This window comes from Vanellus vanellus (genome assembly GCF_965231255.1).
Source record: "Vanellus vanellus genome assembly, chromosome: 2".
In the NCBI taxonomy this organism is placed as follows: Eukaryota; Metazoa; Chordata; class Aves; order Charadriiformes; family Charadriidae; genus Vanellus; species Vanellus vanellus.
In genome coordinates this window covers 120,030,976-120,091,923 of record NC_138906.1, presented here as the reverse complement: position 1 = coordinate 120,091,923, position 60,948 = coordinate 120,030,976, and the positions used below count along the sequence as shown (strand labels likewise).

At 39.5% G+C, this 60,948-nt stretch overlaps 1 protein-coding gene across 3 annotated transcripts; it reads left to right on the top strand.

The window, feature by feature from the left end:
* The first annotated feature begins 2,722 nt into the window (after positions 1 to 2,722).
* On the top strand, positions 2,723 to 49,323 carry SS18 (SS18 subunit of BAF chromatin remodeling complex). Of its 3 annotated transcripts, XM_082479814.1 has the most exons (11): positions 2,723 to 2,883; positions 5,986 to 6,062; positions 7,368 to 7,452; positions 21,822 to 21,975; positions 28,128 to 28,349; positions 38,530 to 38,697; positions 39,400 to 39,504; positions 41,592 to 41,684; positions 42,410 to 42,532; positions 45,295 to 45,428; positions 47,624 to 49,323. In XM_082479814.1, exons 1-11 carry the CDS (start codon positions 2,815 to 2,817, stop codon positions 47,648 to 47,650), a joined length of 1,257 nt encoding a protein of 418 aa, XP_082335940.1. In that variant the 5' UTR covers positions 2,723 to 2,814; the 3' UTR covers positions 47,651 to 49,323. The 3 variants fall into 3 exon arrangements, with proteins under 3 accessions (XP_082335940.1, XP_082335941.1, XP_082335942.1); XM_082479815.1 differs by lacking the exon at positions 41,592 to 41,684; XM_082479816.1 differs by lacking the exons at positions 39,400 to 39,504; positions 41,592 to 41,684.
* Positions 49,324 to 60,948: the final 11,625 nt, after the last annotated feature.

Below are 60,948 nucleotides of genomic sequence, written 5' to 3'. Positions count from 1 at the left end.
TGATCTTATGTGTGTATCTTCCTCTAAAAACAGTTGAATTCCAAACATTGTTCTCCCATATTTTGCATGGAAATGGGAATGTACTAAAAAGTTTCTCATATTTAATTTGGACTACTTTTAGAAAATACAGCGGGCAATTCCTTCTTTCATTTTAAGGCTCCTCACCTGTGGGATCCCGCAAACCTATTTTTCTCCTCTACTGAAAACCAACCTGAAAATGTGGGAGATGATGGAAGATTCAGATCTCAAAAGCAGTATTTATGTGGCTGACATCTAAAGCACATTGTCTCAAACGCTGTGATCACCAAGACATTCTAATGTGAAATAAACAGGGATTGGGTAACCAGAGGATGAGAGCAAGACAAGTTATACTTGTGGGAAGAGAAAAACATTTTGCGGAATTCCCAGTGTTCAGTGTATTTAATGAGAGTGTTTGCCCTGGTTGCTGAAGATGCCTGCAGCTTTGGGACTTTCAGGCACCTCACCAGTTCTCCAGAGCCAAGCATGTACTTCTGCTAAAGAAGTTAAGTCCTCGTCATTCTATTTGTAGCTGACTAGGAGATGGACCTTTTGGTTACATGCTGATTTGGCCATTGCTATCTTGCATTCTTCATTCCTAGGACTCTTTGTTGTCCTTTGTAATAACTAGAAATAGTATCAATTTGAGCACAGTGCTATTACTACAGTTATCCTATGAGTTCACTCCAAGAACATACAATAATAACCATGAATCACCATGATTTAGAACTTTAGAAAAAATAGGTTTCTTCAACCCTTTCTTTTTTTGCGCCTTGTTTCGTACAAGTATGATAGTAATGACAATGATGATAAAGTGTGTGGGAGACAAAAGAAAAATTCCCTACTACTACAAAAAATGGACCCAGATACCATGGTGATGAGTGAAATGGCTAGAAACACAAACAGCCTAATGGACATGCTGGCATCACTCCTCCTCCCTTGCACGACCTACAGGGCAAGGACTGGGCCAGAGACATTTTCCAGAAAGGACAGCAAGCCAGATTAGCATCACATCAACTCAGTATCTTGTATAATCTGAAGAGACAGGGCAGAAGCAGCACTATTCTGGTAACAGAGAGCATCAGGCCCAGGTGGCAGGCCCTTGGAGAAGAGGATGCTGTAGGAACGTAAGAACAGCTTGCAGCCAGCAGCCTGGGAACTGGTTGTCATGGGAAAAAAGCAGGGGGTGATGGGCAGTCACAGTCAATGCTACGACAGCAGAGCCAGGATGAGCGGTCTCTATGGGGCTGGGGAAAAGAGCCAGCCTAGAAACAGTCTGAGGAGAGAGCATGCCAGTTGGGAAGCAGCTGTACAGCCACGGGGTAGCCACGGGGTGGCCACGGATGCCACTGACAAATGTGTGCTGTAACCAAAAGGGTTAGGGCTTGAGGGAAGAGCCAGGGACTTCAGCCAACCAAGAGCTAAGAAACGGAGAAAGCAACACACCGAGTAAGGAACAAGATTCACGTTTTTGTGGTGTGGTGTCACATCACCGAGTAGTGACCCGTCAGCCACAGCAGCACACACTTCTGTCAACTGCAGAAGCAGAAATCAGTTTACAAAAGGCCAGATCTTGGAGACAGTACTCAGCCTGCAGTGCAGCACTGGAAAGCACACAGGCTGAGCAAGGGTGTGCCCGGGAAAAGGCAGGTTGAAAATGCTTTAGTTGGGGATTTTCAACGTTGCTGTACCGTTACCCTTTGAAACTCTCATCCTTGTAAAGAACAGTCTTAAGACTTCGCAAAGTTGTACATGGGACTCTGGCGAAACCGAGATCCCCTCCAGCGGCCGCACTGAAAAAAAAAAATCAAGGCTGATTTTAGCACTTTCAGCGTCTGCAATTTATTTAAAGTTGCAGCGGTAACCGCTTCTCCTTCCTCCCTGTCGTTCTCACGGCAGGGAAGCGGCGACCGCACAGCTCCGTAGGGAAAGCCGCCCCACACCAACGAGCCGGGGGTCGCACAGCGCCAGCTGTTGCTCCCCTCCAACTTTTTCTTCACGGTTTGTCCCTCCCTACCCCCCTCGCACTGACAGCGGCGACAGCACAGACGCTGCCGAAGGAGCGGCACCGCAAGCGGCGAAAGGGTCGCGGCGGTGGCACCCCCCCTCCCCCCGCCGGTTAGCACCCGTCCCGCCACTACGAACTCCCCTCACGGGTCGGACCGAAACGGCCACGGCCTCGCCGGGAGAGCGCAGAACCAGCCGCCGCCGCCGCCTCACAGCGCTCGCCGGAGGTGACCCCGCCCCGCCCCGCGCGGCCGCCGGAGCGGGCTGCCCGGGTGCAACCAACTGTCGCGGTGGGTAGAGGGGGGAGGAGAGCGCGCCGCTCGGCACAGCCGGAGTGCGTCCCCTGTAACGTGCGCACCGCAGCGCTCCCATCCCCCCCCCGCCGTGCCGGCTGTACCACTTCGCTGCCCGTCCGGCGCTGAGGCGCGTTGGGCCGGAACGTACCAACGCCGCGCAGGGAAAGGGGGAGCCAAGAGGGTCGCGTGACGAGGGGAGGCCACGTTCAAACGGCACCGCGCCGACCCTCCGGTCCCGTTGCTTTCACTAAGAGGTGCGAGGCGGCCACGGCCTCATCGGGGCTCCCGCTGGCAGCAGGAAAAGGGGAGGAGCAGCCGGTCCTCCTTAACCCTTCCCCGGCGGGACGGGGATGGGCCGTCCCGCTGGGCAGCCGCCCCCGCCCCCCGCGCGCAGCGTTCTTCCCGTATCTCGGCCGCCTCCCGCCGCTGCTGGTTCCGCGGGGCGCGTGAGCGGGCGGGCGGCGGGGGCGGACCCTCCTGGCAGCGGCCCGACATGTCGGTGGCGTTCGCGGCCCCCAGGCAGCGGGGGAAGGGCGAGATCACGCCGGCCGCCATCCAGAAGGTGAGGCGAGGAGGGCCCCGGCCGCGGCCGCGGGGGCTGCAGCTGCTTCCTGCCAGCCGGGCCGCGCGGGGAAGGGGGTGGCGGCGGCGGCGGCGCTCCAGAGCGCCAAGGCCCGGCCAGGGCTGGGGAGGGGGGGAGGCGACCGGGCCGCGCTCGCAGCTCTCGGGGCACGGCCCGGCGAGGCGCTGGCTCTCTGCGCTTCGGCACTTGTTCGGGGTTCCCGGGACCGGGGGGAAGCGCCGGGCGGGCTGTGGCGGGGCGGGGCGCGGGGGTGGGGGCGGCCGGTGGCCCTGGGGCCCTCTCGGCTGTCCCGGGCGGTCCCGGGGCCGCGGGCTTGGATTAACCCGTAAGGGCTCGGCTTGGCACGGTGGGGAAATGGAGGAGTCGAGTCAGCCCTTCCCGTGAGGGGTGTCTGTGAGCGGGACCGCAGTCGCGTCGTTCCCGGAGCCTGCCTAACTCCGCGGGGTAAGCGGCGACTTACAGCTCCCGACCTTGGCTCGCCTAAGTAGTAAGGCTGCCCCATAACTTTTAGGTGTTATTAACGAAGAAACGTTATGGCCGGAGCCCGTGACAGCGACTCCGAACGACTCCATTTAAGCTTTCGTGGGAGGGAGCACGTTAACTCGCTACAGCAAGCTGAGAAAAGCATATATGGGATTTGTAATAATCCGCGATGTTTTGTATCAGCAGAAGCAAAGGAGCGTGTTCAAGTTCACTGGTAACTTGGTGGTATTTAGAAAGTTAACTGAAGACCCACACTGTTATGAATGTAAATAGCTGTGAATTGTACAGATTTCAGATTAATACAAGGTGCTTGGGTGGGAGCCTTTCATGTAGATATATCTAATCTCTGATTTAGTAAAGAAACAGTGTCAACAAGGTAGGCGTTGCAGGGATCAGGACCTCAAAGAAGACCCCAGAGTTACAATGGAGATCTCCAGAGTAGTGTACCAGAAGTCAGTGCTTGAGAGGTGTAGATGAAAAATACATACCCACTGGGTGGAAAGCTGCCTAAAGGTAGTCAGTAGAGACTTCAGGTCACTGGGGTGCATATGGAGAATGCAGACAATTAAGTTTTTCTTGTGCTGTAGTCAAACCATTAATTTGATGGTGGAGTGCTGGCAAAACCCTAGTATAGTTAAAGCTGAAGAATCTTTGTAATGTACATAAGCTGTCAGAAGCCCTGGAGGTGCCTTCATCCAGCTGGAAACTAAATTCTCTTTTGATCGTAGATGTTTATAACTCTTTGAAAGAACTATTTCAATTTTCTATCAGCAACTTCTCAATCAAACTTGTATAAAGCAGTGCCTGCAGCCCAGTCTAAGATACAGTTGTATTCCTTGTAATTTACTTTCCTCTTGGCCCTAGCATTCCTCTTTGTAACCCCCAAAGAGGTCCAGCTTACATGGTGACAGTGAAGACTGCATCTAACTGGCAGTCTGAAGGTCTACCTGTCTGCTAAGCTTTAAGTGTCTGCTGCCTTCCTCTGGAAGGTGGGAGACATTCTGAAGAGAGCCTTGGTTCAAGGCTTCCTTGGCAAGTGCTTTATAAGACTTTGGTGTCAAAGCTGTTAGTTCCTTTTCCTTATTTTTTTCTGTTCAAAATGGCCACTGTGTTTCTTATAAAACTTGATGTTAGTGCATGTGAACTATGTCTGTGTAGGAGTGTGTTCATCATCCTCTTCAGTGTGCAACTACAGTTCCGCCTAGTTCCTGAGACTCAGACAGTAACTCAAAATACTGCAGTTCTGTCTGTGTTTAGTGCTTAATGACAGCGTTTCCAGATCCATAGTTTCAGGCAAAATAATTGCTCAGTGATCATTCTAGTCAATTACTGCTTTGAATTTAGGAAGACTTGGCTGGTTGGCTCATTCTTACGTGAATATAAGTCCTGAGTGGACTGTGTGAGGATTCTGACTCCATACCCTTTTCATAGAGATGGATTAGTCAGAAGAAAAAAAGTGTCAGTTCTTATTCTCTCTCCCCCCTCCCCCCCTAGAATTTGTTGCAGTTGGATTTCTAGGGAAATAAAATTGATGTAATAACACTGTGCTTTCCTTGTAGATGCATGAGCCTTTTGGCTAGTCTCAGCCATGTTTGGAAGAAGGAAAGAGTCTTGGAGATGGTTAAGATCCTATTAGTTTTGTGAAATTCAGCAGCTGGGTAAAGGGATCTAAATAGCTTTCCACTGAGAGGAAGCAAAGGGAGAAATCAATGCAAAATTTTCCATGTGGTGGTAAATTTTCCATTTAGTTCAGTTGACTTGGGTGACTTGGCTGGTAGTTCAGATTAGCCATGATTCTGCTGACTCTTGATCAGAGTCAGAGGCCAGCGTGGGAGAGTGGTTAAATAGAAATGGACTTGGAGATGTACAGCTCTAGGAAACCAGGCTTTATTTTTTTCCCCATTCATAGAGCTTGGAATGCCTTGAGTTCATGAGCTTTTTGTAGAAAGCCAAAAGATCTGCAATTTCCCATAATTTTAGGACTACTTTTTTTGCCAGAAAAGTAATCCATCTATGTTAGTATTTCTGGACACTTCTGAAGTATAATAGATATATTGTGCCCCTTATACAGAGTATTTGTAAAGTGCAGTTTAATTAGAGATTCTTAATGTAAATATGGCCTGGCTTTCCAATGCATTTCCTTGAAACAAACCGGTCTGGTAAGCTCAGTCTCTTAACAATAGCAATTTCAATACCTTTTATTATTAAATTTATGAACAGTTGTGGGCTTTAGAATGAGAAAAGAAACTTGAAGCACAATTTTTTGAGTAAACTTCTTGGTAGAGAGCAAACGAAGAAATGCAAAACTTTGAAAACTTTGTAAGAACTTGGTGTACAACAAGTGTAGGTATTTGAATGGGAAGCTTCACCAATGTAGCTATAATAGTGACTTGAAACCCTGAAACTGAAAGCTGTTAAACCAATAGGAGGGGGCATGGAGATGGGAGCAAGAGAGTGTTCTATAAATCGTTAATGTAGAACTTCTGGAATGTTAGTTTTCTTTTTTATTTTTAAAAGCTCTGAGAAGACGAGCAAGGCTCAAATTTCTCTTTAGTTCCTTTGTGAAACTTACTTCAAAATTATTCTTTGTCGTTTCAGATGTTGGATGAAAATAACCATCTTATTCAGTGTATAATGGACTATCAGAACAAAGGAAAGACGTCTGAATGCTCTCAGTAAGACATTATTCCAAATCTGCTGTGGACTGGATGAATTTCCATCTAGATCACCATTCTTGGATTTTTTTAGCTTGCCTTGTAGGAGAACTGTGCTGTGAAGAATATAAAAGTATTGCTGCAGATACTACACTTAAAGTTGATTTTTGTTTGCCATATGACTATTGTGTCTGTCACTGAAATAAGTGTTGCAACTTGACTACTGCAAGTTGATGTCATAATAATTGTGCTCATAAAAATGGGCACTGTATAACTAAGATCTTTGTCCTTTGCATCATAATTACACTTTGGGAAAGAGGTAGTTTTCTTCTCATATGTTTCAAAATCGTTTAGGAGTGGACCTTTTTTCTTCGTGACAGCATGTTTGAAAACTACCTGCTTACCACTTGCCCAAGAATAAACAGGCTTGTCTTAAACGTTTGGCTTACCAGAATATCTCACATGGATTTGCTGTCTAGTGGGGTCTCTGGAGAGTGATCTGAGAGAACTGTGGAATGAGTGAATTCTTAAGGAATATTATTTTCCCATTACTCTTTTCTGGCATGGGATGATCATGGTGCTCTTGTAGTCAGACAAATACAGAGTCATGTGATAGATGGGGCATCATGGTATGGCTCTTGAGCCCTTGGTACAAGAACTGGTAGTCTGGGAGTAGGAGGGGAGTCATAAATATTAGGTATTTTTGCTTCAAGGGTATGCTTTTATTGTAGCACAGTTACCGCGCTAAGCTGTTTGCAAGCCTGTAGTTATGTATTCATAATCTGTTCCTGCTTTCAAGGTTATTGTGACTGTGGGCTAGATGTTGAGACTGTGGTTCTCTAGCAGAACAATCATTCCATAGCAAGCTCAGGGTCCTCATAAAATGTTTGCACTATTCTTGGTCGTGACTCATAAATCTATGATGTCTTCTGTCTGTGGACATAATATAAGGAGCTCTCTTTCCCTAGTGTTTTTGATGGAAATTACACCAAACAGCCACACACGCTCCATATGTCTCCTGATGACTTAGTTTGGGGCAGCAAGTGAAACAGGTGAGAACGGTGTCACCCACCTTTAGATTTTTTTCATAGCAAGACAGAAGTTGTGGAGCAGGTATAAACACAGATTTGTTGGAGATATTTTGAAAGGTTGGGTATTAGATAAGTGTGAGGGGAAAGGCTTAGGATTCCTAATGATAGTACTCTTGTAAGTCTCTTGAATGTTGTTTTACATAGGTAACTTTCGTTACATGTGTAGAATTAAAGTAAATTCTGATGTCGTGTATTTAAGACTTAAGATCTGTTTTGCTTTTGTTTACTTTGATAGATACCAGCAGATGCTGCATACAAACTTGGTTTACCTAGCCACTATAGCTGACTCCAACCAGAACATGCAGTCTCTACTACCAGCAGTAAGTACAAAATAGTGTAAAAGTAGGGAATAGATATCATTTGCTTTCCTGGAGGGGAAGAAAAACCCCAAACAAAACCCATACAGAAGTGTTCAAGGCAATGACCAAACATTTAGCCTCTAATTTACTGTATAGTGAATACAAGATACAGTGTCTCTTAATGCTGCCTTTGGAGTCTAGTAATCTCACTGTTTAGGTCTTGCTCAAAATCTGACTTGTTTAACTGAAGACTGATACTCTGAATTAAAGGTGCAGCGCGCAGGTTATCTGGCCTGCTTTATAGACGGTCTTAGGTTTTTTTTTTGTTTGTTTGGTTTTTTCTCAACTAAGAAGTCTAGTACTACAACAGTACTCTGTTTTTCCTCTTATGTTAGGGAAAGGTAGGGGGTGGGGATTTTTTTTTTTATATCATCCTTTCTTTTGCCTCAGTGGAATGAGGTTTGGTAAATCTTTGTTTGCTTTTCTGGACTCTAGGTGAGTCTCTTAAATTCTTTGCCTCTCCCCTGTATCAGAAAGCAACCTTTTTTAAGGTGGATAATGATAATATGCAAGAAATAAGGTCGCACAGGCTTAACTTGAAATACTGCATCACTTTACAAATGCAGTGTTTCTTGGATAATACTTGCCTCTTTTTTTTTTTTTTTTTTTTAATCTGGAGTTCTCTGTATCTGTATTCCTGAACTCTTTATTTTATAAGATATCACCAATTTTTCCCCTTTTCCATTGTTTATGGAGGAGTAAGGGAAGATACAATAAACGTTAAAATAGCTTGCTGTTTGCTTTTTGTGTTAATCGGAAAGCTTGGGGAGTTCATTGTGAGTAACACAAGGAAGTTCTTTGTTTTTTGGTAATAAGACTTTTCTTGAATTAATATAGTCTTGATTCATATCTGTAATATGAAGCTAAAAAGAATGTCTATAAAACAGCCATTCCTAGATACTAGTTTTCACCAACTGAAATTGAATTACTTTTTCTTTGGTCTCTGGAGAAGTGTTCTCCAATCATTGCTACTAGCAAAGCATCCTTTCAAGTTGGTACCTAGAGGACTACAGAAACAGTGCTTCATTATGTCCAACCTGTTGTGCCTGTAGAGGCTTCTCTTTTTATAAATCCATGCTTGTAGCTGAGCGGGAGGGAAAGAAACCTTTAAGAGGGCTGTGTGTATTACTCAACTAATATGTTTTTGGAGGCTTAATTCATATCCTGGTTCTGATGACAACTGGAAATGAATTTGACCTTATCCTAGTCCCTGGTGAACAGCTCTGTTCTTAAAGTTGAATGTGATGACATTCTCTTCTTAAAAGAAAATTAAGATAGGGCTGAGAGAGACTTTTGCAGATCAGGACTGAAGTGCATTTCTGATCTTGAATGTAAGAAGTATTCCACAGCAGTGAGACAATAGCATAGTGGTTTCGGCGCCTGGGGGGAGTCCCCTTTAGACAACTGGGGCAGAATAAAAAGGTAGCTTCTTAGTTTTTCTTTCAAACTAAAATACAATATGAAATTTACATGTTCTGTCTTAACTAAGTGTAGACTCTCTGACCTACCAAGTCAAATCTTTGAAGATTTGCCTGAAATGTGGTAACATAATCAGATAAAATTACTTTTTGTTGGGATTTTTAGAAAAATATTCTTTAGAATCTTTTTGTCTTCCCAATAAATTTTAGCCAGAGGAATTTGGAAACGTGAGCTACTACTTTTTTCAATGCAAGATAAACTACTTCAGACTCTCTCCCTTTATTGACTTTCCGTTTAAGAACTGATGAGGCTCAAGTTGACTTGGAAGTATTATGTTTCTGTTCACCATGCTTCTGTGTCAGCTGTTGAACAGTCTTACTAAATTCAAGAGTTGTGGCTGGCAACAGTTAAATATGGAGCAAGACACTGTGTGTAAACATCTGCTATTTTTAATAGTAAAATGCATCAAATTTATGATGCTACCATTGCAGTAGTTTCCCACATAACTTAGGAGGGCTTGAGTCTGAATAGCTTCTGAAGTTGGATTATATCTGATCTATTCACATCTGCAATATTGTTCTCCTAGTAAACTATACTTTATTTTTTGTTTAAATTTTATGGTTTTGTTTTATCAGGTAAATATACTCTCAAGAAATTTCGGAACTTGACTGTTATTTTTTATAAGATGTTTTGTGTGATAAAATGAAGTTGAAAAGAGAATATTGCTGTTAAGATAGCACTCACACTGGACTAAAGAGCTAAATTATCAGGTTCATTGATGTTTTTAATATAAGCTAAAATAACTTGGACATGAGGGGGACTTTGTTGTATCCTCTCACAGTAGTCCTTAGACTTAATGCTTCATATTGCTGAGAAAAATGCTTGTACTGTGTTCTCCCTCACATTTTCTGTCAGGATTACTCAGGATAGTTACTGCCTCCATCCTGTCTTTTGCATTGGACATAAATGTTGTATTTTTTAATATAAAAAAAAAGTCAGCTTCTCTGCCTCTGTCCACATCTTTTAGAATGCACTATTCTAATTGAATGAGTGTATATCCTTTCTGAAAGTGTGGTGTTGCCTGTAGAGAGCAAGATAAATCTTGTACTAAACAAAAGTATAGTGAACTAACTGTGTTGTGCAGAGGAATGCTTCTATAAAGGGCCTGGAAGTGAGGAAAAAGTGAAGCAAGCATTGCAGGCTGTGGGTGAAGAGAATTAGAAAGACTTTGAAACTTCAGTGTCCTAACAAAGTTCCTGTTGTCTTTGTATGCATGATAAATGTAGAGTATTAAACTATGACTTCTGGGGTAAGAGGCTTTCCTTTACAACAGAAGACGAAAGAAGCGTGGGGTTAATCCCCTTGTGTCAACTGTTCTTTTCTCAGCCGTGTGAACAGCAGCGTTACTAAGGACAGGGCTGTTTTGTCTTCCCAGCTTGACGAGAGTTGTTGCTAAGTCTGCATGTGAAGTTGGTCCAACCGTTTGCTGCTTCTTTCCGAGTTATGGCAGGTATTCTCTTTCTTGGATGGCAGTGGAAAATCTGTTTATCACCACCATATGGGATAAGCTAGATTCCAAAAAAAGCTTATATAGTGAGGACCACACCACTGTTGCATTCTTTTGATTTCCACTGGTGCTACTTTTGAGGGAGGCAACAGCAAAGAATTAGTATCCTTGAAATGTAGAGAGCAAAGATGCAATTAAAGTTGGTTACCGGGACTTTCAAGAGAATGCCCAAAAATAGTAGTAAAGTATTGTGTGTGTGTGTTTCTAAACACATTAAATCTCAAACTGCAGAACATTATCTTACTTTCCCCGACTTTTATTTTTTGTTTTCTTGAGACAGAGTATCCTGGTGGCATTAAAAAGTCATTGCGAAATATTGAATGAAAAGAGACTTTGACTTGGATGTTTTCCTTTCCCCATATGTCTTCCTTTTTGCCAAATATGTATAGGAAAACAAGCTATGACTGTCACTGTATTGGGAAGAGTAGAGGGGAATTTTTGTCCTGCACTCGAGCCTTTTCATTTTGGCATTAGTTTTGTAATGGGCAAATATTGAGGTCTGAAGGAATTATTTATTGGGAACACTTGTTTTGTTGTTTGTTTTTGAATGCAGAAAAAGTGAGGTTTCTTTTTTTCCAGAGTTTTTCTTACATAATGCAACTTGCTTTCTGTGAGCACACAGAGCACTTGATTTCAGTGTGTATTTCAAGAAGATGATGAAAATAAATGCTTATGATTATTACTCATGCTTACAGTGTGCCAGTTTTCTTTCATACTGAAAGTGCTGGTTGCTTCCAGTAGCAAGCTAAACTGTATGTGAAGTAACTTCCAGGAAAAATCATTGTGTCTTGAGTTGTAGAAAAAATGTGCACGTATTATTAAATAATTTTTCTTAACTTTGTAATATTGGAAGGTTTATTAATAAAGTTAATAATAAAAAGGTGATTTTTTTCCTTGCTTGAGATACTGCTCTCAAAACTAATGCTTTTTGTAGGACTTGTGGAATCCCTTAATCTATGTTGTTCCCAAACTTGTCACACAGACTAGGGCAGATTTTATGCCATTTTAGTTAGAAAACACTCCTATATAAAATGGTGATTGCTTTTTATAAACACCCAACATCAGCAAATACTGAAATGCTGGTTACTTCCAAAGAAACTCCTTCAAGAGGTAGAACTGTTAAACATCATTACTAGTGCATGACTAAAACTTTTTCTTCAAGTTCCTTACTGGAAGACATTAGGTTTGTTTGGTTTTATTTTTTTCTGTGTGTGTTGTTTTTTTTTTTTAAAGCTGCAGAGTTCAGGTGGCTAAATAGGTGTCTTAAATGTAAGAATGGTTTTACTCAAACAGTGGAAAGTCTCATATGATCTTAAATACACTTTAGTACTTTTCAAAGGGATAATGCTTGATCTGATTTTAACGTACTTGTGATTGGTTTGTAGAAACAATTCAGAGCCTTAGAAACTGAACAGTGTACTCTGCTTTTTTTACTAGCCTTTATTCTGAAAATAACACTTGTCTAAAATATTTAATTGGATTACCTTGATACTATTGTGTGGGATTTTTTTTTTTTTTTAAAAAGCAAGATGGCATCCAGAAAAGACAAACATGGCTCAGTTTTAATAGAATCATACAATCATAGGGTTGGAAGGGACCTCTGGAGATCATCTAGTCCAACCCCCCTGCCAGAGCAGGGCCACCTTAGAGCAGGTTGCACAGGAACGCGTCCAGGCGGGTTTTGAATGTCTCCAGAGATGGAGACTCCACCACCTCCCTGGGCAGCCTGTTCCAGTGCTCTACCACCCTCAAGGTAAAGAAGTTCCTCCTCATGTTTAGGTGGAACTTCCTATACTCAAGTTTGTGCCTGTTACCTCTTGTCCTGTCACTGGGCAGCACCGAAAAGAGCCTGGCCCCATCCTCCTGGCACCCATCCTTTAATTATTTATAAGCCTGGGTGAGGTCCCACCTCAACAGTCTTTTTTCCAGACTAAAGAGACCCAATTCCCTCAGTCTTTCTTCATAAGAGAGGTGTTCCAGTCCCCTAATCATCTTGGTAGCCCTATGCTGCACCCTCTCCAGCAGTTCCTTGTCCTTCTTGAGCTGGGGAGCCCAGAACTGGACACAGTACTCCAGGTACGGCCTCACCAAGGCAGAGTAGAGGGGGAGGATGACCTCTCTTGACCTGCTGGCCACACTCTTCTTGATACACCCCAGGATGTCATTGGCCTTCTTGGCCACAAGGGCACATTGCTGGCTCATGGTCATCCTGTTGTCCACCAGGACTCCCAGGTCTCTTTCTACAGAGCTGCTCTCCAGCAGGTCAGCCTCCAACCTGTACTGCTGCATGGGGTTATCCCTCCCCAGGTGCAACACCCTACACTTGCCCTTATTGAATTTCATGAGATTCCTCTCCGCCCAGCTCTTCAGCCTGTCCAGGTCTCTCTGTATGGCAGCACAGCCTTCTGGTGTGTCAGCCACCCCTCCCAGCTTTGTATCATCAGCAAACTTGCTGAGGGTGCACTCTATCCCCTCATCCAAGTCGTTGATGAATATATTGCCTGAATATATAGCCTAAAATAAAACTTGCAAATAAAACTCCTGTTACTGAAGATGAGAGAAATCCTAAATTAGTAAAATTCTTGCCTAGCTATGTACCAAATGCTTGGAAAAATCTGATATCTGGTAGTATAGCAGAATATCTGTTAGTAGTATCTGCTTTCTTGCTGATCATATCTGGCATAGGTCTTTCAGTTTCTGGCTCAATTCAGTGTATATTGAATGGTAGTGTGTTAATTAAATTAGTTTTAAAGCAGTTACACAAAGCAGTATGGTGTATTATTCTTCATTAGCCTTTCAGAACACAAGTGCATGCCAAATTCAAGTTCAACTATTTGTAAACCGAATAAATAGAGAACAGAACAAAATAAATGCTTGAATGTTTCCTGTCAAGAGGCAAGTGAGCTATTAGTCAGAAGCGGAGCTTGGATTTAGAAGAAGAATAATTGCTCTAATTAAATGTTTGTTAAACAGTTTTCAAAAATCATAATAATTTCTAAAGACTCTTTAAAAGAGAAACATGAGGCAGCAGCTTTTTTGAGAAAGGGAGGAAAGATGTTGCATTCATACCCACCATATTATGCAAGTACACCCTAAGGAGGATTTCTAGATGGTGTCACTAACAGTGATTGTTCTTTAAAACAAGAAATTTGAATGCTTCTGTTTGGTGTGGAATTTCGTGTTAGAGAGCTTAACCAAAAGAGCAACTTGCCTGCTGCTCTTCAAATGAGAGGCAAGTGAAGCCACTGTGATTGGGATGGGCAAAAGAAATTAGGCTTCACATTCCTGCACTGTTAGAAATTATCAAGCTAGTCCAAATCCATAATTGATAAAAGCTAATGTATTTGTCCCTGTGTCCTCCCTAAAGAACATAATTTTTTGAATTATTCCCTCCTCCAGCTCCCGGTACTCTACTTGTTTATTTGCTGTGTGGATTTTGTATAGCAAAAAAATTTCTTGTGTTTTGTGAGCAAGAAACACCTGGGGATAAGACTCCTTTGGTAATAGTCCCTAGTCCACAGTTAGTTAGGCTTTGTCACTAAAGGTGGGAAATGTGAGATGTTTAGGTTCATGTTGTAGTACTCCACTATTCTAAAATTTAGCGTTGCCACTGAGTGTGAGTGATCTCAGAGATTCAGCACTTTGAATAATATGGTAAATAAGACTTTTCCTGAAGTTGTACAGTAATACAGGTCTGCTAGAGATGAGAGTTGATTCTTTATTGCTGGCAGTAGCCTAGTTCTTAGATATGACTGCAATAACTAGTCATAAAAGTTATGATTTGGCTGTATAAGTGCTTACAGAGAGGCTGAGTGTGTCTGTAACACTTAATTGTGTTTGCTCCAGGGCCAGCACATGATCATCTGTATCCCTTTTCTTTGAGGGTTTGGATGCTGTTTGACTTTTGACTTCTAAGTGAACACTCTGATTACCTATGTGTTCATTGTATGTAAAAATGTGGTTATGGGATATTAACCAAAAGAGAAATATTTGTAAAAATAGCTACTCAGATTTTTTTTCTTTTTTGTGGAGCGTGAAAGAATACATTCATTGCTTGTACCAGGAAACTGAAAAACTACTCGTGGCAAGGAAATCTTGTGAAATGGTCAGTAGTAAAAACTTTTTAGAAGAATTAAATGAAAAATAATCAGATTTACTATGATTTAAGTTTTCTGGGTTGTTCCTCCCCTAGCCTATTTGTTGAATCTCTGTAACACCACCAGTCCTTGTGCTGATATGCATCTTTTGGGGCTAATAGTATCATCCTGATTTAGGAAAAGAGAATTGGGTATGCTGCCTTTTTAAAAGAATTTTCAGATTGTGGATCCACAGTTTATCCATGTATGCCATGGTCTTATAATAAAAATTGCTTTTCAAGGTTGGTTGTTTTGCTCCAGAGAGGCTTTTAAATGTTGGAAAGAAGTTTGGTTGTTGTCAAACAAGATTTTCTTTTGATAGTAATGGTTATGCTGACATAACCAGAGCTGTCCTCTTGTCAGCTGGAATTCTGCTGAGTGATGTTCTGAAGTTGTATGATGAACCAATCTGGAGAATCAGTCCAGATTAATTAGGTGGAAAGGGGGATGTTTGCATGCTGGATTAGTTCAGAATAACCGTAGGGCTATATAAATGGCTGTGTTGGCACAACCAAAAGGATAGTATTGGGAAATGGAGGGCTGCTGGAGGGACCTTCTTAAGCCAGCAATTCCACTAAAAATAAAATCAGAATATAGGAATTGAAGTTGTTAGCATGTTAGGAGTGAATTCATAGGCCACTAATGTACTCCGCTTTAAATAAGAGGATCACTCTACCTTTTGTAAGCTTCTTTGCATGTATTGCTAATCAGGTGTGTCCACATGGGGAGCTAGTGCACTGTACACAAAAAACTACTTATATTGCCTACTAACTTCTGTGGCTTATTTAGAAATCAGTAAAAACAGCAGCTAGTTTGAATTAGAAGTATGCTCTAAAGTGTAATTCTTTCATACTTGAAGGTGTAATTTGCCTCTCTGTAGTACAGTATCGACACAATAAATACCTATTTCAGCCCTACACAGTTTCCTGAGAGCTGTACTGGGCAGTCTGGTAACATAGATGCCGAGTCCTTTAGCCTGTATGGTTTTGCTGTTTTCCCAATGAAATGCTCTGAGGGTTCTGCAGGATTCTTTCTGTTTTAATTGAGTTTACATCATGCCTTCTAGCTGGAATAGAGGCGGACTTTTTCTCTTCAGTTACTAATTGCAAGCAAAAGCTGTAAATATTGGACCAGATGTTAAACCGTCTTAAAAGCAAAAGAGGCAGGAGGTAAACGACTGCGGTGCAGAAAGCCCCTGCTTTTCAGGACAGATATGAACTGCATTTTATGGGGGAATTAGAGAGCACCTCTGAAGTTGTCTTGTTTCTATACCTCAGTGTTCCCCAAGTTAATGTCCATAGTTAACTTATTCTTAGTCATTAAAAAAAAAATAATCTGAATTCGTACTTTTGACTTAAATAATTTCTAGTTATACCAAAGTAAGAATTTTGTGTGATCATTTTTTAAGTATCAGAAGAGCTATTGCTATGTACACATTTAAGTATTTTAGGGTTGAATTTTCTGGTTGTTAAAATGATGCTAAAGAATATTTCTACAGTGAAATATTTTTATTCAGTGATATATGCAATTTGAAACAACTAAAGATTCCAATTTCCTCTTTAAACAATGTGCTTAAGTATTACATTATGCACTATTTTAATGTTTTGTTCAAACACTAAGTCAGAGTTTCTCTGATTTTTTTTTTTGAAGATACTGATGTAAATCAATATTTAGAAACTGGTTGTCATTCTAAATTTAGAATTCCTTACTGCTAGTGTCACAACTAGTACTTCAACAGTGAGAGCAGAAATTACATTTGTAATTAACTTCACTGTTTAGACATGTTTGTAAATGCTTTTCATGTAGAAATCCTCCTTACCCCCAAATACTACACTTGATGAGAATTGATATAGGTTCGTTGTTTTTTCATTTAAGATACCCTCAGTACTAGAAAACTCTGCACCTTGTAGAAGAGTCGTAACCCAGTTAAATAAATCTCACCTCTTTCAAATCTCAGAAATTTATTCCTTTATGATCTTATTTCCCAGTCTGACACCTCAGTAAGCACTCTGCAGGCGCCATCACCCCCTATCAATGGAGTTCTGTTCTCTGAGACTGGGACAGGTGCTGTGATATTAGCAATGTGATATTAGCAGGGCAGGATACCTCCTGGGATGGGATATTTTTGCTTTGCAGAAAATGGTATTTGAGAACTGAAAACAAAGATGATTGATTAAATCCTGAGTTAGAGCTTCTCTTCGAAAGATCAGAAGGCTTTTATGTTTGTCTTCCATGTAGCTTTTAATTGTTATTCTGAGAGAATTTCAGGAAAATTGTGTTTTTGATAGTGTATTTTAAATATCTGTTGCTATTTCTATTGACTAGCAATACTGTGTTTTAGTGTGCTTAATAGTATTTCCAGTCTTTTAAATTTTATTGATGACTGAGTTGGTATTCCACCTCAGTTTTTATAACAATGAATGTTCCATAAACAACTCTTTCAACCTGCTATTGATGGTAAGAAAAATCTGATAGGGCAGGGAAGAGATGATAGATGAAAGTTCCAGGTGTACAATTCCACCATGGCAGCTTTTATTGTTTGCTGTCTTGCATTTGATCTAATTTATTATTTAGAAGAAAATCCTCTCAAAAAGGTGCAGTTTGACTATTGTTTTAAGTGTATGATTTCAAATAACTTCCGACTTACTTATGATTTTGTTTGCTGAAAGTTGTCAGTTAAAATATAATGGCTTTTTTTTTTTTTTTTTGTTACAAGTGCAGGTCAGTTTCAGTCTTTTTCCAGTTCATATTTCCAGAGCTGGACAAAATAGCTTTTTTTTTTTTTTATGCTCTGATAAATTTTGAATGCTCATAGCAGCTATAAATTTTAATCTGTATGTTGGGGGAAGTGAGCCAAAAATTGGTGTTTAGCAAATGGAGCTATGTCTAACATCTTACTCCTAATTCTTTAATTTACTTTTTACCTATAGTGAAACATTTAACATATTCTACTTCATAATTAGAATAAAATCAGCAGTGATTTTAATTTCCATTCCTTTCTGTCACTCATCCAGCAGAAAGAGGGAAGTAGCCTTTCCTTTGTTTCTGTTATCCTAACTACGTTTGGATGTCATTTCACCCTTCTTATCTAGGCTGAATTGGGTAGGGTTCATGGTGGGCAAGTTTCCCTTCACAAAGGTCGGGGGCGTTCTTTTCCTTTTTTTACTATTTGGCTTTTGAATACCGTGTGGTCATTTTGTATTTTAGAAGTTCTTTATAGTGTGTAGTGCATATTACTGGGGCTAGTCAATTTCCTTAACTTCTTTAAAGGACAAAAAAGGTTAAATGGCATAGGTTTTGTAGGGTTTTTTTGTTTGTTTTGTTTTTTTTAATTAAAGGTGATTTAAAAGAAACTTATCACCTGTAAAAGCCCGGATCAACTCTGATAGAAACAGGGAAGTTGATATTTTAAAACAATTTTTTTCTTTTTTTCTTCTGGCTGTGGCCAGATTTTCAGTAGGGAATAATTATATCTGCAGGAGATGTTTCTTTTTAATTACTCTCAGGTAGTGATTGGTTTATGGCCCTGACATGAAGGCTTATAACACTTTTAAAAAATCCTATATAGTATAATCGTTTTGATTGCATATATGTATGTGTAATTATCTCTGAATCTTATTTAAACTTTCTTCTATTGTCTTGTGTTGATGAATTCCTCAGGTTTATGTGATTTATGTGGTGTCTTGTGTGTTTAATGTTATTTCTCAATTTATTGACTATTCTCCTGGGGTTCTTTTGTCGTTAAAGCATAAATGGGATGATCTCCTTTTTGTATGCATCATACATTAAATTGTATTTCTGTCATATCCTCTTAGTTCATTTCCTTTTGATGTTTTTTTAAAAAAATTTTAAAAGTCTGTCCTTTCTGACTTTTTTCAGGTAAAAGACATTCAAAGTCTTCAATCACTGGTTGCTTGACTTTGGAATCCTGCTTTTACAGTATCTTTTTGTGATTGCTTTCCTCAAACTGAACATGTATCATGATCACAAATACCATGGCATTTTTTTTCTTGGATATTGTACCTCACTTTTGATATATCATGTACTGCAGGTAATCAGAAAGTGAACACAGCTATTTTGAATAGTTTTTATGGATTTTTTTGTTTAATTTCCCACCAAACTGTCTGTGTGAAGGTCAATTTTTTTTTTTTTCTGGATTAGTTGCAATGGGAGTTTCTTCTTTCTGAAGAAAGAGTGATTCAGAATTCAGTGTAGTTGCTGTATATTTATCCTTTCACCTGGCACCATTCTGCTTATTCTTCCACAGTTTTCAGTAATCGGTGTTGCAATGTCTTCAAATGTTGACATTTACTAACAAATATTTTCAAGGGACCTCTATGTGTTCCTTTATTCTTTAAAGTTCATGTAAAGTTATTGCATATTTGTTTGCTTTGGGCAGTTTCTGATCAGGGAAAGTGTGTACCCCTGGACAATGTATTTTTCCTAGAGGCTTGGTCAAAAAACTTGAGTAAAGAAGTTTTTATTAAATATGCAGCTAGGTGTTTTAATTTATATATTTGAAAATTCCTAATAGATTAGAAAGATATGACTTCCCTATATTTACACTTTACCAACTATTTTTATCATCCTTGGAGTTTTGTAGTACTCTAATTATTTTCATCAATTTACTTGTAGCTTGGCGAACAAGGCTCACAGATTTATGATTCCTAGAATTGTTCCTACTACTTTTTTATAAAAAGAGGTACAGTGTTCTACCTTCTAGTCATCTTATGGGGTAGGTTATTTTAATGGAAGATTGAATTTGTTTGCTGCTTGGACCTTTTTCTTGCATTATTTTCAAGAATCTGAAATGGGTTCACACAGGTCTTTGGGCTGTTTCATATCCAGAAGCTCTTCTTGCTAAATTATTTCCTGGTAGTTCCTTTTTGGGTGTTTTTAATTACTCCCTCAGTTCTCTCAATTCCCCATGGTTTGTGAAGTCTCTTGCAGGTTTTTGTACCTAATGGGATTTTTTAAATCCTTAATATTTTTTTCTTGTCTTTGAATGTTTGCACTCTCAAAACTGTTGTGTTTTTTTTTTTTTTATCACTGCAGTGTTTTTCTTAGTGTTAAACAATGGTTGTTTTGAAAACTTCCAGAATAAATTTCAGATATGGAATATATGGTTTTGTCCCAAATAATCTTTGGAGGTTTTTTGTCCATCTTTCTATGTACAACAGCATGCTTGTGTTTGTGCAGTAAAACCTGCAGGATAGCTAAAGCCTAGGTATGATATAGTATTTTTTAGTACTTTATAGTATTTTTCATTATCAGCATATTGTGTGAACGGTGGATTTGCTAATGATTTATATGTGGTATCTAAGAAGTTCGTTTTAATTCTGAAAGCATTTCAACTGCTTGGGTGGTTTTTGGCTTTGCTCTGTTTGCTGATGTGGAGCTGTTGTTAGCTTTGAGCTCTAGGTGCTTTAGTGGAGGTACCAAGTGTGTTGGTTTTGCTGGTATTCCAAAAATTACATTCTAAATAAAAACTAAAAATAGTCTCTTGATTGCTTTTTTATTTGTTTGGTTTTTTTCATGTATATCAGTTTTAGATTATTTCTGTTAGATGGAGAAGTAGGATGATAGTGAGCTTTTGAAGGTGAAGGGAAGGAAGACTTGGCTGAAGCAGCCTTGCTTTGGTTGATCTTTTATAGAGGAAGATCAAGCAAAACGGAGAAGCGTTCCACTTGCACTGTTGAGAGAGAATAGCTGCCTTTCACTCTTCTTTTCCATCTTCTGCCACTTCTGCTGTAGGATGAGGAATAAACTTGCTTCTGAAAGCTCATTCTCTTCATCACGGAGGAGTGAAAGGAATTCAGTAAGAGTAGTCATCTGCTTGCTTACGTTTTCCTTCATCTCCTTCCTTCCTTCTGCTAAAAAAGCTTTTCACTAATTTCTTGGTGAATTTTTTAAAACATTGCAGGTAAAATATTACGTGCTTGATGTATTTAAAGAAGCATTGAGAAAATAAATTAGTGCTGTTCCCCCTCTCCCCCTGGCAATTGAACATATGTGTCTGCGTTACGCTGATGTTGCCTTCTCCAAGGCCAGAAAGGGGTCCCACCTTACACTCGTTTGGAAAGACTTACTCTTTTCTACTGTATTATGTCTTGTCTTTATGGACTTCCAGGGGGACTGGGCTAGGCGGGAACATAGGGATCACCCCCTTAGTTGTTTTTGTGAAAAGAAGTGTTGAAAAAGACACCTATGTGGTTGTCTCATGGGAATGGTTTGGTGTGAATTGTTACGGTATGTTAGAGAGGGTCCTCAAAAGCCAGAGACCCAGGCGTTTGCTCTCGCAGAGATGATTTTCATTCCCCTGAAAGCATTTGGCTAAGGTACGTGAGGAGGACCGTAGAGTCTCACAGGTGTTTTTAATAGGAAAACGAAGCTGGCTACTCACAGTTTCTGCCTCTCCTTACATTGCCATTAGTAGAACCTAATAGTAAATTCCCCCTTGCGCTTACTGTTTTTCTTACTCTCCCTCTTTGAACTCTCAAGGTTATTCAGTTATTTTCCTCACAATTTCATTAGGAAATTTGCCAAAAACATCCTTTCTAGGCAGCTGTCTCTGGACCTTTGGAGGCCAGCCGTAATGTGCTTCCAGCCTGTGGGGGGTGTTTGGCAGGGAGTTACCAACGGGGCCTCCCGCGCCGCGGGGGGCAGCGGGGAAGGCATCGCACACGCTTTACCACACCCAAGCGCAAATTTCCGCTCGTCTATGAGCGTTCGGAGGCTTTCATCTCTTCTTGTACCTGGTTTGTCCTGGTGCGAGCTCTGTTAATGGCAACAAATTGTTGCTGTGAGAGAATTGTAATAGAGGAGTTGTTTTCTTCTCTTCACCAAACGTTGCTTTGAAGGAAAGCTTTTGTGTGTGCGGGAGGGAGCGGCTCCAGCAGTCTTAAACTGTTCACGTATAATTTTTTAATGAGGCATTGATTTGTATTTTTCTATTTTAAAGCGGTGCTTGAAGGTGCTGTGGTGTTGTCTGCGTGTAATACTTCATGTAAAATTGATTGAAAGATTAAACGTTCTGTCGAAATTAATACTGGGAGGAGTTAAACGTATCCGAAAGAGCAAGAAATGCGTTTCGGTGCTTTCTTTCATACCCCGACTGAACAATATAGACAACTGCTGTACCATATGTACATACAGTATATTTGTCAGACTAACTGCTTCTCGTGTTTGACTAAACTCTCTCCTTTCAGCCACCCACACAGAATATGCCTATGGGTCCAGGCGGGATGAGTCAGAGCGGCCCTCCCCCACCTCCGCGCTCCCACAACATGTCTTCAGATGGTATGGTAGGTGGGGGCCCTCCTGCACCACACATGCAGAACCAGATGAACGGCCAGATGCCTGGTAAGTTTTTCTCCTCTAAGACATTAACACCAGCGTTGCCTGGCAACTGAAACGACATGGGGGCTCAAGGGATACTAGATTGTTGATGACAAAACTGCTTTGAATGCCCCCGAGTACAAGCTCTCTTAGAGTTTGTTAGCTACAGAGCTACGTGACCTGTATTCAGTGTTTATCAGGCTGCCCTTGGGCTTTGATGTAGCTGACACACAGCATTCCTCTGATGAACAGAACTGGCTAAATTTAGTCTGTTTGAAACCGTGCAGTACAGCTGGCTTTAGAAGGCTTATTGGGGAAAGGTATTGGCCTGTGGCTGAGTGAACACAAATCCTTCCATAAAAAGATAGTGTGAAATCGTAGCTAAATAATTAGATAATAATAAAATAGATATATCTTAAAGAGGGTGTTTTGAATGTGGGTAAATGTTAAAAATCAAATCTCTTTTATACAGAAAGGGATCCAGCTTCCACTAATCCTCTGTGTTCTTTGTTATTGAAGATGTGTTGAATCGTAAGGGATTTGTAAAGAAATGGCCTCCAGATTATTGTTCTAGGTGTAAATTTCAAGTCAGTTTTTATGCCATTCTCTTTCGTAATAAAAAGAAAAGTGCTTGGGAAGTCAGAAACAAAGCAGTGAAACAAGATGATAAAATTCCACATTGTAAGTACCAGTACTAGCTTTGGGGTAACTATTCCCTTTAGCAGTCAGATCAGAATGGAGTAGGCCCTGGAAAAGCTTGCTTCTTTATATAGTGGCTGTTTACCAGAATTTCTTCTCATAAAGTCATACTGCCTATTTCATGTGAATTGGCTTTCAGCTTAAAATGGCATTCCCAGGATTGCTTTTGTTCAGGACCCCTTCGTTTTTTTTTTTTTTGTATGGAAGAACTTTTCATACAAGCTCTTCAAGGTATTGATTCTTCCAAGAAAGGAAACTACTGTCAAAGGATCTTTGAAAATTCATCTCTCAGTGGTCACAAGGATAAACTCCACGACAGCAAACACAGTAAATAACTATGCAAAACTGAATTTGAAGTAAAAAATATAATGATTGCTGTAGTCTAATTTCTGTTCCAATCTTGATAAAACGAACCTGATAGTGTTACTGACAGGTTTTCTGAGAAGGGCAGCTGAATAGCCTCCAGAGGCTGTGGATAAGAAGTGTAATAAAAGATCTAGAGAAGAAGTTAGGTTCATCATACATGTTGGTCATGGTCTGCATTTGGAAGTGGAAAGAGCAATATATGCTGCTCCCTAAGTAGGGCAGAGATATTCTGGTTGTGGAGTCCTCTATCCATCTAAGATCCATCAGCTCCCATGGAGAATAGCATTGCCTCTCACAAATCAGTCTCTTTGACCCTCTAGTGTAATCGTATTATTGTTATTATAATGATCTTTTCCAAGGAGAAGGATTACTAAGTCACAATGTGAGCATAATGACTTCACTGCAGAGCCACGGGGGAGAAAAGTCACTCCTTAAACATACATATTTTGTAATTAGATAGAATAAGAAAAGAGCTCTTATGAAAATATGTGAAAGGTAAATAGGTTTGTTTGGTATTCACCTCGACAGGTACTTAAATACAGTTTCCAACTAAGCTTTAATTTAGCCTTTCTTCTAACATATTCCCTTTTTTTGAATGTCTGTTCCTTCCCTTCCCTGTTTAAGGTTGTCTCTGAGGATGCGAAGATAAACAGCTTAAGATGAGAGCATGCTGAAATCATTTCATAGTTAGGCATTGGAGAAGGGGAAACGGAGTCATCTTGTTAAGGGGATAACTGAATTATTATTTTCTTTAAGTGTTTGCTAGTTTACCTGTATGTAGGCCTTTGTGTATTTCATAGACATGTATTTGTAATCATTTCTGCAGTGTATGCATTTGCTTTCTGGTTACAGGGCACTTACTGTAAAGTTATGTAGATGATTTGTAGTAGAAGCCAGATATAAAACCTTAAGTATCTGAAGAGATGATCTGTCCAAAAGCAATAAATTCACTAAAGTGCAAACCAGGGTTGACAGCAATGAGTTGACCAGCCTGGAAGAAATAAGGCTCTTAAAAATACCAGTTGAGGATTTCTGGAAGGCCTTAGCTGAGCAGGGGCTTCCACAGGACTGAGTATTGGTGGAAAGGTTGATGGGAGGATTAAAAGAACTGCCTAGTGACGGTCAGGGCATGAGTTGATTTAAAGTTCTGCTGTAGACCTGTCCCGTTACCTAAAGGGCAAAGGATGATTTTTCTCATATTGTGTTCTGGTTAATAAAGGACCTGAAGTGCTGCTCAGGCCCTTAATTGCATCCCCTGATAAATGAGTGTCTGTATTCTCTTACCAGTGAAGACAGTCATGATGCACCTTTTTCAGCCTATGGTAGAATTGAGTATTATCTGTATCTCTGATGGATTATGGCTTTTACCTGAAAAAATTACTGTCTGAAGAGTTACACTGACAGAGCGTTTGTGTGATGCAAAGTGAGGATAGCCTGGATTTGGAAGGAGATGATGAACTGGGTTGTCCTGGTGGGAAGTTATCTTCCCTATTTCTTGAGCTTGTTTTATCATATGTAGAAAGTTGAAAGGTAAGACTCGATGTAAGGTTCTCTGACCTTTGTTTTGGAACTGGTAGGTCACCTGCCTGAATAACAGGTGCTGGTGTATTACCATCAAGTTCTCTTAAAGTCTTCTTTCCTGCCTGGAAATGTAGTCTCAAATGCACTTATGCTGGTTTACAGCTTCTCAGAGCTAAGATATTGTCCATAAGTGGTTAAGAGGAAAAAGGACTTCTGTTTATAGTCAAGACAGATATTTATTCCACTAATTTTATTATAACATGGAATCTAATTAGTATAGCATTTAAAGCAGTTATTTTAATGGCAGATAAGCGCTTAATGTCTCATTCATTCGTATTTTGTTCAAATTCCGTTCTTCCTATTTCAATCATATAAAAAACAAATCAACTGCTGTGTCCTTATGTGCAGGAGAAGCCCGTGAAGTATTTTGGAAAACTATAAAAAAAAAAAATATTTGTGAAATGTGTTCTTAACTATTTTTCATTTGCAAGGTTTTTTGATACAGTGATCTTGGCTTTTCCTCTGTCTTTGTTTTCTAGCTTCTAACTAACAAACTACCTGATTTTGACCCCAGAACTTATGCATGCCTGACACTTCATGTGCCAGCTTTTTCTTATGAATACTTTCCCTGTTCTGGTGCTACTCTAGACATGAAGTGTAAACCAGCCTTTTAGAGAAGGTGTTTTATTTTTTCAACAACTTCTCTCTTGTGGTGACTTTTGCCTTCCCCATTTTGCTTCTTACATTACCAGTTTTTAAAAACTTGTTCTACTGTGTGCTTTGGTAGTTCTCCAAAATCTACTTTTGACAATTACTTCCTTTAAACCAAAAGTAACAAAACTGCTCTCAGGCCATGTCTTTCTAGCACTAATCCTGTATGGTCTTCCTTTTCTAATGAGAGAAAATGGGAAACTAGTCTTTTAGCAGTCCTACACAGTTGCTTGGCACTACATTCTGGAGCTTTTCTTCACCGTAGCTGTACTTTAACACATTGATATCATGGTTAGAAATGATCTCATTTTTTCCTAATTAAACCATCTCTCTTTTCTTACTGTTAGAGTTAGGCAGTGTTGAATTGAAGAGGGGACGGTTATAGGTATCTGTAGTTCTCTGCCATGGTCATAATCCTATGCACTGAGGTGTTTTTCCTGTATTTTTGGTGGATCTGCCTTTGTACCATTCAGCAATCTCTGCTCGCCTTGTTTTGCAGAAAAAGTGAACTGCGTGTATGATACCTTTTAGCTTTTTCACTTTCCTTGATAAAATATGCTACATGTTCTTTTCAGTAGGGTGTCTTGAAAAGGGCAAGAGGATAAATATATTCTTAAACATATTCTCTGTTTCTTCATGTTGGCTTTTAGTACCTATGTTCCTTGATAATTGTTACCTTTTTCTTCTGCGTCTTTTTGTTTGCAGGTCAGTTAGTATTGCCTCTGTGACCTTGTGTAAAACTCTCTATGTTCTTATTTTAGCCTTTGCTCTGTCCTAGGTTAGTGCAGTTATTTCTCTAGCCAAGATAGGCCTCGGGAGCTGTTCAGAGAGGTACATACATTTTAATTTTTTTTTTTTTTGCATGGGGTGATATGTAAACAAAACACTATCTTCCTACAGCTCTACTGACATAGGTTCTTTTAGGTGCCTCTTCTAAGTTTTCTGTTTTTCTTAGAGTTTTGTAGCTTAAAAAAAAAAAAAAGTGGCATGTTTGGCAGGAATGGCATCTTCTTGATGAACTCTGTATATCAGCACTTGCCTTTTTTACAGTTGACCTACTGTGTCACATGCTCTGACTGTACATATCTTCATAAACTCTTCACGTGATGCTTGTCATATGCATAATCCTTGCACTTCATTTACTTTTTTTCACTTCATGGAATCATAGAATGGTTTGGGCTGCAAGGGACCTTTAAAGGTCATCTAGTCCAACCTCCCCTCCAGTGAGCAGGGACATCTTCAACTAGATCAGATTGATCAGAGCCCTATCCAGCCTAACCTTGAATGTTTCCAGGCATTGGGCATCTACCACCTCTCTGGGCAACCTGTTCTGGTGTTTCATTACCCTCATCATAAAAAATTTCTTCCTTCTATCTAGTCTGAATCTATGCTTTTTCAGTTTAAAACCATTTCCCCTTGTCCTGTTGCAACAGGCCCTGCTAAAAATTTTGTCCCCATCTTTCTTATATGCTCCCTTTAAGTACTGGAAGACTGCGATAAGGTTTCCCTGGAGCCTTTTCTCCAAGCCAAACAACCCCAACTCTCTCAGCCTGTGTTCAAAGGAGACGTGTTTCATCCCTCTGATCACTTTTGTGACCCTCTTCTGGACCTGCTTGAGCAGGTCCATGTCTATCTTGTGCTGAGGGTCCCAGAGCTGGATGCAGTACTCCAGGTGGGATCTCAACAGAGCAAAGTAGAGGGATGGAATCACCTCCCTCAACCTGCTGGCTGCACTTCTTTTGATGCAGCCCAGGATGCGGTCGGCTCTCTGGACTGTGAGCCCACGTTGTCAACTCATGTCCAGCTTTTCATTCACCAGTACTCCCAAGTCCTTGGCAGGGCTGCTCTCAATCCCTTCATCCCCCAGCCTGTATTGATACCAGGGGTTGCCCCAACCCAGGTACAGGACTTTGCACTTGACCTTGTTGAACCTCATGAGGTTCACACAGGCCCACTTCTTGAGCTTGTCCAGGTCATACTTACATCCAGTCACACCCCTTACTAATTTTAATCCTAGTAGCTGCTTGTTCACTTATCCCAGTTAAAGTAATGAGTAAACTGATCAGGTGGTATGGTACTGTTTGTACTTTTTAAAATGCCCATTGAGAGCAGATTGAATTAAGAGGACAATCCAATTCCAACCTGTGTTTTCAAGAAGAGGGGAAATAAGGGTGAAGAGAGGTAGTTGGCCTCATGGATGAACAGGCTGTTCTTCCTTTGAATCTTTGCAAGCATGAGAGGTGAGCTGATAATTTGATGGCTGTCCTTCCAGTCATCTTGTCCCAACCTAGTAATCTGTAAATAGAGTTGCAGAATATTGGCTATAATGTTCAGTGTTAAATATACCTTCAGCCATCTTTATTCTAGACATATTTGTACCATGTCAATGTTAATACTGCCTGACTTTGGAAAAAGAGTATTAACTGTTACTTTCAGAAAAGTATCTAGTATGGTTTGTTTGAATAAACAGAAATGCTACAGCTATTGTAACCATTATATGTGTAGTTGTGATAGAGCTACCAAGCTGGCTGTTAAACTGATATTGTGCAATTCAGGTTGAAATTCAGGGTGTGTTGTGTGAGTACTAAAAAGACTCATTTTGCATATTGTATGGATGTGAGATGAGCTGTATGATATTTTATGCTTTTGTTTATTAGCTTCAGCTGCTCAACAAAAGAAAATGCATTGCATAGTAGAACTGAACTTTGACTGTTGTTAACTATTCTTTTTATTAAAGTTGGGACATCATTGAGCAAACTGTTTTATCTTTATTTTAATGTAATTGTATATAATAATTTTTATTTAGGTTTATGACTGAGTATGACTATATTTCCTTGATTTATGATACTTAATATAGACCTTTGTTTTTCTTTCTGAAGGACCTAACCATATGCCTATGCAAGGACCTGGACCTAACCAGCTCAATATGACAAACAGTTCCATGAACATGCCTTCAAGTAGCCATGGGTCAATGGGTGGCTATAATCACTCAGTGCCATCCTCACAGAGTATGCCAGTGCAGAATCAGATGACTATGAGCCAGGGACAGCCAATGGGCAACTATGGTCCCAGACCAAACATGAACATGCAACCAAACCAAGGTAAGCGAGGTGCTTGTTAACTTCTGTAAAAAGGAAACAGCTTGGGTATGGACTTTTTTTAAAGGTCTTTTCTTGTAGATTTCCTTATCTAAATGCATTTGCACCCATGTTTGGAGCACTCTGTATCTCTCTTCTCCCATGCGTCAGTGACTTTTTATTTATTTGCAGACATTGAACTGTTTTCAGGTATTGTGTGAGAATCTGGGAATGGATCTGCTTTCATCAGTTACAAGTTTGAATTACTGTTTTATCTTTTTTAGACTTTACACTTCTATCTAAGTGTTAGTATTTCTCGAGCTGATAATATGCATCCCTACTCTTCAGTCTCTTGGGTAAATTGAAAAATTAAAGTCAGGTAGCCCTCAGATTTTTGTACCTAATTAATCTTTTTTCTCTGCTGCATGCTGTTTTAGTGTGGAATGTCTGTTAATCTTAAAGAAATAAATTCAGTTGTAGGAACAAATCTGCTACTCCCCACTGTTTTCAGGAGATGTCCTTGTGTATATAGTAAAATTCAAAACTAATTTTGTATATAGGATATTTACATAGCATAAACAGATGATGTATACTGTTGACAGTATGGTCCTTGTTGAAGTGCCAAGGACATTGCAGAATTAAAATACTGCGTTAGAGTCGCAACAGACCAAATTATTAACTTGTATGTATACTGCATATTCTTATAATTGTGCTTTACAAGTCAGGTAGCAGTATTTTCAGTTTACCTGTTAAATCTGTTACTACATTGGATCTGGACACCTGCTAGAAGACATACTGCAGATTTTTTTTTTTTTTAAATGCTTCTGCCACATTTACAGCAAGTATGAGCTCTTATCGATATGTTAGCTGAAGGATATGACTTGAGTCGAGGTTTTAATCTCTTTTCTGATGCTCTAGGAGAATGCGTTTTCCTCTTTTACTAAGGCTCCCTTCCTGGGCATTGTAGAAAAAAATAATCATCCACTGGCATAGGTTCTTCTTATTGCAGTATACTCTTTTTGGAGACCAAACCTCCACTTGTTAGGTAGATACCATTTGTTTCTGAGGTGTATAAGCAGACCAGGTCATGCTGATCAGTTTGGTTATTAGATCATAGAAAGGTACAAAACAGACAAAAAGACTAGGTTAATGAGAGACCAAAAATGAGTCAAGACAAAGCAGCTATTTCTGCAGGTTTTTTGCCAGTAGTGAAATTGGGAAGTCCAAGTCCTTTATCGTCCACATTGTTAATGGCATTTTTCTTAAAATTTAACAGCAGAACAAACAAAAGATAGGCACATAGCAGACGAAACTGTCACAAGTGGGAATATTTTTGGCTGTCTCTGAACTGCCAAGTTATCTGTGTATTCTGGGCAATACACAATGGAGTAATTTTGTAAACGTTGTAAGATGCTTTAGAAAAGTCCTGTGCATGCTCAGTTAAAACTTCTTAGTTGAAGAGAGTTAGCAATAAATATGCAGCAGTATGTGTGAGGGAGCCATCCACTAAGTTGCTCTACAGAAAACAACTTACTTTGTATGACTGGCTTACAATTTAGGACTAGCGATTATTCTGTCTCAAAGTAGTGTTCTTTACTCTTCCTCATGCCCCTGCTGTATTTTCAGTACTCTGTCAAACTTGAAAATTGCTCATTAGAAATTAGGCAGAAAGATACTTAAAAGGTTTCTGTTCTGAACAAATAATAGTAGTGAAGTGGCTTTGGGGAATAAAGAATAAAGCAGTATCTAACCAAATTATACATTCAAGAACAAGAGTGAAATCTCTAGCTAGAACAAGAGCTGGTACCATTGCCTGCACCTAGGGCCATGATAAGCTTTCACATTGGGTAATTCTAGTTTTGCCAAATTTTGACCCTTTAGGCTGAGATTTTTTACATTCTGAATGTCTGCTTCAAGGCTGACTTTTTGCAGAAGTTTTTGCAGAATTGGAGAGCCATTTCTGACAGTGAGGTAAAAAATTACACTCTTTAAAATATTTCAATGTCTCACAAAAATGTTGGTAAATGGAGCACTTCATGTGCCTTGTCTGGGACTGGGGAGGTCCCAGCTGACTGGAGGTTGGCAAATGTGACACCAATCAACAAGAAGGGCTGGAAGGAGGATCCAGGGAACTACAGGCCAGTCAGTCTGACCTCGGAACCTGGGAAGGTCATGGAACAGATCATCCTCAGTGCCATTACACGGCACATGCAGGAGAACAGGGTGATCAGGCCCAGTCAGCACTGGTTTGTGAAAGGCAAGTCATGCCTGACAAACCTGATCTCCTTCTATGATAAGGTGACATGCTTAGTGGATGAGGGAGAAGCTGTGGATGTTATCTACCTGGATTTTAGCAAAGCTTTTGACGCTGTTTCCCACAGCATTCTCCTGGAGAAACTGGCTGCTCATGGCCTGGACAGGTGTACTCTTGCTAGGTAAAAAACTGGCCATGCCCAGAGAGTGGTGGTGAATGGAGTTAAATCCAGTTGGTGTCTGGTCACAAGCGGTGTCCCCCAGGGCTCGGTGCTGGGTCTGTTCTCTTTAATATCTTCAGCGATCTGGATGAGGGGATTGAATGCACCCGCAGTAAGTTCGCAGATGACACTAAGCTAGGCGGGCATGTTGATCTACTTGAGGGTAGGATGCCTCTGCAGAGGGATCTGGACAGGTTGGATCGATGGGCTGAGGCCAATGGTGTGAGGTTCAACAAGGCCAAGTGCCGGGTCCTGCACTTGGGTCACAACAATCCCATGCAGTGGTACAGGCTTGGGACAGAGTGGCTGGAAAGCTGCCTGGCAGAAAAGGACCTGAGGGTGTTGGTGGACAGCCAGCTGAATATGAGCTGGTGGTGTGGCCAAAAAGGCTAACGGCATCGTAGCCCGTATCAGGAATAGTGTGGTGAGCAGGACTAGGGAAGTGATCATCCCACTGTACTAGGCACTGGTGAGACCCCACCTTGAGTACCGTGTTTGGTTTTGGGCCCCTCACTACAAGAAGGACATTGAGGTGTTGGAGCGTGTCCAGAGAAGAGCTACAAAGCTGGTGAGGGGTCTGGAGGACAAGTCTTACGAGGAACAACTGAGGGAACTGGGTTGTTTAGCCTGGAGAAGAGGAGGCTGAGGGGAGACTTTACCACTATCTACAACTACCTGAAAGGAGGTTGTAGAGAGTTGGGGGCTGACCTCTTCTCCCTGGTGACAAGTGATAGGACAAGAGGAAATGGGTTCAAGTTATGTCAGACAAGATTTAGATTGGATATTAGGAAACATTTTTTCACTGAAAGGGTTATTAAACATTGGAATAGGCTGTCCAGGGAGGTGGTGGATTCGCCATCCCTGGAGGTGTTTAAAAAAAAAAAAAAAAAAGGGTAGATGTGGTACTTAGGGACATGGTTTATAAGTGGTTTTTGTCAGGGTAGGTTAATGGTTGGGCTCAATGATCTTAAAGATCCCTTCCAACCTTAGCAATTCTGTGATTCTATATGTAAATGTAGGAGTGCAGGTGCTCCTTGCTTTAGAGCAAGGCTTTGAAACCTGTCTGTTTTGCCAAGGTGCTATTTCCTGTTTCAATTAAAATATTGTCCCAAATTAGTCAAATTTTAAATATCTGTGGGGGAAGAAGTCTTTAAGGCTGACAATTTGCATGTTTGTTATATACTGCTAGCTAAGGTTTGTGACCTAAGAATATTCCCAATAGGGTGTACTGAATAAGTTTATTTCCTCCATTTTCTGCTATTAGTTGTTGCACTTGTTTTGAGATTTGGTGACAGATTAGAGGAAATATTTTTGTATCTTCACTCTTTTGTGACTCCAAGACAGCAGGGGAGAGAATGGCAGAGAAATCTGTGAGACTGTGAGAGATTTAGATGGGTAGCCAAGATCCAGTCTGGCTGGGCAGAGGGTCTCAGCCAAGCATGGACACTGCAGGCTTCTCATCTAAGTGAAGAAATAAGAGTGAGTCGCTAGGAAATGCTTTGAGATACAGTTAAAGAAAAAGGGAATAAACAGATTGTGACTTGAAGATTTCTTAATTGTTAGTGTGTGCCACCATTCAGAAGTGGAAAAAAAGAAAAAAATTTCTGAACCTCTGTGATGTTGTCAGGAGGCATTTGTGAACTCCTAAGTACGCAGTGTGTGTTATATACTCGTGATCCATACTGAGAATGAGAGCTCCTACTATATCTGTCAGTAGCAGCACTAGCTAAATATAATGCTAAATATTCCACAAGATAAGGTCTTAGCATCTCAAGTTGGTTGTTAAAAATTAGTAGATATTTTTGACCTTAATCTTTCCCTGCATGGGTTCCCCATCTGTAGAGGAATGAATCTGATGGGAAGGTTATAGTACTATCTGATTTCACAGGAGTGTTGTGAAAGTATATTCATTATGAAGATTTGGACATTTTAGTTAGGAGTGCTATAAGAAAACCCATGAGTAAATTAATAATTCTGTCTTCAGTGTTTGACTAGGTATGGCATCTCACGCGAACAATTAGGAGAAACAAAATATTGAAATAACTTTTCAGTGAATAATGTGTCCTGAATGAGGCCAGTATTTTTAGAAAAAAGCGTCCTATCATATAATAAATTAAGACACCATAACATGCAGAAAGGTTTGATCTAATTTTGGGGTGTTTTTAGGATAACTTTTAATATGCTTTTTCTAGCAAAACATCTTGCTGTATATACACATTTTGAGGCAGATGGTATTAGTAAGAAAAAATGAAAAAGTGCAGTCCATTGTTGGATTTACTTTCGGTCCCCTCTTTGTACTCATTATTGATTTGCACTAATTTATAAAATGCTAGCTGGAGGAATATCTTAAATGAGAAGGAAAATTTCCACAGTTTTTATACGATCAGTCCAGTTAAAAGAAGAATTTTAGTCGTTTTGGACTTAGGAAGGAGAATGTTTAAAGCAGAAAATTCTGTAGATGACTCTTGATGAAAAAGCTACTGTAGCAGCCTGGGATATCTACAAGGAATATTGGCTACCTTTTTGGAAAAGATAGGAAGCAGCAGGAGCTGAGTGAATGTGGAAGAAACGCCTTTCTTATGGGTGCATTTCTTCTTTTATGTGGGAAGCTACTTCAGTTGAATGAAATATTTCAAGTCTTGCCAATTTTTGACTTTTTAGAGGGGAGGTGTAAGCATGGTTTTCTGTAACCTGAAGCTTACATGGAAATTCCTCTCATTTATATTGAGCAGATCTTTCACAGTCAGAGAATAATAAACAGTAGAATTGAAATACTTTAAAAGCAAGGACCAAGAAATAGTTTGGCCATCTCCGAAACTTTGGTTCTTAGATCCTTTTGTTACGATTCTGTTCCCTTGCCAGAAGTGTTTGAAGCAAAGTTACCAAACTCCTCAGTCTGTGCTTGGGGTGAGAGAGGGGAACTAGTTTACTTTTAACATGGGAGCTCTACATGAGAACATCACGTTGACTCGATCATTTCCAGAAGACAAATTGTTGAATCTGGTACTGAGATTTGTTGTTTTTTTTTTTTTTTTTTTTTTTTTAATGACAGTTTCATTTATATAAACTTACAAAAATTCCATTAAAGTTTTAGAGCTCTTTCAATTACAAGCAAATATGAAGAGATCTCAGAGACAGCAGAGATGGAACAGGTGCAGAATTCCTTTTCTTTTGTTGTTCACATAAAGAAAGGAACTTAAAGATAGGAACATCCGATGTTACCTGAAATATAAACATATTTGGCGTATGACGGATCAGGATAAAATGATTTCTGAGATTGAGGACCTTTTATTAACGTCTTGCCATCTACTCATTCCTGTGTAAGCAGAGGCTGTTAGTTTCAATACCTCAACTGCTTACAGTAGCCATGATGTCCATGTAATGGACAAAGCAGGGCAGTCTCAATTTTTCTGACATCTAACCTATTAAAGAAAAAAAAATTGCCTTCACGTTCTGAATTGCTATCATGCTATAGCTAGAATTGTAGGATGTCTAGCTGTAGGAGACACTGCAGTTCTATCTTGAAAAAACAAAGATACAAACAGGTGCCACAGTGCTTGTTCTTTCATCCTTTTTTCCCTAGTATAAAAAATGAAAGATGAAAGGTGATATTGGAACTAAGGATTCTTTTTGTATGACTTATTTTTATGTATTTTTTTTCTTAAACAACACCTGAAATAATGGTTCAGTTTGAGATGAGCATTTTGTTGAATTAAGTGAGTGTGCAGAAGTTTCTACTACCTTTAATTTGCAGCCTAAATCATACATTACGAGTAGCAAAAAAATTGTGTATCCTCAAAGTCTTTTGAGCTAGTGTTTAAATTGCCTTTCATGTTAAAACACCTTTAAGATTTTGGTTCATTTGACCAAATAAATCTGAATTGTAGCTTTTGTAAAGAATCTTGAGAAAATTGAAAGTTAAATTTACCCTACTGTGGAGTTCCTAAGCTAGCTCTTGCAAGACTTATCACCATCACTTATGTTGAAAAACAAGCATTTTTTGGTAAACATGAAGAAAAACAACACAAAGGTTTTGCTGAGGGCTGCTGTATTGCTGAGTATATATTTTGTTATTTATGTAACAGTGGATGCAATGATGACATTAACCATGGTAAATCTGGCATGGTGGATTTTGTTGATATTCTACATGTGAATATCTGATGGCTTTATCAATACGAGTCCACATTGTGAAATGCTTGAAGAATAGACGTCCTCTTAGCAACAAAACCAACATATTTTGAAGACTGAAGATACAATAGTTTGTACTGTTGCTTTTTGATTGTACCCAGCTGCTCCCATAGCTCTTTAATCAGAACAGCAGGGCTACCAGTTCATTTGTGAGTGTGGTTCCTCAATTCTCTGCTTCTTCAGAAGTTTCAACCATGTCAGCAGTTATTCTTGTCCTCTCATAGCATTTGCCACCAGTATCTGAGTTTCAGCAGAAAAGACAAAGCGAAGGAGACAGTTTTAAACCACTAAGTTTTTCTGCAGCTCTTTCATCCTCAGTGCGCTTCTGGTCTCAAATTCATTAGGTTTATCTGGGACCTACTTCTAGTTTGCATTTCTTTTTCTCTCTATTCATCTTGCATGTCTGAAGACTAGGTTGTTGGTTTCCTGAAGTCATTTCTTGTCAGGAGTCTGCCACCAGGTCACTGCATTTATAAGAAGATCAGGTACCAGCCCATTTTTACTAAAATCCACATACCTTTTCTTCCCTATACGTGAGTCCTCCTTATGAGACACTGGCTAGAGCAGGAACAGGTTGTTTTTTTTTTTTTAATTTAGTAGGTGTAGATGACTCTGAAATGAGCAGTTGAGGAAGATGATGTATGTTCTTGATAGTTTAGACTATTTTTAATTAAATTAAACAATGAACAGTTCAGTTTTCACCTATTTTCTGGCTTACTTTATACATTCACTTACTCCATAAGATTGATTTGGGTCTCCATGGTACATTTTTCAAATGCCTGTTTAATGACTACCAAAATTGCCTGCACTCCTCACAGGACCTTCTTAGCATCTTTTTCGTCAGGCTTTTATCCCAAGAATGCTTCCAGTATATTGACATATGAAGGCTGGCTTCTGAATATTCAGAAACATTTATAGGGCTTTTGTACCACCAAAGTTAAAATAGTTTCTTGGAAAGACAATAGTCTGCTTGTGTACTTGCATATTTAGAGGGATAGTCCTAGAAATATTTTCTTGGACTCATTTTTGACGCAATACCAATCAGATATGTTGTCCTCTCTGGAATAAATAGTTCTAGAAATTCACCAAAAAATAACAGTCTAAGGACAGTTTTTGAAAGCAGTGAGCATTCTCTTGCAGTGTACAGTTTTGTGAACTTCTGTGTGTGAAGTTTTATCTCCAAATCTGGAAGAGATCATGACTTCCACTGAGTGTAGTTTGTTGTGACCTGACTGGAGATTCAAGAGCTGTATTTTAAGTGGACTGTAAAAATATGTGCTACAAATATTAGAATGTCTTAAATCATGAGCTAATAGTCTGAAGTGTTTGACTTAAGTTCTGTGAAGAGTTTTTCTAGGTTAGTTTTATGTCATTTTAAGTATTATACAGTGAATAAATGTAGCTTTATTGTAGGCTTGACTTTTCAAAATAAAACCCAAATTCAGTGTTCCCTCACCCCTCAGAACTAATGCATAAAATGGTTCTGTTGCATTAGATGATAGAGACTATGGTTCTTACTAAGAAGATACCTAAAAGAAGAGAGAAATGTGAACCAAACTGGAAGGCAGCCAGGCACTCTGTTATTAACACAATACACAGTCTGATACAGGGTAGTGAATTCTCATTGTGGCTCTACAAAGCGTTAATGAAGTTCTAATTTAAAAAGCAAACAGAAAACCTCTACATTGCACCATGGGGACCCAACACATTTTATCACATTGTATTGTGACTAATATTAATATTGTTAATTAACAAGCTTTCTTGAGATCTAGGAATATTATGGCAACAAGTTGGTGGTTTTTTTTTTCAGGGCTGCCTAATGTTTCTCAGTACCTCCAAACAGAGGAGCAGTGAAATGGAATGATCTAAATTACCTATTCGTTCACAAGATCAAAAATATGAGATATATTTTTGCTAAGTGAAAAATAATTACAGTATCTCAATTTAATTTTTTTACTTTAAAATAGGGACACACAACTGCGATGCTGAACGATAGAAGCATAACTGGATCATTTTAAGAGTGGCTAATATTTATCTTCAGAAGAAAATGAAGCTTAAAAGAACTAAGGCCACTTTACTTCTCGCTGAGAGATTCCACACAGGGGTTTAATGGGATTTAACTAACGCACTTTGAATTCATACCATTAATTAATTTGGCTTAACTTTCTCTTGTAACCTCATATAGACAAGATCTAAGTGACTATGTATTCCTTTCCTTATATAAATCCATTGTCAGTATTGACTGTATCTAGGTAATTTTCCAGCACTGCGGTTTCTGTGTAGGACTTTCTGCTTGTGCTCCAGCACCTAGTTACATAAAAATATTAAATGTAGTGGCAAAGTCTAGCATATAGAAAAACTAGATGATACTTTCCCTTTTTCTCCTGGGATGGGGCTAAGGAGTGGCAGTGCTAGTTTGATGTTTTGATTTGTTTTGGTTTTTAGTGAGACCTAGTTACTTGTCTTTGGAGTTTGTAAAATAAACTATACCAAAAAAGGGGGGGAGGAGGGAAGCTTAGGGTTTCACCATTATAAAGTATGCAATACGTGTTAAGTGGTTTGAATTAATGTATTATCAAAATATGTTGTTGAAGAAGTTTAGTTCCTTGGCACAACTCTTTCCTCCTCATATTTTTAATACTGAAATAACTCTTTTCTGTAGTGGTACCACAGAGGAAGTGGGGAAGCTGTTCTTTGTTAAAAGTTATATCAACCTAACCTGCAATCTCAGATAGTGAAATGGCGTAGTCATCATTTTCATTGCTGTGTGGTGTCAGTAGGGTGCTCTTCATTACCAAAGTTTGCATTTCTCCAAGTTCAGCCTTAACCAGATTTTCTTGGTTGATAGAACATGGACACTACTTGATCTTTCTTGGTCTTTTCCTGTGGCTCATAGAAACTGGGTTCAGCTTGGTATGAAAGATTTTTGGTACAGGCTGCCTGGGACTGTTCAGTGATGGGCAGACCATGTATTCTTGTGGGCCTTTCTGCATAATGTCTGTTGTGTGATTGCCTGACTCACTGGTACAGTGGCTTGTCTTTATGGGCTAAATAAAATTGTTTATTTTGTGATAACATTTAAGTAACTCATTGATGGACTATAACAACAACTACATGTGCATTAAAACTATGCCCCAAGGAGTTCATAACGGTAAATAATTTTTCTGTGACTTGTCAAGGTTTCACCATCAGGTTTTCATCAACACGTTCTTTGCAGATGATTTTTAAAACAAACAAAAAAATGGTAGAAGTGTTTCAGTTATCTTTGTGCATAAGTAAACTAGTGTCTGTGTAGTTTGAAGAAAAATCTTCTAGAAGTCATCCTTATTTAGGCTGAGTTCTATTTTGTAAATTGGTTACTGAATTGATCACCTGAATTTGCCTAGGTCCAGAAACAGTGAATCCTTAGGAGAGCACTGGAAATACAGAGCCTTTTTTGCTCCATTTTTAAAGGCTGAGTTTTCTATGTCAGTTCTTTTTGAAAGATTTAATCACAAGTCAGAAGTTACAGAAGGCATATTTGCTACTTTTTCCTTTCACAGGTCCAATGATGCACCAGCAGCCTCCCTCCCAGCAGTACAACATGCCACAAGCAGGTGGCCAGCATTACCAGGGGCAGCAGCCACCTATGGGAATGATGGGCCAAGTTAACCAAGGAAATCACATGATGGGTCAGAGACAGATTCCTCCATACAGGCCGCCACAGCAAGGTAGGACTCAACTTCAGTGTTTTTTAAATAACCATCTTTAAAACTATTTTAAATCACTTTCTTGCTTACACCAAATTTTGATCAAATCATTGGGTGTCACAGACTTTGCAGACTCTTTTTGTAACCCTTTTAAGGGTGGTTCTTGCAGCAACAGATTACTGGTATCACCATGAAACGTGAAGACAAGTATTTCTTTGGTTTTGAGTTCTTTCTGACAAAAAGTATCTAAAAATACGCATCTTGGATACGCTGATGCAGAATTCTGTTTCGATATTTAAATGATAGGTACAGAAAAGGAACAGAGTACCTGCTTGGTTTTGAATTTCTCAATTACAAAAAAGGAACAATGTTCCACAATCTTGCTTCTCTTTTTTATTTATCTTTTTCCCAGTCCTTTTAGAAAAAGAATAACTTTATTATTAACATCTTAGGCTGTTATACACATGTTCCTAAAATGAGCTCAAAACTGAAGTTTGATGTGCTCAATCTAGTGCAGCCGAACAATTGTGTATGTGTGTATATATACAGATAGATGCTTTTTTTTTTTTTTTTTTAAGTAAACCAGATTACATATGTTGTCTGAAATGCAACAATATGGGTGGGGAGTACATTTGAGAAATATTTCTCATACTAAAATCAGAAATTAGCAGGCTTTATAACAGAGAAAAGTTATTTACGTATTGACTGGTTGTGGTTTTTCAGGCCCACCACAGCAGTACTCAGGCCAGGAAGACTATTATGGGGACCAATACAGTCATGGTGGACAAGGTCCTCCAGAAGGCATGAACCAGCAATATTACCCTGATGGTAATCTCTCATAAATGTTAACTTTCCCATTTTCTATACCTGCCCAATACTAATGTAGTCATATGCCCAAAATTAGGGAATGAGACAAGAATAGTAATTGGATATCATACTTCACACTTACAAAACCTTCCAAATTCAGAGTTGTTACTGCAGTTTAAGTTACTATGATTATTTATATTTTACAACTTAAAGCATGTAATTTGTAATACTCCCATTTGAAACTCTTAACAACAGTTTTAGTATTTCAACATGAATTTCTGTAATTGGTTTATCTAAAAGTATGGAGGGTTCCTTAGCATATCTAGTATAATTGAGATGAATTAAAAGTCATAACTTCATTATAAATAAGAGAGGGGGCGATATCCTTTTATTAAAGATTTTGTTAAAGTGGAAACACTTGCTAAAAAGATGTGTGTTTTCTGTAAATATTCTATTTTTTAACTTAGTGTTTAGTTTTCATGTAAGTCACATGGATATGTTATTGCTGCCATGGTACGGGCCTTTAGTTTAATTTTTACAAAGGAATAAAATGGTCCCTGCCCAGAGGAGACTGTAATTGTGAATCCTCTTTAGAAGTCCCCCTGCAGTGCTTTCAAGACAAGACTAGAACTTTGAATTTCATAAATCTGTGCTCCTACCTCTTGCAATTTAGAGTGCTGAAGGCTATTGGATTGTGTTGTAAGTTAGAAAAGTTGCGAGTAACCTGTTTTTAGGCTGAGCAGAGACTGGGAGAACAAAGATGCTGACTCATGACTACTGTGATAACTGTGTGTGCAACTTAATGGTATCTTATGAAGTTCAAGGAATGTGGTAGATGTTAATGTTTTAAAATGTATACAAAGCAAAGCTGTGTAATTGCCAAAGCAACTACTCATTGCAAATAAAGGATACAAGTTATTTGTTTGAATTACAGGTTGCATTAACTTGTAATTATTAAACTTTCATTTTGGAACTCTTATGTTATACACATGAACTTTAAATAGTTACAGGCAATTTACTGTAGTAAGGGCAATTTGATGTCAACAACTCCGTGGCAGCAGATCACCTCTCTAAAACCTATTCCTTCTAAAGGTTCATTCTTTATCATTACTTCATTATTGCGCTTATATAGAATGCAAAGAAAATTTATTATAAGACTTGTTTTAATGGTCATGTATTTGTGAGATTCAATAAATGATGTATAGTACAGTTGCAGAACTAATTACAAACACCACTTAGTTTTAGAACTGTTTTCTCCTTTTCTTATTTTTATTCCAAAATTTTATTCTAAATGTACGTAAGTTGTATAATTTAATTTCCAATTTAAAAAAAAATTTTGCCTTGTTTTCTTGATCAAGTTAACAGTAAGATATATTGTGGTCATCTGTAAGACAAAATATACTTGTTCTAAAAACAACAACAGGTGGGGGCTTATTGCACATGTTGGTTTGTTAATCAGAGATGCCTGTAGTCTCTGAAAAGGAAGGTTTGTTTGTAATGATCCTACTCAGGACTGGAATGTAAGAGGAAAAGTTTTCTTAAGAATTATAGGAATTCTGTTAGTAGGGAAAACCTTGAGAATGTTATCTTTCTGTCACTTAAAAGCAAAATTTAATGTAGACCGTGGTTCATAACTTCATTGAGCTTTATTTGTTATATTTCACACTGCTTTTAGCATATGCTTTTGAATTGGAGATCAGCAGAACAGGTGTCAGACAAAGTATGATAATTGCTTTCTTTGTTCATTTTAATTTAATTCAGGTTATTTACATGTGAAAGGCCTAAATGCTTTCATTTTTTTTTGAGTGAAAGATAAAGTACTTTTTTCTTTTTTTTTCCTCCCCTCCCAACAAGGATTATCAGAAGGTTAAGACCATCCCTTGCTGTGATGTTGCTAAAACTACTGCATTAAGCCTTTTTTTTTTCTGTCACGTTAATTCAATATGAAAGGAAATCATATTAAGAAATCTTTGGCTAATACAATTGAAAATTCTTTTTCATGTATATCCAGTTGAAATTTTTTTCATTTTTCTGAGAAATGAAATATTTTAGGGTTTTCACTCAGAGGCCATTAACGTTTCTTCCTGTCTCTTGTCGAATTGATGTAGGTCATAATGATTACGGTTATCAGCAACCGTCGTATCCTGAACAAGGCTACGATAGGCCTTATGAGGATTCCTCACAACATTACTACGAAGGAGGTATCTATATACCTTCACACACATACGCACATACATTCCCTTTCCTCCCCCGCCCGCAACGGGAACAAACATTCTTGCACAACACGACTTATACCCATGCAAAGCTCTTGTAGAATACTAGTTGCTGGCTGTCTTGAAAATTGCAGGGAACCCAAAGCGTTCAGAATAATTTCTTGCAAACACCTAAAATATATAACCACAATTTGCCATTTCTAACAACAGTAAAATGACTAAAACACTCTAGAGATTTTTTTTTTTACCTCAATGGAAATTTTTGTTTAAACATAAATTTGTTGGTTCAGTTGTATATCTTTTTGTGTGTGTATCTATTTTTGTATAATTATAGTGCCGTTAGGAAACAGCTTGCTGATCTTGTGTAGCTAGTCTGTGCTCTTGTAGCTGTCCTTAATTTTGTCTTTTTTTTTATTTTATTTTATTTAGCATAGTCATGATCTTATGACTGTGGTGTTCCAGTAAATGTTTTGCTCGTTTGGCAGAGATGCTGAAAATGCTGCAGTTCAACTTTGCAAAATTGGCTCTAACTGCAGTTTGTTTGGCCGAATTCCTTCTGTTTGGTTTGAGTTTTCTTTGTTTTGTTCAGTTTTTGAAATCAATATTGCATTTTCATTTTGTTCTTGTGTTGTTGGCTGTGCATCTTAGAAGGAAAAATAAATAATAAAGTAGGTATCTTTATAAGTTTCTGCTTTCTTGCAATCATCTTACAGGAAACTCGCAATATGGTCAGCAGCAAGATGCTTATCAAGGACCACCCCAACAGCAGGGTTATCCGCCACAACAGCAGCAATATCCAGGCCAACAAGGCTATCCAGGACAGCAGCAGGGTTATGGTAAGAACCTGAAGATACAGACATCAATCACAGAAAAGACCAAGGGAGATCCTCGTGTTATTCCATCCCTGTTTTACTGGGTTGAAAGGCCAGGCTTGTGCAAGAAAGCTGTATGCCTGCAATTTCACTGAGCCAAAACAAGAAGGTGTAGAAGACAGCATTGTTTGGGAAGTCGATCTGTTGGCAATCTAGGACAATGTGGTAGCATAGAAAAGGAGGGTGGCTAGAAAGCATTATAACAAGTGTCTGTCTAATTTAGAAAGACGCAGAAAGACTGCTGTTTTCTGTTCTCTGTAGGTGAACACAAGACTCAGGAGGGCAGAAGGATGGCAGAGAACCATTTATATCCTCTCATCCCTGGATTTGCCATTTAGAACAAGATCTTTTAAAAAAATAGTTTAAAATTTCATCCAACATACATTAATCATTCTTTTAAAATATTTGTACTGATCAGTAAGGAAATGAATAGAAGCGTTGCCAATGCAGCTTTCAAGAGAGTTTGTTTTATAAATTTGCACGAGTAGTATAAGCCGCTTGATGCATGGCAGGAATGAGAAATTCTCTGCTACAAGTGAGATAATGTAGTGCTTGGATTCAAGGAAAACGTCCCAAACAGGAAACTTAAAAGTAGTAGTGTGTAATTTTTGTGTATTACTTCTGAAAACTGGAGGTCAGAAGAGCATACTGAAAATAGTGCTGTCTCAAGTTTTGCTTGCTTGCATATTGTAAAGCTGTACATATTTCTCTCAGAAGAAGGAATCTCTGAAATATAATTCTATATATTTTAACTTCTAGCTTTGTTGCATGTTTAAATGCTAAAGCTTTTGGCATTGTGGATATGTGAGGAAGTGCATAGCTGATGACTGTGTAGATAAATGTGTAGATAAATGACAGACTCTCATTAAATCCAGTGGTGTTGAGACAGAGTTAAGTTTTAAGAGGATCCACTGAGATTTAGCAAGTTTTCTCCTTTGTTATGGATGAATTAATAGCTCTGAAATAATATTCATGTACTTATGTTCTGCTAAACATAACACAGGAACAGAATGAAGATTAGAGTGAAAGTCCATCTAGCTCACTATTCTAAATGTTGCAAGTAAAGAAATAAAGTCTGACTTATTCTGAAAATTTAGGTTAAGAAATACGAGAGGAAGGGGATGAAGAAATCTGTTGGAGCGACTTACCCACTGTAATTTGTAAACCCAAATAGCATACTTCTCAATTTTTATTTTTAGCAGAACTAGATAGTGAAGTTTCATTTTTATTTCATAAAATCTATCACTGAATATTTAGAATTCAACTACAGAGAATTACCATGAATAAATAAAACCAAGTTTCATTTGTCGAGTAACACAGCACTTCTTAGGATGTAGTATCCTTGCCCAATTTAATATTCAAGTGCTTTCTAATCTGCAAAAATAATTCAACATGCCGGTCATTGTTATCAATCTTTAAGGTTTTGTTCCACTGTAGAAAGCTGAAACTGCGTAGTTCAAGGGGATTTGAGGCCTGAGGAAATGGTGATAGCCTATGGAGCTTTTCTTCTCTGGGTCATCTTTTTGACTGTCTCATAGATCTATAATTACTGAAAGAGTTACCAGCTGATGTCATCTGAATGTCCAGTGCCTGTAGCTAAAACTAGCCCTCTCTAGCACTGAATCACACTATTGCTAAAACAAATCTGTTTCTACTGAGGAAAAGAAAAAAGAGGGTTGGTTTGTTTAAAAGAAAGCACTTCTAAAGATTTGCAACTCTTCATGTCTGCTCGTTTTTAAGGGGTGGTGTTAAAAAAGCTAACTTAGATCCGCTCCAGAAGGTCCGTATGGAGTGTCCCTGAAATACACAGTACACGACCTCTCCCAGGGTAGGAAGGGATGAGGTTAATGTTTTTGGAACATGGCTGCAACTGCCTGATGGTCTTAAGGTGCAGCTTCCAATGGTAGGCAGGCTGAGTCCCTGTGAATAGTAACAGAAAGAGTTTGTGTTGACAGAAGAACTGCTTCCTTTTACAGCCAAAAAAGGCTGGAGCCAAAGTTGGGTTCGGTTCTTTTTTTTTTTCCTATCTTTTTCCTGGAAAGTTGAGATGACCAGAGGAGTATGGAGTAGAGGCTGCTTTTTCTCCATACCACAATAGCATTTACTGGTTTTCACATCTCATACTTTATGCATGTAGCTTGCTTTCCTGATGTCCCATTTATGATTGCCTGCTGTAGTGTGAGAACTGACTTTCTGGCAGTGCAGCGCTGCCGGTCTCTTCAAAAGGTCCAAACACTAAATGCGGCTGATCATCTGGCTGCTCCTGACACTGTAAAGTTCTGGAACTGGAGCAGCGTACAGCAGGAGGAGGGTGTGCCTCCCTAAATCCTGGAAAAGGCTCATGTTTATGACTTGTCATTTCTTCTTTTGTTCTTCCCTGTCCTATGACCTCATGTGTGGCACTACATGCATTGTTAATAAATAATGAATATACAAATAAAGGTAAACGTTTTCGTGGTTGGAGCTTAGGCCCTGCCAGCTAAGGTGCTTCCCAGGGTGAGAAAAGGACCACTGATCCCTGGTATGTTTTTAAGTAGGAAAAGACCTACTTGCACAGCAGGGATACTTCTTAGCCCTGCTCAGTTGTAAAATTCAATGTCTTTACTATGCTCTTCTTCCCAACACCTTAAGCAATCTCTTGTTTCCTTTTTTGTTTTTTTGTTTTTTTTTTTTTTTTTTGTTTGTTTTGTTTTGTTTTTTTTTGTTTACATCTTAATGATCTCCAGGTCCCTCCCAGAGTGGTCCAGGACCTCAGTATCCCAACTATCCACAAGGACAAGGCCAGCAGTATGGGGCATACAGACCCACACAGCCTGGGCCACCACAGCCACCACAGCAGAGGCCTTATGGATATGACCAGGTATTCCTTCATTTGATAAGAAAGTTGTGATTCTTACACATTCATTTGATAATCTTAGTTTCTTGTGGACATTTAAACTAATGAATTTGAGGACATGACCTCACAGGGATGTACATAGAATTCTCATGTATTTCCAGGGGAGTTACCCAGAATCATTTATCTGGAGGTGTGATTAGTCATTCTCTTCTGAGTTGGCAAAGTTTTAATGCAATTTTGCAAAGCAAGGTGCTTCAGACAATGTTTTTAGACCTTAAAAATCAAGGTGATGTGTTTTGTATCCTCATGGTGAATGCTAATATGAAAGATGAGGTTCCTTAGTCTCATGGTGGATCATTCTTTGTTATTGCTTTGCAGTAAAAATGGTTGAATTGATTTTTCCACAAACACAAATCCAGTAATCCTCCTCTCCAGTTACAGAACCATCTCAGATGTGCAACTGAAGTCCCTCCACTGTAGGGCGGTGCGGGGGGGACATGAAGCCTATTTTTGCACAGATTTTCTCTGAGCGGTATAAAGGAACACTGAACATGGGAAGAAGTTACCTGAAAAATCAACTGCTTCTTTCCTATCAATACTAATATAAGTTTAAAGCAAACAAGAACCACCAAAACTCTAGGCTGGAGTTGAAGTGGAGGACTGCTGTGAGGGGAGAGGAAAAAAAAAAAAAAGTCTTCTGATTAAAGAATGAAGCAGAGGTTTTATTCCTGTAGAAGGTACTAAACTGTAAAAATCTAATCTTTGCAATAGCAATCATTCAGAATTGTCATTAAAACATACACTATTACTTTCCTCAGCGTAAATAAAATGGAGAGTAACTAAATGTACCTTATGATCAAGTTGAGGTTCTAGTGTTTAAATAAAATACTGATCTGTCAGTAGAAGATCAGTTGAACTTTCAGGAAGAACTTTCCTTTGGAAGTGAGAATAAATACAATTGCCTGCATTTTTAAAGGAGAACAATTGGCTTTCTTTCTACAGGAATTAGAAAAAACAAGGAAGAAGGACCAAACTCAGTGTGGTAGTTTAGAGATGCAGTTACTTCAAATTATTTAACAGATAAGCAAAATGCTCATGCACTGAACTAATAACTTCCTCCTGCAAATAATAAGCTACAGGAAAATGCTTTGATTGTGGCAAATGTAAGGTTAAGGAAACTTAATCTCTATTTGCTGAGTTTCTTCCTGCTTCTTCCAGCTTTCTTTGCAGTAGAAGTGGATAACCCTCTCTGTAGATAGGCTCTACTCCTTCAGTTCGTGCCATCTGAGTTCCACTGGGAAACTCAATTATAGAGGACCTCTCCACTCATTCATACTAGCCATTCCCATACGTATTGTGCTGCTTAAATTATCATCTGGCAATTGTTCTGAAACTCTTCTTCCTGACCGATTGCCATATTACAATGGAAAAAACTGACATTGCAAAATTAAACTGGAATTTAAAATACTGCCTTACCATGATGGTACTTAACATGGAATGGTGGGACCACAGTCTGGAGAAAACTGTTCACTTCATAGCACACTACTTGTTTCTGCGCAAGCCTTGAACCTTGTGGTGAAGGATCATGGTAAGCATGTAGCATTGATGCTTTCACCCCTGCCCTCCTCTGCAGTACATGACATTCTGTCAAAAGAAATGGAGTGTATCAGTGAGGGTAATAATTGTATGTATCGGATCTATGGAATAATTGATTTCCATAGGATATTTTGACAAGTTCTCTATGTTCACTGGGATGTGCCTTCATTTTTGAGGTACGTGTATCAGTCCATTCTGTGATGCTTGATATATGAATATTTTTAGGTATCTCTGAAAGCAGGTTGGTTTCCCAAATTACTTTGAATTTAGGTGACCTTGTCTTTTTGAAATAATTTTCAAAGTTTAGGTGGCAAATAATTTCCGTCTTCTATTTTTGATGGTTTTCTGCAAATTTCACAGCAGTCTACTGAATTTAAATACACTCTTCTGATTACATTAGGTACCTGGCTTTAAATCTGTATCATCAGTCTTACTTTTACACTAAAACACAAATTATTTTTAGTGAGATGAGAGTCTGTACTACTTATATCACTTCATCATTTATTGTTACTTGTTTCCACCTTTTAACATCATATTTTATTTGGATGGTCTTCTGATTTCAGCTTTTAATACAGGAAAATATGCCTTGTCGTCTAATTACATATTTTGAATTTATTTTTTAGGGTCAGTATGGAAATTATCAACAGTGAAAAAGTACTCACATTCCAGTAGGCACTATCTCTTAGCAGCCATATTGTCTTCTCAGCACTGTGGACATCTTCCTGAGATGAGAACCTCCCATTCCATCTAGCTTTTGGAAAAATCTTGTGGCTGTTTTATGGTATACAGTCTTTATGGGTTAATTGTTAAAGGCTGTAGATTCTCAGAAACTGATTTCACATCTCTACTCTAGATGGCAATATTGGACAGAAAATATGTGACATAACAATTTGCAGTGAGTTGAGAACTGTATGTCAAATAGACTGTTACAGACTGAAAGGTGCGAACAGCTTTGTATGTTTATGAAGGTTATGGGAATTTAATATTTTTTCCACAGATTTTTTTTGTAGGGGGAAAGGGGAAATGCACACTTTTTACAGCAGCAATATTTTGTATATTATGTTTTTCATGTGGTGAATATGCAAGACAGTACACTACTCGCTGGGCAGGATGAGAAATCTACTGTTAGAAATGGGTTGGGTCATGATAAGTGCTTGATTGTATAAGTCTCGAAATGGTGTACAATAAAGATAACAGTGAAAAAAGATGGAGAGCATCGTACATCACTGATAGGTTCATGTATAAAGAATAAGAATCCCAGTTATCTAAATGGGAACGCAATTAAGAACAGTATAATATAGTCTTGTGCAAAGATTAATTTTTTAAGCTTTCCAATTTTTGAGTGAAGCATTTTTGTAAAAATTGTTTCTAACATAGTTTGACAATTTTCTGCAACATTTTTTGGGTAACACAATAAACGTTTGGGTTTTATTTCTCAAGTGTTTTGTCACAGCTTTGCATAAGCAAGCTGTAATCCCTCTTAATAATTGCAATAACAAAGAAAATGACAAGTGTTAATTTTACTTGGCTTGAATATGCAAAGAACTTGAAAAAGAATATGGACGACAGGACTGTATTGTATAAGTGTATTTTAACCTTTAGTTCAATAATTTGTATGTATCAAAATAGCCTAGAAGACTTTGTAAAGCCTATCTAAACTTTCCTAACTGGGAGTTAATATCTTTAGAAAGGGGGCATTTTTTGTGTGTGTCCATTTTTCTTATTGGTTAACATGAGACCAAGGGATATTTTATAACATCAAATATAAAACCTGTTGGTGAGGTATATGCCAAATTTTGTTTTGAACTGCATCAATGCTTATAGTGTTGCATGTGAGATAGAGGCAGCACCTCAATCAATAGCATAGTACACAAAAAAATTGGTTTTGACTGTCCTGCAACTGTATATCAGATAATTAAATGGATATTCTATTGGGCAGAAATATATGCATTCAAGAATTCCTGGCAACTTTTATAAAGGACAAAACTGAAAATCAGCCCAGGACTAAAATAATTTTTTTTTTTTTTTCAGTTGTCGGTCATGTTGGGGTGTGGGGGGGAAGAAAAACAGCTGGTGTTCATAATATGTGTGACATTATACATGGAAGACAAGATTTTCAATTTGCTCATCATTTTTAAAGGGAAAACAATTTTCTTAAAGTAGATAGAAAATACACATCAAGGTTTGAACAGATATGGCATGAGGAACATTATTATGAATGAAATGCTTGTAGGTTCTGTGCCAATTTTCCACCACTGTGTACTTCATTGCTATTTAAAACTGTACTCCATCAATTCTAATGGAAGAATAAATTATTTGTGATTTTAATTTTCTCATTTGTTTCTTTAAATTAGATCCCTATCACTCTGATGTCTCATCTGGAGACTCTGCTGTGGATTTTTATTTTATAGAAGTTTGGCCAGATTAACCAAACTGTATTTGCATGCTAGGACTTTATCAAAATTCTCTTGCCATAGCCAAGTTAATTAGAATTAACTGTTCAGTAATCAGCATGTTGTGTAGGTTGTTTGTTACGAAATTCTTCCTCTGAAACTGAAGGTCCGTGAGGCTATAATCAAGATGACTGAATTAGATAAATGAGTTGAGGAGGCAAAAATGTGTTGAACCCAACCTGGTGTAGATATGTTATCTCATTTGAAATAAGCTCAACTGACATTAAGAAATAATTTGTCTTTCCAGCCCGTCTTCTGTTGTCTTATTCTCCTTTTTAATGGAAACTAAAATTGCAATTTTAATAAGCAGAATTTCCTCCAGGGTTTCCCTCCTAGAGACTACTGCATTTGCAAGGTTTAATTGTTTTATAACAGTCCTGTTTCGTAAAACTTTTTAATTGGTGGTGACAAAAATTACCTTATTCCTCTGATACTATGCCAGAAGAACAACTTCAGAGGAGATAGCTCCATGCAAAAGTATTTTTACTAAGATTATATATTAAAAAAGAACCAGTTTTCCCTAAACAAAAAAGAAGCAGGAATGCACGACAGGACCAGGATGAAATAGCAAGATACAACACTCATTTTAGTAAGTATTCTTTATAACATAAAATCCATCCAATAGGAAACTAGTAAAAAAGGTGCTACGTTTGGCATTTTACGTGTAAAACGTAGAAGGTAGGACTTAAGAAGGGGACTGACGTAGCAAATCAAATACATGAACAGAGATGACACAGATTTGCAAAGAGTAAAGACGAGAAGTTAAAGGATTAAGAGACTTTTAGTTATCATAGTGCTGTGACTTTTGCCGCCGTATTTTGCTCTTCCTTTTCAGACAATTTTATTTCCTTTTCTGCTCTGTGAATGACTCGCAGAAGGGAGAAGCTGCCTCGCTGTTTCAAATGAAATTGACTTCACAGTGTTGTAACATAAATAAGCAAACATGCCACTTCATAGAGCAGGATAAATGTGTCTTTTTGCAAATAGTCCCTCTTTCATTTTCTTATCTAAAATTACTTTAAATGTTTAAAGTAATTTTTTGAGAAAATACTCCTGACTAAAGAGGGTCAAGGTCTTCAGTGCAAAAATATCAGTGTACTTCTAAGGTTGAAAGACTTTAATGTGATTTAAAAAAAAAAAAAAAACAAAAAACCAACAAAACAACAAACCTCCAGATTATAGATTCCAAAAAAAGGAAACAATACTTAAATTTACAAAATGAAGAGTAATTGTTACATCAGCAAGTCCAGTGGAATTCAGCCAGAAGCCCTTTTTTAGTAAAAAAGCAAATAGCTGATTTTCCTACATGGGCAACAGTTGCTGTATCATAAAACAGAAGCATAAAGGTGAAATCCTATGAAATGAACCCAAACAAACCTTCTGAAGTGAATAGATAACCGGATAATGTAGTAATTAAAAAAGAAAAAGAATTCAATAGTATATTAAATGATATGTTTGTTTAAAAACAAACAAACAAAAAAGACCAAAATGTGCCCCTTAATCTGCTAGAATTATTGTAAAAGATGATAGCAGAATCTGATGGAATTGATCTTTGTCTGTTCACAAAGCCTGAAGTTCTCTGAAAAGCTGCTGCCATAAAAATAAAACGTGCGGTAAGGTGGACTGTGAAGCACTGGAAGTCAGGTAAGATGCGGGGGAGAACAGGCATAAATGCTAAACGTAAAAAAAAATTATGGAGATTGATAACAAATTATGCGAGAGCTCTATTGGCATCACTGATTAACCCTTGCCAAATAAACTGGAGAAATGAATATGTGTTCCGGTAACAAAATGAGGTGGAAATGGTGCTACTGAGACTATGCAGGACTTAAAACTTTGCAGAAATGCAGTGGACCATAGCAGAATTTAAGAAATGGCCAATGTTTACAAATACAACACAGTAGGTTCTGGGTGGGATAATACCCGTTCAGTCAGATGCAGTTAATCAACTGTCAGGAGGAATTCTGCAGCTGGTGCACTAAAACTTGTGTTCAGTGGGTATCAGAAGTCGCAGTGCCACCAAAATGATGAAAAAGCAGTGGTATGGGATGCTTAACCACATACCGTAACACTCGTCAGAGTTTTATCAACACTCTGAATCGCTGTGTTCATCCTCGTCTCTCCCATATCAAAAAAAGATAGGTCAGGGGAAAGATAAGCGGGTAACAAGTGGTCAAGAGTGAATGAAATATGTTTGGGATTCTATATTTCAGCAGTCGGTATGTATAAACCAGAGGTACATAACACATCGTGTCATTTTTGCAAGGATATGGACAACGTGATGAAAATTAAAGGCAACACCTTTAAAGTTGATAACAGAAAATGCTTTTTATGACATGCAGAACTGCAAACTCAGTCCTCAAGATATTATTGAAGCCAGGGGCTTAGTAGGATTAAAAAAACGAATTAGATTTTTATATATATATATATATATATATGAGAACATGCACAGTTACATTAGGTTAGCTGAAAAGAGTTTATTTTGAAAGACTAAAACCTCATGCTTCACAGCTTTACGCAACAAGCAGCATGCTGGAGTTTGGAAGATATTTTTATTGGTACCTTGACAGTAAATATTGGGAGTATATTTAGATTTCTTTTTATCCTAAATTTTAGAGCCTCACTCTGCAAAACCTGGAAGTGGGCGTTACCAGCAGCGGACTATCGGTTTAGGTTGCAGAATTAAGCTGAAATGTAGGTCTGAACTGGGTGGCAGTGTTCTGCTCAGCCAATTATTTTTTTTCCACTATGGTGAAATGTATCACCAAAAGAGTTTGAGTAGTGAAATACTGAACGTTTCAAGCTTGGAAGATGCTGGATGCTTTCATTCAATTCTGACAAGCTTCCCGTGGCACAATTTTTCAAGAAATATTCTTGACTAACCTGTCAGAATGTACGAGTTCCTATTCCTGAGATCTGATGATTTTACAGGAGGGGTTTTTCCAGTTTTCTGTAGCTCATGATTTCTAGTTTTCCCTTAACTGTCCCTCACTTGGTCTTAAGAAATGAAGGTAGTTCAGGATGTCGGTGGCTTCCCGTATTTCCACCTCGGGTTTCGGATGGGAGCAGGGCGGTGGGGCTGGGAAGGGAGCTGCAGGGAGAGCCGGAGCTATTGGGCTGTGAACCCTTCAGAGCGCTGCGCTGTGTTCACTTGACGCTTTTGAAACAAACTGCGTAGGTGAATTGCCGTATAAATGCTTCTGCATTTTGGTTCGTGATTTTCATTTAACCTAAAAGTTAATTTTACACAGCATAAATTCTAATTGCCTCCTGCAGTCGGTGTTGCCAGAAGAGCGCTGGCACCTTGACATGGCTCCATTACAGATACTTTCCTAGAAAAAGGCCATTTGCTAGGGCAGGCTTGGTAGGAATACACATTTTGTTTTCGTGAAATTAAGTTACATCAGTTGTACTTCCTGACTGGTTTTTAGCAAACTTCGGATCAAGTGAGGAATTTTCAGTCTCCAGAATTAAGTTGCCCTTCTTTACATTTTTCCAATCGTAGCTTTTGTCAGCCCAGAGCCTTTGGACTTCCTTTCTGCAGGACCACAATATTCAAGTATCACTTAGAGTTTTGATCTAAATACTGATTATGGCCTTACTTATTTATTAAGATAGTTTCTTGCCGAGTTGATATGGTGTCAATTTCAAAGGTTAATGATCTGTATATCTTCTCCCCCCCCCCCCCCCGCAAAGATGCAGATCATTTGAGAGCTGGAGCTTCTTATTTGAGCTCCTAGGTAACTACACCTAGCTGTTCGCTCCCGAGGCTGTTTCCAGCTTGGATAAAATGTTTCCCTTCTATCATGAAATGCCTTCTTTGGAAACTTACTGTTGAGGAAAAAGGGTTCTGCCTATAAATGCCAGATTTTTGATTTCTTAAGCCCAGAGAGCCTGCCCATCTGAGTATGGCAAAGTGTTTGCTAGCTTCATGCTGGCTTCGGATTTGCCACCTGCTTCAGCGTCCGTGTGGGCTCGGGAAAGGTAAGAACACAGCAAACCTGAGGCAGGCGCGAAGGTTTCTGCTGTATCCCCCAAAGTTTTTTGGCTGACGACAAGAGGTTGATTTTTAGGACCGTAAATAGACGGTTGGTGGGTACTAGGGTGTCTGTAACTGCTACAAGTACCTTGTGTGCATGCTAACATGTCTAATGGAGCCTGGTGTTCATTGGTGCTTGTTACGACGCTTGCTATGCTCTTGCTATAACGACAGCGCTGACACTTTATTACCTCAGAAGCTTAGTTCTATATGGCCTGTATTATTTGCCCTTCAATTTCACATTGCTCCGTGTTTTCCTGCTCTCTGGCAGCAAACAAGGAAGGCAGAAACCCAGGAATCTTACGTGCGACCCACTCTGCTGAGGAAGGAGCAAGGGAGGTGGAGAAAAATTAATTTGCCTGCTTCAGTAGTTCTTTTGCCTGTTTAGAAATTGGAGCTTAAACTGTGGAACCTGAAGTCTGTGGGCCAAGCAGGATAGAGGTGACCTGCTGACTAAGTTTTCTTGATACTCTGCCCTGTTATTGTTATTTAAGTGACCACTGACAGCTGGTCGCCGTCTGAGTGAGCACTCGGCAGTACGTCTGCACAACCAGTTTGTATCAGTGTTTTGAAGTGAGGTAGTGGGCCAAAGCCCCTTTTGTTGAGCTGCCTCCGTTTCCACTGAGAGCTGCGGCGGGAGGATGCTGCAGGGTGTCAGGCTGGCTGGTGTGTGTTTGTGTCTTTGCGACACGGGGGTCCAAAAGCTCAGTGCTGTGGTTTGGGCCGGACTGGCCGGTGAAAGCAAATGACGGATGCTCTCCCTCAACTCTCTCTCCAAGGAGAGGAGGAAGAGAGAGAGAGAGAGAGACTTACGAGTTTAGGAAAAACCAGCCTACTTTAATGAAAATGTTAATAAATTAATAAAATAATAACAATTAAAAATGAAATATATACAATATATACAAAACCAGTATCGAGCTCCCAGGAGGGTGACCAGGACAGCATCACTGACAGGCACAGGGAAAGTCCCAGACTGGACTCAGCGATGGATGGGACGGATGAATCCAGATGGACAGCTATGAATTAGTGGATTTATGTCATACTTATCATTTGGAAGTAGAGCTTTTGGGTGAAGAGCTCTATAGGGAACTGGTCCCTGAGTTTCTAAAAGAGCACACCTTCCAAGCACCAGTACATGTGAGAGAGCCCAAGAGGGCTTTGATGACTTTGGAGGGGGAAAATCTACTACAAGGAAGATGGGCAACAAAATCTGCCTTCTCCTGGCAAAATCCATAAGGTCATGTGGAACCCATCCAGCCCTGAGTCCTTGGTTTCTAATGCTGTGGGCACCTGTGATGTCATTAACAAGACGAGTTTACTACTCCTTTCATATGAGGCTTCATGGATTTCCATAGATGTACTGATTGGCATCACTGGCCCAGGCTGGGACACCCCTCTCCCCCACCATCTTCTGCACATGTAGATCTTGAGAGCAGCAGAGACTGGTGCTCCCTTTTCTCCAAACAAGAATATCCAAGGAGAGTAGATCCCTAAGTGCAGTCTGGGCAATGGTGCCAACAGCCTGTGGCATACGATCATGAGAGCCTACGCAGACGAGCAGGTGTGCTGTAAAGGGTCCATTTATCCATCATACTGTACACTGATGAATCTGAGAGCTACTGAGCCTTTGAAAGCAAAAACCTCATGTTTGAGTAAAGGGTGGACGTAGAACGCTATGAGGAGGAAGAGATGGCGAGACTTAGAAACATCCACAAACATAAAGGCTTCCTTAATGTGACCCAGGAGACTTGCAAGGACAAGGGAGGGTCTGTAGCACCAGTGCTACATAGCGGGGAGAGGGGAGAACTTAGTGCTTTACAACGACTTTGATGCTTGATGGCAGTCTCAGAAAGGCAAAAAGTCAGATCATAAAGTAATACACGATGGAAGGGACCTAAGGAGGTCTCTAGTCCATCCTCCTGCTCAAAGCTGGGTCAATTATGAAATCAGATCAGGTTGCATTGGTCTTCATCCATTCAGGTCTTGAAAACCCTCAAGGATGAAGACTGCACAACCTCTCTGGGCACCATGTTCCTCTGCCTGACTTTCCTCCATGTGAAAAAGTTTCTTCTTTTAGCAAGTCTGAACCTCCTCTGCTTCAGCTTATGCATGTTGTCTCTTGTCCTTCAACCGTGCACTGCCATGAAGTACCTGGTTTGGTCTTTTTACTAACCTCCCTTTAGGTTCTTGGAGGCTGCTGTTAGGTTCCCTCCAAAACCATCCCTGCTCAGCTGAACAAGCCCTGTTCCCACAAGCTCTTCACAAAGCGCAAGTGCTCCATGCTGGTGGCCCTCCACTGAATTTGCTCCACTTCATCAATTCCTTTGCTGGGGGTGGAACAAGGCTGGACACAGTACTGCAGGTCCACACAGCTCCCAATGCACAGTCAGTCCCTAGGAGTCAAAGACATCAGTGCCCAGAAACAGAAAGCGTCAGGAACCAAAGATTGTATAGGAGGTGGTGTTAATTTATAAGATCAGAGGAGGAACAAAACTCCAGATGTCTGTATACAAATGCAGTAAGTACAGGAATATACAGAAAGATTCTTAAGTGTACGATCAAAATTGTGACTGCATTAGCATAACAGAAACACGGTTCTATTTATTTATTGGCAGGACTTGAACATGAACATATACAGAACTTTTTTCAGGAAGGACAACAAATTGAAGAGAGAAGATACTTTGTCAGTGAATAAGGCAGTAGGTCGTCTCTGAGGTACAGATCACTGACCAATTGAGAACTCGTGGCAATAGCGAGTGGGAAGAGACCAAATGCTGTCATTGTGGTGAGAGTTTACTATAGACTTTAAATTACATCTGAGATGTGATGGGCCATTCTGTGGCTGACCAAGCCGAGTCATCTCAAATGCAGGAGTTGATGGTAACAAACATGCCTTGGGAAGGGGACGCAGCAGAATACAGACATGTTCCTCAGGGAGGAACTGTTTTGATACAGCAGGCGTGGGGAGAGCAGACAAATGGAAGAGGTCTTCTGTGTTTGTTCTCACCAGTGAAGAGGAATCCCCTCTCAATGCAGGGCTTAAAGGCAGCTCGAGTAAGAGATCACAAAATGGTAAAAGTTTACTCTTAGGAAAGGAAGGAAGGAAGGAGAGGAGCAAATAATATTTGGAACAGCAGAACCAATGCTGCCCATTTTTGCATAGTAGTGTCAAGAATAAGTTTATGGCTGGATTCTCTGATGCCTAACAAGTTGAGCTCTAACAGCAGACCTTGCTGAACTGAAGCATTCATCAAACCTCTTTTCTTTCCTAGTTGGGTTGTTTCTGACCCTTGTAAGAATGTAATGTCTTGAAACATCTCTCTGAGAGTTGAGTGAAATTTGTTGAATTGGGTTGAAATTTGTCAAGGAGTTCACTTTTCCCCGGGAAGCCTAGCAAACAGCAAACTTCCACAACGACAGCATTTGTGAACTCAGAGAATGAAGAGGAAACGTGTCATGGGGAAAAAAGTCTAAAGATAAAGGAGTTCAGGAGAGCTGGAAAGTCCTTAAAGAAATTATACTATGGGTGGAAATACAAATTATCCCAGTGTGGGGAATCAAGGGCTGATCAGATCCTTCAAACAAAAGAGGCAGTGCACAGAAAGCAGTCATTGTTAGGATTAACCTTAAAAGAATAGTAGAACACATTGAAATAAAATTAAAGCAAGCCAAAAAATGAAATATAACTATTCAGAGGTACTGGTAGAAAAGGAAGAGGTGATCCATTACTTCACAGGGAACAAAAGCTGCAGACAGTGTTGCTGACGAGTACTCAAGCTTAGGACATTACTTGTAGGCTTACGTAGGAATAATCAGTTACACAAATACCTCATGAAGAACAGTTCATTAGACACACCTAACTTTACTACGGTTACAGCAAATGATTAGATTGCTACTCATATTTTAGGATTGAGAAACTAGTAAAATAACAGCAATAATAATGATACAGTCTAGATTTGTTATTTTATTGCCATATCAGACCAATTTATGGTAGGAGAAAAGACAGTGGGCACATTAGAGGTAGGCTCTTGGTGGGGATAATTATCCCCAAATGACTACTGGCAAGAGGTGAGTATGAAGAGATGATGGTGGGTGGATCTCAGAGGGGAATAACATGTATTGATCGTATTTATCAAACACAGTGAGCTGACCACAAGATCCATAATAGTATATCGGCTCATTATAGTACAAAACATATATTAGCTCTAACATAGATTACACCTTTACTTTTAATCCCCACCACCGCTGAGGGAGCCGTGAACTTCCAGCAAAGGATATGATGGGGAGGGAGTAAATGAATGGTCTTGCAGAAGACCTGTCAGCTGCCACAGCCCATGGAAATGGATGCCGGGAAACCAGTAGGTGAAACTCTCATTTTGAACATCAATTGCTGCTGCTATTCAGTTGCACCGTTACTCCTTTTTAAATTAAGAAAACATCCTTTGATTTTACACTTTGCCTACACAAATTCATGATGTTATATTTCAGAGGGTCCTAAACTCCTGAGTGATTTTCAACTTTGTTAAGCGTCAGTGCAAGTTTCCCAATCGGTGCTGAGAAACTGTGGCTTTCGGGAAGTTGAGAATCCAAGTTGGCTACTAAATAGGCTGTTCTTCAGCCCACAGAAGATGGTAGTGCTTTTCCTCTTTTTGATACTGAAAACCTAATGATGCTCAGGATATCATTCCACCATCTTCAGCTGAGCCGGAGATGTCCTGGCTGGAGCTGCAGACGGTGCCTGTGCTAGGGAAGGAGGCTGTATTGCCGCCACAAAAGGAGTTCCCATTCTCCAGACTCTCTTGCTTGAGCAGGGAGGAAGAGGAGGTGTTCTTCCTCTTTCTCGGGAGGAAGAAGCAGGTCAGCTGAGCAACTGGGTGCCAAGCACAGGGGGAACTGCACTTCCTAGGCAGGGGAGCACGGTGGTGGCACAGCAGAGTCCCTGCAGGACACGGAGATCAGCAGGACTGTTTTGCAGGGTTATTGATCAACCCACACCGGCTGCTTTAGTCCACGCTACCTGATGCACACACAAAAGCAAGTATTTCTGAGGTGTGCTGAGGCCGCAGGAGCAAAACAACCATTTCTACATCATCTACAATCCCCTCACATTTTTAAGAAAAACACTTCAGATTATCTTTAAATGTTTATGAACAGAATCCTAAAGATCGCAGCTGTCTTCAGCAACCGCAGCTCTACTAAGCCATCAAGACCTACTTTAATTTCAACATCCCACTCTCTAGCAAGTTGTTGAAGCTCCACAGCGAAGTTGAGTACTTCAAATCATCCCAGTTAGAGCTCAGTCCGCATTCCCACATAAACACAACCATTTTGCAAACATGATCTGATATTAATTACCCCCCTGGCACCAAAAGTCAGGATTTCCTGATGCAGCCCACTAATGTAAAATGCATTAGTGAAAATGCTGGCTCCAAGGGGTTAGGTTCTCTAAATAAACATAGCAAAGTTCTTCTTTATTCGCAACTCCCAGGCTATTCTGAAAGACTGATTTCTCCAACACGAACAAAAAAAAAAGGACTAAAATCATCCTAGGGTTTTTAATAGGTTATAAATGCCTTTTTTTCTATTCAGTTGCAGGAACTGAATGTCAAGTTGTAGATCAATGAAATCTGACTCTTTCTTGCCGTAGAATGAAGTTTGTCTGGGCTCCTTTCTGCCATCATGTGCTTTGTATTGTCTCTCTGACGGCAGATGACTGAGGATCAACAGGGCCGGATTGTGCTTCTGACTTTTGGGTGAAGGTGGCCAACACTAAAACTTGTGGGTGAAAAAGGAAAAGTTTGTAAGAGCTAGGGAAGATTATTATGTCAAAAAATAAATCTTGATTTCCACGACACTGACTTAGAATTATTTTTCTTCCACTAAAAGTGGGAAGGAGGACTCAAACAAAGCCAGCTTGCAATGAATGAGAAATGTTCAGCTCTGTTAACAAAATATGACTGTGAGGCCAGTGATTTCCATCTGAGAAATTGCCCGTGTCCTCATTGGCAATACCAGCTTAAGGCATTGCCACCTTCTGCCAGTACCGCAGTGCATTGCCTTTGCATTTGTGCCAAGACTTGGACACGATCCGGAATTTGATCTGGCTTGAGCAGAAAAATAAGGAAACATTTAAAAAAAAATAATAATCCAACATGGTAAGTCCCCCCAGCCATTCCCAGCTCGGTCCCAAGCAGTGTTGTCCTGGGACACCTGACAAGCACAGTGAACGGCGGGAATAACAGACAGCAGCAGCAGGAGCTCACCCAGACACGATTGCCCAGAGCTACCTATTGCCAGGCTGCTGCTGCACCCGGAGTGCCAGCAGCAAACAGCTGGGGATGTCACCTCATGGTTCGTGCTGGCAGCGTTCGCAGGGTGAGAGCTGCCTGCCCTGCCTGCGCAGGGCCCAGCACGCAGGGCTAGCTCGGGGACCATCCCAGTGCTGGGCAGGACCGGACAGCATCTGGGAGGGGTGAGCTCCGCTTCCAGATGTTCTCCCCTCTCTGGCTGGCCACGCCACTGGGTTCATGAGCAACTCCAAAGTCCCATGCTGTAAATTCTCCACGTGGGCTAATAAAAGGCAACCTTAAAATGCCCGTGTGAGATGCCACAGAAGTCCTAGACCAACAAGTCATAAGCCAACTTGGGCTCCCTTGCCTCACTGACTGCTCCCCATCCTATTTATCCCCAGGGTTTTAGAGGGATCTTTGGAAATGAGGCCCAAGGTATCCACCCTTGTCCTGCCTCTTCTATTGTTGCATTTCCCTACCTTTCCTTCCTTAGGGATCAGGGTAAAAGAGTGTGTTCAAGACCTAGCTTAGCCCTTTTATATGGAATAATGAGGCTGAAACGGTAGTGAGGATTTCAATCCCTAAATGGCAAGTACTATATAACAAGATTGTCAAAATAACGCGTACTCAGTCCTCTTCCCATTTCAGAGCAGCTAAAAATACATGCACTGGTATGATAAGTTCGGATACAAATACACGCATCTCATCACAACCTGATTTGAAACACAAATGCCTGTTTAAAATGACTCCACTACAAATAAACAAATTTGTACCTGGAATGCTGTCCGGCAAGTATAAAAAATCTATTTAGCTAACAGTCCCGACACATTTATAAGAAGGGCTGAAACCTGCAATAGGCTGAAAGAAAATTCAATTACAATTCCAACAGAATACTTGTCCAGATCAAATTTTGTTTGGATCATCTAATAAGGCACACTTAATCGCTGGCAAACTGCAGCAGTTTTTAGAGCAGTTTTCAAATGTTAATTGCATCTTTTTATTTCAACAGTTCATGAATGCCATGTTTGGTTACAAATTTAACTTTCTTGATTCCAGCTAAAATGAAAACCCTTTCTGCCTTGGTATTCCAGCCTAGCATATTCTATTCTTTAGTTTAATCCCATCCTAGAAAATGCTTTACTTACATCTTCCGCCCATGTGGAGGG

What these genes read in the sequence shown, in the direction of transcription:
- SS18 (XM_082479814.1), top strand. Translation starts at nt 2,815, where the DNA reads ATGTCGGTGGCGTTCGCGGCCCCCAGGCAGCGGGGGAAGGGCGAGATC. An exon ending in GATGAACGGCCAGATGCCTG is followed by an intron (nt 21,976 to 28,127) that starts GTAAGTTTTTCT and finishes TTCTTTCTGAAG; the next exon opens with GACCTAACCATATGCCTATG. An exon ending in ACAACATTACTACGAAGGAG is followed by an intron (nt 41,685 to 42,409) that starts GTATCTATATAC and finishes ATCATCTTACAG; the next exon opens with GAAACTCGCAATATGGTCAG.